This window comes from Poecilia reticulata, linkage group LG10 (assembly GCF_000633615.1).
Source record: "Poecilia reticulata strain Guanapo linkage group LG10, Guppy_female_1.0+MT, whole genome shotgun sequence".
Taxonomy (NCBI): Eukaryota; Metazoa; Chordata; class Actinopteri; order Cyprinodontiformes; family Poeciliidae; genus Poecilia; species Poecilia reticulata.
In genome coordinates this window covers 13,777,744-13,849,832 of record NC_024340.1, presented here as the reverse complement: position 1 = coordinate 13,849,832, position 72,089 = coordinate 13,777,744, and the positions used below count along the sequence as shown (strand labels likewise).

General features: G+C 38.5%; 2 protein-coding genes across 4 annotated transcripts in view; one reads left to right on the top strand and one right to left on the bottom strand.

Annotated features, from left to right (window-relative positions):
• slc36a1 (solute carrier family 36 member 1) overlaps positions 1-18,365 on the top strand; it is a 39,953-nt gene extending 21,588 nt beyond the window's left edge. Inside the window, exon 12 of the mRNA XM_008420844.2 lies at positions 15,512-18,365. Within this exon, the coding sequence (XP_008419066.1) occupies positions 15,512-15,786 (275 nt within the window). The 3' untranslated portion in view covers positions 15,787-18,365. The remainder of the gene's footprint in view (positions 1-15,511) is intronic.
• A 6,910-nt stretch (positions 18,366-25,275) lies between these two features.
• mtnr1al (melatonin receptor type 1A like) lies at positions 25,276-56,090 on the bottom strand. Of its 3 annotated transcripts, none has more exons than XR_534708.2 (3): positions 55,323-56,090; positions 34,444-35,401; positions 25,276-27,014 (listed from the first exon to the last, which is right to left on the bottom strand). XR_534708.2 is itself a non-coding variant. In XM_008420845.2 (2 exons), the coding sequence occupies exons 1-2, from the start codon at positions 55,618-55,620 to the stop codon at positions 34,632-34,634; spliced, it is 1,068 nt and encodes a 355-aa protein (XP_008419067.1). In that variant the 5' UTR covers positions 55,621-56,090; the 3' UTR covers positions 30,817-34,631. The 3 variants fall into 3 exon arrangements, 1 of the variants encoding a protein (XP_008419067.1); XR_534707.2 differs by lacking the exon at positions 25,276-27,014 and adding an exon at positions 27,323-29,766; XM_008420845.2 differs by lacking the exon at positions 25,276-27,014 and having other exon boundaries at positions 30,817-35,401.
• Between the last annotated feature and the right edge of the window lie 15,999 nt (positions 56,091-72,089).

Sequence of the window (72,089 nt, the reverse complement as noted above, 5' to 3'; positions counted from 1 at the left end):
GGGGAGGTCTTTTTTCTCTTTTTTTGTTTCAAATAAATAAATTCATTGGTTTTGTCAATATTTTAGGTGATTTAATCTGTTGAACACATATATTAAGAATATTTGTTGCACTCTTTAAAAAAAAAAAAAAAAGACAAATGGATGAGAAAATAAAGAACTCAGCCACCCACACATGTGGCTTCATTTTGCTGGACAATGTGTCAAGTTGATGGAGATGAAACTCCTGTATTCATTCAACAGTTTCAGGCACCAGTAAGCATTTCTTTGTATCAGACGTCGAACTGCAGTCAGTTATACTGGTAATACTATGCTTATTTCAAGTGGGAGGTAAAAAGCAGTAAAAAGAAGACGTTGTTCTCATGGAAACAAAATGATAAAAAAAAAAGGATTGTTGTTCAGCGTGATTTTCCAGCTGCATTCAGCCGATCCCCATCAGAGCAGAAGCTCTAATGTATTATGTCTGTGTGGAAGGTATTCATCTGTTTATCTTCATGTTTGTGTTTTTCTCAATGCCGGCCTTCGTTTCTCTTCTTCTGGACTAATATTTGATTGGCTGAGCATCTCAAGGAGCCCGCCGCTTGTCCTTCAGAGCTGGTTTGTTTGCAGCATTGCATGCAAGTGTGCGTTTGCTTCCGGGAATCGGTTCGGCAGGAGAGGTGGCGAGTCAATGGGAATTAAAGTCGGCAGCCTAACAGCCACATGTCTTTTCCACTTGCGCTCACGAGTGCATGCCGAGAACTACCTGTTCTCATTCCTGTCCCGCTTTCAGGCAGCAGAACACACTTCCCTGTAATGGGCCTCTAATAGATCAACGATTGCTATTGATTACCATCAAGTCAGGACTGCTGATTCCTTAACACTGCTGTCACTTTGCTTCTCTACTGTCTGATGTTTAAAAGCTCATTTTCTACGTGCGCTAAAGTCAACAGGGGTGTAAGTGTGTTTTCTCATTAAAGCTGCTACTGCTAAGAAATTAGGCATGGTCCGTTAATTAGAAAACTCCTAATTGTTTATGCACTTAATAGATTAGCAGATATTTAAAAGTAATCAGATAAAAGTTTGTCTGATGAAGATGAAATGTTTTCTTGTAATCTCTGAAAAGAAGAAAACGAGCAGAAATCCAAACCGTTTTGGACTTTACATAACGTGAACTTAGCCTGGTGGTTCTGGTGTGCGATTTGAAAATGGCTTTCCGTTGACGGTAAATGTCACAGGTTTGACTGATGTTCCAGGTCTTTTTCTCTCCTCCCAGATCTACTATGATTTTACTTAAGCTCTGCTTTAACTGGCAGAGCTGTAAAACAAACCTAGCTGTCACTCGTCGCTACAGCAACAAAGCCCTTTCTTTCCCTGCCATTTGTTTCAGTTTGAGCTCAAACAGGCAGATAAGAGGTAAAAGAGAGGACTGCCCTGAGCAAACACTGCCCCGTCTCTCTCTGCTGAGCTCTGATTTGACTTGCATTTTCCCTGAAAAGGTCAGTTTCGTTTCAATGCTCTGAGATTTCTTTTGAAGTGAGGACTCTTTTCTAATTTGCCACAGATAGGCTGAGAAACGGAGGAGCTTGCTGTTGCTGCTGATGCTGTTTTAATCAAAGAGCCTCTGAGTGGCAGCGGTGGGATTGAAACATGGCTTTACCTTATTCTGTGTCTCTCTACACAAGGTCTGACAAAATTACCCGAAGGCGCAGTTCTTGAATTGTCACATGAGGCTAGGTGTAACTCTCAAAGACAGAAACATTAGGTTGCATTAGGGTATTTTGGACATTTAGTGGCAGATAGAAGATTGCGAGAACAACTCCACAGGACCAAGCTTTGATGTTAACGTTTGAAGTTGGGGTTGATAACGTATACCTATACGTTTTTTTATTCTCTTGTGTGAATCCTTTAATCAGGCTTTGCCTCCTGTGGAGATGGGAGCGCCGTGTCACTATTAAATTATATATATAAAAAAAAAGCTATATGTTGACTTTGTGATATCTGCCAGTGAGTCTTTCACATCACTGTGGAAAACTTTTGATCCCCTCGTCTTTGCAGAAAGGTTTTCATTTTGTCTAATTTTGGAGTGTAGACCACTTTTTGGAGCTGATAATCTGTGAAAGTAATGTCTCTCTGACCTTGTATCTCATTTGTTCTTGAATTTCTTTAAAGGTGGTTATAAGAAAATACTAATGTGCTAAATATTAATGTGACAACATAAGGTGAAATTTGTAAAGCTAAATCAAAGATTAAATGAAACGTAGATTTGTTGCAAATATTACATCAAGCACAACTGCAGAAGGTAGCTGCAGTTTTTAGAAATGTCTCTTGACCCAAAGTTCGACTGATAAGGTCAAGAAACGCCCAAAGGAATGAATCTAAGTTGCAACAGCATCATAGATTCTGTAGCAGAGACTCATTTTTGGGTTTTACGTTTCACTCTGCTAGTGTCCATATAGACAGTATAGCTGAGAGCAATTTGCACCAGAAAACCTCTCGTCATCCATGGGGCCTCAAGCAACAGATTGCACCAATTTCACCATTACCTTTTTTTTTTTTTGACAAACAACCCATTTCTATGGGAGGAAGGTTCATATGCAGCAGCAACACAAAGTGTATCCCCATCATGACTCTTCTTCAAGGAGATCTAGCATAATCTAAAACAAATTGTTTCCCATAATACAACTAAGCGCAAAACAGCCATTCGTCTTCATGAGCTGAGAAACCAGCTCAGCGTTCTGTGCCGGTTCTGGTCGTTTTTTTCTGTTCCCTTCGTCTGAGTCACTTTGCCACGGGCTTGAGGTGAGCAGCTTGCGTGTGTTGCTAAGCTGTTGATGGGAACAGGAGAGGACACATGAGGATGTGGCGTGAGCCTCCTCTTCCTCTGTTCTTCTTCTTGTGCTTCATCTGGAGCAGTGTGGCACTAAGGTGACATTCCAACTGGAAAGGAAGCTGCTTGTTGGACTGTAGTGGTGTCTTTTATTTATTTATTTTACCCTTTCAAGAATGTGATGGGTGCATTCACCTTTGCAGGTTGTGGAGCATGTTCCCCTCTGCGTTTTGCCCTTTTGCTTTCTCCATCCTAACTTTCTGACTTGCCTTCTCTCTTCTGATAGAAGCTGGATTGCTTGAATCTAAAATGATGTTTAAATTTTACAAAATCTAAAGATCTTTTTGAAAAGATTTCTAATCTGTGAGTGGGCCTGAAAAGTAGTTGAATATCCATAGTTTTGTCCTGGGGAAGAGATTTATTTTTGATACGTTCTCTAATGAAGATTCCCTGAAAAGAAACATCATTTTCTTAGTACCTCCCATTTATATCCAATTTACAATACTTCCATGTTCAGTTGATATATAATGCTAGCAAGTTTAAAAACCATGAGCTTTGGGTTGTAAACATGTTCAATAAAAATCCAAAGAAAGAACACGAAGGTAATGGAAACAACTGCTTAGTTGATAGCTAATCCAGAAAAGTGCCACGACTAAACACAGGAGTACTTTCAGTGGAGAAAAGAGAAAAAAAAAAGCTTTCAAAAGGGGAGAACAAATTTAATGGCAATCATAAACGGTGTAGGTATTTATCCAGAATAGGGTAAAAGCTAAACACAGAAACACTAAAGGAAAGAGAACATTCAGTTAAAAGAATCGAAATTCCAGCAGTAGCCCATCAATGTCTCTGTCTGCAAAAGAAGCATGGCTAAATACAGAAGCACTGTGCAAAGAATACTTTCTATAAAAAAAAAAACATACCGACTAAAGCAAAACATAACTTCATCAGTGGTTCATTCTAGAAAAGAAATGAACACATCAACGCCTGATGCTAAAATGATGTGTTTAGCATCGTGATTAGCATCATGATTAGCATTGTGTTTGGCACGATGCTAAACACAGAAGCATCAGGCCAGGATTACCTTCTATGGAAAGAAAAACCAAGAAAACACAAACGTATGTTCAACAATAATTGCAGATGATGCATAAATGGAAAGTGATGAGTCAAATGAACATAGTGATTTATGATGCGTCTATTATAATTTCAACGTTCCACAGTTAGTAATCTGTTTATATCATATTCATGTTTCTGTATTGTGATGGCAGTCGCTCACACTTGTTCCAGGAAGGTGCCAGAAGGAAACTTTTGAGGTGACACCAACTCGTTCAGTTGTTGGCAGAATAATTGAGCGCAGCACGATTTTGCAAAGCACCTTATTGTCTTGCTGACACAAAAATCTGTCTGCATAGTTTTCAAAAGACAGCAGCAATAAGCGCTAAAGGTCACATCTGAAATATTTATCAAATCACATCGCATCTGAATGTTTCAAACTAGACCTGTCTCTAAATGACGGCCTCTGTCCCTAAACAACCCAACCTACTGGCTCAATTATCATGTCACATGACACAGTCAGCCAGAGGATCTCTGTCATTACCAAGGATTTCCTGCAAGGTAGGGAAGGTCAGACTCACCCTCCAACTCTAATTTTACCTCTCGTCCTGCTCCTCCTGTCCTTTCCTCTCCATCCACAGCTTTTTCTGCTCATATTTTGCCCTCGGGTTTCTTCCCTGTTTATAATAGTCAGCTTAAACTTTTCGTACACTTTGTAAAGTATAAAAACTGCTCAGTATACAGAAGTCTTAATGTATTGTAACCTGCTTTTCAGTTATTAATACGTTTAGCTGCAACAATGGGCTCATTTTCAACCTAGCGATGTTTAAATATTTATTATACCTAAGATTACCAGCATAAAGACTTCTTAAAAGCCTGATAGTTAACTTATTTATTTTGTATATCAATCCTGTTGGTGTTTTGTTTTGCACATCATTATACAGATCTGCATCATTTATGTCGTCTTCAAAATACGTACATCAAAAATCCTTTGTAGTCATATGCCACCTTCAAGCAAAAACTTTGGCTTTATGTCAGGAACACATTGTTTTGCTTTTAGCTTTTGTGTTTTAAATATACAAGGTCGGTGTGAATAGCAGATGTGCACAATAGGATGAAGTTTATGTTTGTAATGTCATAGGGGAAAAGTGTTTCAAGGACTTGCATCAAGAACTTTACCAGCATACACATCATGTTTCTATGCCACAATTCTTCTTAAAATCCTGCAAGAGTCCATTTTTCTCACATTGCAGGACACAGAGAGAATGGTAGTTTGGAAAAGTGCTGGCTCTGGTAATTAAAGCTTCTCGTACCCTTTCTGAGCCCCTCAGAAACCCATAGTGGCACCAAGGACTCTTAAAGCAGATGGGTCAGTGTGATGTGGAGCCAGGAAAAGGACAACAGTCCCTCTCTGATCCTTTTTGCTCGTTTGTTCTCTGCCTCGTTTGTTGAGGAGATAAAGTTGAGAGTCTGCTGGGAGAGTCTTTGCCTGCAGAGCTGAGCTCTTTTTGTCTTTATTGTCTTTGTAGTATTCTCTGAGGTCCTTACAGCCTAATATGTTTGTTGTTCAAAGAAGAATCAGTTCAGCTTTTTGTTGGACATTGTTAAAGAACAGCAAAGGCTTTCTGACGAAGTGTCCACTTTGTTTGCTTAGTCTTCCGTTAACTGAGCACACTGCAGGCGTAAAAGATTTTCCTGCTGACATAGAGGGGTGCTCGTGGTAAAAAAACAAAACAAAACTGCGTTTTGATGTACAAAGTAATTACATAATCAAAATACTGTAATCGGACAGAGGGATATTTTACTGTGGGGTTTAAAGTTAGTGAGCTGAAAAAGAGTTCTCTGGTAGAAAATTCAACAAAAAGAGTACATTTACATACAATTATTTAAATATATAATATCTACTTATTTGAAAATAAATTTGGCACAATATTCCAGAATACTTCAAAGTGGATACTGTCTGTCAGGGTTCAAAGATTTATTTTCTAATTCTTGGAACCTCCTAACTTTTTTTCTGGATTTTTTTTTCTCCTCCAAATGTCATTGAAAGTTTCAAGCAGCAGTAATCGTATAATCATAACCGTCATAGTGGTTATGTCCATATACGGTCCTTGCTCCAAAAAACATATTTTCCCTCAATATCTTGGAAATTCTCAGTCAACATTAGTTTTTTTTTCACTCACATTGCAAAATCAGAAATGTGTGTGGAAAACAAAGATGTTTTTAAATACATTTACTCAGATTATAAAGTCAAATACTTGTAGCAAAAAGTGGCAGTTGTCTACAATGATTAGGTATTGTACTTAGGAGATATGCATCTGCATATTTTCCAAAGTGTCAGTGGTAAATTTGAGGTGTTTTTCCTGTATCAGAGCATCTCCTGGGTCCAGACTCGGCATGAATGCCTCGAACGAGGCCAAGAATTGTCTGATTGCAAGATTTAGTCTAAAATTCCTGAAATATAGTCACAAGAAGTCAGAATCCAGTAATTAAATCGTTTTGAGTTGAAAACTTCTTTCGATGGTCCAAGTGGAGATTCTTTGTCTCCAAGCAACGCAAAGAGTATTTTTTGTGTTTTCTTCTCTTTTTCATTAGTTTTCTGTGTTATTTTTCTTTCTATTCTCAAAAATGCCTCCTCCAAGCCGACTCCCTGAGCTTCTTACTGCTGTTTGAAGGACTCCAGCACATCTTTTGTTTGGCTCTTTTATTTGCCATCTTGCATTGCAGGTGTCACACAATGAAATGTTCTGTTTCCAGCAGATGACATGGCAGCCTACAAAGGTCCTTTGATGACATTTTCATGTTGTACAATGAAGCTCACAAAAAAACGCAGGTCATGGCGCTGCGGTACCAGTGTGCGCTTTTTGTGTATCAAAACTGCCTTTTGTTAAAATACCGAGAATGATTTAACAAAAGCAGGTAGAATTTTTTAGTTTTTGTTTGTTTACATCTTGTGGTGACAACCAGTTGAAGTAGACCTTTGCATGGCATGTGACTCGTGTATAAATGAATTGTTTGACTGAAATCCAAACGTATTAATTCACTTACAGGAAGAAAACTTTTTAATTTCTTAAATGTCTTGTTCATTTGTCATCTCTGCGATCAGGAACCTTTTTGTTCTCATGATTCGATGTGACCTTTTTCAATCTTACTCGGGGAAACACAACCACTTCCGCTGTTGCCCGGCATTTTATTTTTCTCAAGCTGTACGTCATTCTTCTCAAAAACATGGTTTGCAGGGCAGATTGGATGAATTGACTTGTGAAATAACCCTCCAAACAAGCAGCAGACGTCTTTATTTATCATTCTGCTCCGTCCTGAAATACAATTTATTGCAATCATTTTCCACAGTTGTCATGTTGAAGCAGAAGGTAAGAATTTGTCCTGCATTTGTTTGTAATTCTTACCTGAGGGCAGTGCAGTGGCTTCTTCATGCGGAGGAAACGTGCATCATTTTCTCAGTTTTAGATTTAAATTCAAATGGGTCCTCAAGGCTGACGGGCTCTTTATTTAAAATCTTACTGTAGACGTTTGTCCTTGCTTTTCCTCCACATGATTGTGCATTTTAATATCATAAATTTTTTTCCAGACTGTAAACTATTAAAGAATAACTGAGCATCATTTCAGAAAATCTTCCCTCATCCTAACATTTTAAAAGTGCAAAACGCCCAGAGCTCATTACATACAGGAAATCCTGAACCATGACCGTGCATTTATTTCTTTATAGAAAGAAGTTTCCAGTAGTCAGATTTACATGCTGCTGAGCTTTGATTAGGTACAGCTGTTTTCCTGAGCAGTTTGTTGGTTCTCTTGTTGCAGAGAGTTACATGTATATCAGTTTTACTCCAACAAATGAATTCAGAAATGTCACAAACACAACACCTAAAATCCATGGTTTTTATTTTGCATCTAGTTGCCTTAAAGTTATTTTGTACCTCTACGAGGAATTACTGGTTAAATAAACTTTAAATAAAAATAAAATGTATCCCCATCACAGCAGGAACAGATTATAGCCCCTCCAGCAAACTGCCGCCTCCTGATTAAACGAATCTTCACTCGCGCTCAGAGGGAACCGCTCCTGTTACCTTGTATTCCTGTAATTTCAAACAACCACCAGCCACGATAAAATAAATTGGCAGCTTCAAATTGATAACTGGGACAGAGCATCCTGTTTCCACTAAATTATAGCTTACCTGTTAGAAACTTTTTTTTTTAATCCTACAATACAGCCAACTGTATTTTTGTCACCCTGATCAGAACTGAGATATTGTTTGTCAGTCCTTTATTAGAATCTCCCCATGATCAGAGAGATCCTCTTGCAGTGCATTGTGGGAATAGCAGCCCTTTCACATGCTTCCTGTAATCAGTCTTTCATGACTGGAAGTCCAAAACAGTTGGATGTATTTTTGGTCAATTCCAATAAAACAATTTAAATTACTTGTTTTTTTCTTTTTCTGTCAACACATTTGCCAGGTGTTGACAAATGTTTCAAGAAGACATTTTCTATAAAACTTGTCATGAGAATGGTTTTCTAAAAAAAATAAAAAATAAAAAATCAAATATCGGTGCAACTGAAGAAAGTTCCCCTAAAGCAAAACTGTGAAGTGTTTAATCCGGAGCGTCTCTGGAAAAGTTTTGCTACCTTTGTCAGCTGATCTTAGTGCAAAAGAAACATTGACTGCTGACTCAACACAGTGATGAAGGAGGTGGGATGAGGGAGGTGAGCCAGAGGTTACATTGTTAGTGAAACTGAGGAATGGAGATGGGGTGAAAGCAGACTATTCATTCAGAGGGGGTGAATTTGATGCCAAGTAAATGATCATTAAAGATCACACTCTTTTAGCTGAACCATGTACTCTGCTTGAGTTAAATGCTGCAGAGAAATAATGCATCAACATATTTATTTTAGTCTCACCAATGCTTCCTAGTTCACACATTATTTATTTTAAAAGTTAATTATAACTGTATTTAACTAAATTTTGAGTGGAATATCTCTGGATCCAGCTCAGAGTTCATTACTGTTAATGGCATGTGGGAACAAAACATGAACTCATGCTGTCTAATTACTATGGCATAATTCAGAACACCACAACACTAACAGTACAACAGTAACGCATTGTTTGGTAGCCAGCAGCAAGGACTTCAGCATGGCATTGAAGGATTAATATTAGATGGGGAGGAAAATGCAAAAGTTCACAATGTATGTTTGCTTCTGGCAAAGTCATTCTGATGTTGCCATAAAAAAGGAAGCATTTTCTACCAAACTGGTTCCAGTGATTACCGTATTTTCCGCACTATAAGGCGCACCTAAAAACCTTCAATTTCCTCAAAAGCCGACAGTCCGCCTTATAATCCGGTGCGCCTTAAATATGGACCAATACAATATTGAGCCACAACAGGTCTAGCAACTACGGTAAGCAGCCGCCGACTTCATTTTCCCCCGTAGAAGAAGAAGCGCGCAGTGCATTCTGGGATAGTTGTCAGAACGCTGGTTTGTTAATAAAGTTTGACTGACCTATCTACCTACCGACCATCTAGAATCAGGTCGTCTGCAGGTCATTTAGCACCACGTTCTCCACGAACATGCTGTACACGAACGGAGAAGGGTGACCATCGTCCGGCCACGCCCCGGCCCAGTCGCACAAGGCTCTCCTCGCCGAACTGAGTTGGACTGTTTTGTTGACATTCCCTTTAGTGCAGCTCCATCTAGTGGATCCATAACGTAACTCCAGCCTCTATTGTAGCGTCCATTCTATGCGCCTTATAATGCGGTGCGCCTTATATATGAAAAAAGTTTTAAAATAGGCCATTCATTGAGGGTGCACCTTATAGTGCAGAAAATATGGTAACTCTAAATCTTGCCTTCATTAAGGCTTTGCTTCCAATAATATGGTTTCAGTTGATTTATATAAATTTGTGTCACAGATATAACAAAAAGGCAATGTATTTAGAGTAAAAGTTAACAATCTGCATTTTCAGGGTTTTTTATTTATTTTCAGGGTTTTTATATGGTAGTGAGTATTTTGGACTCACTACCATGTTTATGGTTGCTTGGTTTGGACATACTTCACTGTGCAACAGTTTATTAATCCGAATATAGTCAACCTCTTCAGGTTTTTTTAGTATCTGTCATTTTTTATATGACCACGATCAACTCAGTTTCTAACAGAGTTAAATCCAGCTAAGCATCCTTTACATCAACCAGAAAGTCTTCTGTAAAAATGTTAATGCAATTACTCAGAAGGTTCTCAAGTCCCAAATTAGCTTTTGCCCCGTCATTAAGCACCATTACCTCTAAATTGCACCAAAGTTTGTCAATAAAGGCTGAGGAAATGTCCTAATTTGCATAACAAAAATGCTCTCTGTCAAACCACATACTTTCTGCTCAAGTCAGTTTTTCTCTGAGACTCGGAGGTTCAGCATTGTTTCAGTGAATCTCTATTCAGAAAGGGCTTCTTTCACTCAGAGTGTCATTCTTAACAATAATGTTTGTCATTATTATTATACTCTTACGGACTCTTCTCCAGAAACAGTAGCACTCAGTATGAATAGACTCATTTGGCTGCAATTGAACTTTAATTTTTACCATCTTTTTACTTTTCTTTAAGGAAGCGTCTCAAAAGTAAGGACTGAATGAGAATCCATCCTCCTAAATAAGGCCGTCTTAAATAAGACTGACTTTCTTCAGAAGTCACTTAGTATCATCCTTTTTTAATTAACATTAGTGAACAACAGCAGAAACACACCAGACAGATCAGGGACAAGAGTGTAGAGCAGGTGAAAGAGCGTTTTGGTCATGAAATAATATTTTTTGGATTTAGTTTAAATTTAGAGCATAACTTTTTGCGCAAAGTACTTTAAAGGACAATAGGCTTGGTTTCTGAGAACTTCTAATGCTGTCTACTGGTCATATTTTGAAAAGCTCAGTGAAGTTTTCAGTGACATTTATGCTGCCAACGGGTCTATGTGGAGCACACCCTCTCTGAGCTCATTAATATTAGTTTATGCAGGTACCAACTGCTCAGTTAAAGATGTGAGCCTTTCAGGCAAACTGAGCGAAGGTCCATGTTTTAATGACTGTCAGTCCACTATGCAGCAGATCAGCCAATGTTGGGTGAGCGAGATGAAAGTCTGCTCAGGCCTGAAAGAGCTAGAGGCAGCTCCGCTTGTTTCTGGGTGGTGGCTGCTGGTGGCGAGGTGAAGAAATTAGACTGCCTCCAGCATATTTTGGTTGTCTGTGGAGAAAAGAAAGCTAAGAGCCTCCCTACCAATCTCTAATCCAGCCTTAGAGCATCCCTACTGCCGGCCGTGGCTTCGTGGCTTTGGAAGTAATTGACTCTGTTTGCCTGTAGAGCTGTCTCTTTCTCTCTCTCTCAGTGGATTTAAAAACCTGTGGGCCTGGTTCAGAAACCGCCTGCTGACAGTTTAAAAGCTGCCAGCTCCTCTCCCTCCAAGTCTCTCCTTTATTTCCTTCTTCTGGCTGCTTAATTGAACTGGCCTGGCCAATCGGTCTGTTGATGCTGACGGGTGGGAAGAGGAGGAAAAAAAAAAAATCCTTGACTTCAGAATTTAATCTTCTTTAATAGCGCAGCATCCAAAATGTGGAGTTGTGAAAAATATCATTGAAACACTTTCTCAGTGCAAAGGTTGTGGATTTTAACGGTTTCAAGGGAATGCACAAGGAGATTTCTTGTGTTGCTGCCTGGAAACAAAACGAAAATCAACTAAAGGGAGGAAGGAAACAAAACTTGTCTGGAATTCTCCACAGAAGAATGGAAAGAGGAACCACTGAATGCTTTTTAAAATCTATTTATCTAAGATTTTGTCACAGGCTGCAAAATGCTGGATCTGTGTCTTAAGTTTGAGAAGAATTGATTGAAATACTTGGAATTGAGTGGCAAAGGGATTCTTGGGTGCAGTGATTGTCTTCATGAACTCAGATTACGTATTTCACGTGTAACCTTTTTCTAGGGAAAGGCCACTTCCACCGTCTGACACAAACCTCACATGGACGCATGGATTCAGGATCCCTGGCCATGAGAGACCTTGTTCCATGTGTGGCTGAGAATTTACCCACTGTCCTTAAGCCACCTACCTCTCCTGTTTCCCTCCTTTTTAAAAAGTTTTTGTCATTCATGCTCCCTCTTGTCATCCCGAATCTGCAGTGAGCAGATCGGAACATTAAGCGTTTTCTTCTTTGTTTCTCTAGTTCCTGAGCTCGTGCGGAAATATTAACGTGCTTGCGGTATTTCGACTTCAGCACTTTGAAGCAGTCTGATGATCTGTTTGCTGCCTCTCTCAGGGGACAGCAGCAAGCCTTTTAGAAGCAGCCTGTGGTTTATTTGCTGTGAAAGGCTCAGCATATTCTTTGAGTAAGCTGGTCCTCCCCTTCGTCCTCCTCCAGAGTCGGGTCTGCCTTCTTTGATGCCCTGGAAAGCTTTAAATCTAGGCTAAAGAACGGCGTTGGACTGCGTACCCTGAGCAGTGGCAGATTTGCTCTACATGAACATTTGACACTGGGGAGTTGTGCCGTGCTTGTTACATGAAAGCTCGACCTTGCTTTTTGCCTTTCAGTATAACTTGACAGACCTTAACATGCAGTGGTGAGCGATTGATTATAGTTCAAAGAGGCTTTTATGTGCCTGGTGTACGAACAGAACAAGAACACCTGCTCTGTTCCGTCCTCCCTGCTCACCACAGAGGAGATGCTGACGGACTCCGTGGAACAGTAAGACTTCTCTTTTCCACATGTGAATCGTTTACTCATGTGCAGAGAGGAGCAAACACACACACACACACACACACACACACACACTTCTGCTGTGACGAATGCATCTCCGCGTCAGAGGAGGTGTTTGTGCTTTTGTCTCTGTAGCAACCACACAAGGTGACTCTGATCCCTGATGGTTTTAGCAGCATGGTCTCCGCTCCGTCCGACACGTGAAAAACAATCCCAACAATCAGAGTTTCATGCTCACCCAGTGGGAGTCCCTCCTCCATTCTAAATTTGTCATTTTCTCCTCTTTCTGCCTTTCATCGTCATCTGTTTGACCTAATCCATCTACCTTTTTTCATCAGAGAGCATGCCACCTCATTTCTCTTCTGCCCCTTTATGTTGTATTCCTGACTCCCAAGCCCTTTTCTTTGTGGCGGAAACCTAAAAATTAGTCACTTGTACATTGAATTCAATCAATCATCTGGATCGTCAACTACACATGATCATTCTCAGTCAAATGGGGAAGTAATATTGCATTCTTTGAACACCAAATATCAAAAAAGCTGGAGAGAAATTGCAGGATCTGCTTTGCAAGGCTGAGTTTGTATATATGTGCATTACTGAAATACTTAAAATCAAAAAGCATTCCACCAATAATGATACTGTTTAGTCTAAGAGGCAGTTGTAAGTTCTGACGTCAAACCTGACGGACAAAGAAAAGAAGACAAATGTATCTTCTAGAAACTACCCTAACCTAACGAAAAGGTGCCCACAACTAACACGACATTCTGGGTTAGATGATTTATATAATAAGTTATAAATGTTGTAAATAGGCAAATACAACTATTTTAGCTTTCATTCAGTCAGCCACTCACTGAAGGCAGGAAATGTGGAAAACAAGTCCAGGAGGAAAGACGATTTTCTCCAAAGCAACACTTTCCAGGTCATTCTAAGGGAGGTTGTTTAGGCGTCCTGATCAGATGCCTGAACAACCTCAACTCACTCAGAACTGACTTCTTTTTCGTTTTGGTTTGATTCAGGACCAAAGTTGCAACATTTCAGCTGGTACAGTTTATTTTAAACTACTCTGTGTCAAACAAACCAAACCCTTTGAGTAACCTGTTTACCCCATCGCCTGTGATGGCACTGCACCAAGAACCACTGAAGGAAATGACACAAAACCCTCTGAAAAATACACTTTTTCAGAAAATATAAACAAAAATGGAGTGGCATCAGATTTCAGCGGTTGTAGGATTTTTCTTTTGTCGTTGGTAAAAGGCTACGACCCATTTCTCCTATAACTATAAACTTGAGCGTTTGTCTTGGTTGTATTTACCCAGAATGTCCTGAGCTGTAATTTGCTTCCTGCTTTTTAAGTGGTCTCTGGTCGTCTTGGCATTCACTGTGTATTCGGACGGCATCACTTCAATTGAATTGAGACCTAGGTTTTTACCCGGAGCAATGCTCGTTTCTTTGGACCACCTTAGAGTTCAATTTCACATTCACACCCTCTCTAACAAATCACTTTCTAGAAAAATGAACTAGAGTTTGTTTTATAATGGATTAAACGCAGTTTGCACTCTAAAAATTACAGAGCAATAGCTCTACAGGACTGGAGTTGCAGACTTTGATTGTTTCAGCATTTCAGGTCCTAACTGGGAGGTCAGACTAAAAGCAAATGATGGTAGACTTCAGTGATTAACGAACCTTAAGTTGTCCGTATTACGGGACAAGGAGCGTCCTCCTGAAACATGACCTAGGACCAAGATTCAGCACCAAGCTCCTGGAAGTCCAACCTTGGCTCCTGTGAGTTTACCATAAAAAAGTAACTAGCTTCATCAATCCCTCAATCTATGATGCCAAACATCTCCTGTCTGGCATTGCATCCAAACAGGAGATGTGTTTGGATGCAATGCCGTCCGAGTGGCAGACTGATAGCAAGACATGCTAATTCTGAAGCTTGAACTTCTGCCTTAATGCATCAAGCCATTAGCAGAACTGCTATGTGCAGGGAAAATGTAAATACAAATATTTTTAATAAAAAAATTTAATTGGTGTTGAAGAACTTGCTTAGAACTCAACAGTAGTAAATAAGTCTTAGTTGAATGTTAACGTTATTGTCGTCAAAATGACATCAGAGCAGTGATGTGCAGACGTCTGGTTCACGCCTCTCATTTCATTTCAGTTGCCTTTCAGCAAGACTTTCTTCTTTCTTTAAAGTTGTCTTGATCAAGAGTTGTTTTCATGCTTTCTGAAGCTCTTTTCAACTCTTCTCTTTGAACTTTGACAGCTTTTTCACTCATTTTCAGAGCTTTAACTCTGACCTATGACTCATTCAGACACTTAAAAACTCAAGGGGGCATGAATCAGTGCTGAGTCAGCATATAGATAATTAAGCAAAGAACCAGTTTTAAATGGATTCTTTAGGCTGTGTAAAAAGCAGCATAATTTATTTATATGTTTATTAACTGAACCATCCCCTCTTTCACAAACATGATCACAAAGATGAAACCCCTTTTTAAGGTAGATCTTTTTACTTTTAAATCACCAATTAAGCCTGATGTCAATGCAGATGTGAGCTTTCAGAAATGAAAACCGCAGGAGGTGTTGAATGAAACTCATCTGGGTCAATATTAGTATAAGGGCTGATAATGTCAGTCGGATTGACTGTGGAAGCCTGGCATTGCACTTATACAGGAAATACATGAGGGGGGAAAATTACATCTTGAACATACAGAATTTAGGCTTAGGAAGCTACAAGGTTTAACATGCAACTTTTGTTTTTTAACAGCATTTGATCCATTTAAATTCTGATAAATACTAGTATTTATCAGTACTAGTACTGATAAAGTATTTGTCTTAACTGAGTATTTAAGACAAATACTCAGTTTTGTCTTAAATCCTAAACTGAACACATTTTTACCCTCTCTGCTCTCCAGGTGCTCTCGCCATCCTGATCCCGGAGTTGGACCTCGTCATCTCGCTGGTCGGCTCGGTCAGCAGCAGCTTCCTGGCTCTCATCTTCCCGCCCATCCTGGAGATCTTAGCCTTTCACACGGAGGGTCTGTCGCCACTGGCGACCATCAAGAACCTGATCATCAGCGTGGTGGGGCTGGTCGGCTTCCTCTTAGGAACTTATATCGCCGTCATAGAAATCATAGCACGAAATAATGTCAAACACGAAGAGACATTCCACACCTACATGGTTCAGTAGGACAGACTGTTGGGCCTTTCAGGCCAGTTTAAACCGTTTTATTTTATGGTTTTATTTGCTGCTGTTGTACATCTATTTTAATGTAATTATGTCACAAATGTACGAGTGTCACGTTAAATTAATTACAGCCATTAGTTCAGTCCAAAAGTCATTATAAATACCTGAAAGTAGAAGATTTTTAAGAGATTAAGAGCATTAGAGGTAATTTATCGTATCCACAGCCTAAGAATATTCATGTAAATTCTCCAGTCAACGCATCAAACTACCTCAATAGTTGTTTTTGGTTTTAACTCCCAGACTCAGAGCTGATTCTGATTTTTTTTTCACCTCAACCCAAACGTCTTCAAGTTTGCAGCTTTGAGTGGCTTTTAATCTCCATCTGACATCTTGACAGGAAGAAAGCCTTGATAAAAGAAAAATGCACTTTGATTTATGCCTTATTGAAAAAACTGCACTACTTTGGCAGTTTTTGGTGACACATTGAGCAGTTTAAATTAAAAAATTATGTTTTCAGAACAGATTAAGGGTTATAAACCAAACCTCACATTATTTGTGCAGTAATTGTGCTTTTTTATCTTCGCTTATCAAATCCATTGATGTATCTCTGGTCAGATGTTTTTAAGCCAAATTGTGACTGGGGGGATATTTGGAGAATATTTTGCACTCTGTATATATCGATGCAAAATATCCATAAAATGAAGTGACCTGATGCTTACTGACTTAAAAAGATGTAATATTTCCTCCAATGCAATATTACCGTGTTGAAATGTTGGTGAAAGTAAAGAGAATTTCTTACCGCTGCTATAGTTTAAATTTTATTTAGACTGAACAGGTGTTTTGGTTCCTTTTACAGTTCTTTTTTTTTCTATTTGGGATTTGGACCATTGAATGTTCAGCAAAACCATCACATCTTGAGCTTATTCTAGGTTTAAACTCTGAACTATTCAGAAGCTTTTTGGTCCAAGCCACTTTCACAGCTGTAATAAGATTTTCAGATGTGCAGTTTATGCATCTCAAAGAGAGTTATTGTTCAACCAATAACTCTCTCCTGTTATTTATCTGGGTTCACATTGATTATTAGACATTTTCAGCCAAAATCTAAAAATAATAAAATCTCTAGTTATCATTAAATGGAAATCATAAAGTAAGCAGTGATACTTTCTGGGATAACCATGCAGCGTGACTCCTGCTGCGACAGACTTCTGATTCTTGTCACCCTGATATGAACTTGTGCTGCCTCCTTTTTCTCCTCCTCGTTTTCTTACTTTCACCATCTGACTCCATCAATATGCACATGAACAGCTGAATCTTTCTTTTTGTTTATTGATGGTCTCTTGCAATCATTTTGCAGTAACTATGTTGCCTCCATATCACTTCAAAGTTTTTTCAGAAATGTTCCAGTTCTTTACTTTTATGGTGAAAGTAAGCTTTTCGGCCTATTTTTGTGCAAGCATCAGTTGCGATGATTTTCTGCACTGTAAATCTAATACATGCTTGAACCTTGAGCCGGCTGTGCTGTGCACCGTTTGCCCCACTCACATCAGCCTCACTAACTCTCTTTAACTTTGAAATGTTACAGGAGATTCATGAGGGGAAAAAAACTTGTCTTGATGAAAATGTATGAGAAGGCAGTAAAATTATTTTGAAAATCAACCTACAGGTGCAGGTTGTAAAAGAGTTCTCTAAAATCTTGACAAACAAGGATTTGATCAGAAGACAGATGAAAAAGCTCAATGCCCTATAACTGTAGAATAAATCTAGATATTAATCCAAATTGTTTCAGATTTTGGGAAACATGATACTAAATTATGAAGTAGCTCTTCTGTGTCTTGAAAATTTTTTTTGTTCTTTATTTTTCATTATTTTTGTTTTAATGTTTTTACTAAGTCTTATTTTTTTAAATAAATTTTTTATTATTACTTGTACCTAACTTTCACAGGTTGGTTTAACTACAGACAGACTGCATATCAAATAATAAAAGATAATTTATCTGCAATGTCTGGCAGATAAAATGCAACATGTACTGTAAGTCCACTGAACAGCTTCTGTACTGTTGTGCGTCTTCAGTGTTTATGTATCTGTATCAACCAGCAAAAACCTTTCAGCTTTTCATAGAAAATTTTGGGAAATCAATTTAAAAAGTCATATCCACATGCCTTATGTGTGTAAAGCACTATAACTTATGTGTATGTGTGTGAATATATCACTTATCTGTTGCATATGTAAATATTTGCTCATTTGCAAAGGAAATGTTTAAAATAAAATACCCATTTATCTTCTTCCTGGAAGGACTTGTGTGCTAAACGGGGAGCAGCATTGAAAACGGTAATAACTTCCCAAGGACTTTTTTTTTTCTATCTGTAATGTGGAGTATTGTGATAATAATCATTTTAAAATCTCTTCAGCAGAAAATACAAATGTCAGTGAAATAAAAATCTGCATCTTAGCGATGAGCTTGAAAAGGACTGATTTTCACGTCTATCTGCTGTACGGTTTTTAAAGAGATTAATTTTTTTTTCTTTTAGCACTCTGTAAGTTCTTCATCCCTTTCGAGGAATAAACAGCCTTGAACAACATAATATGGCCTCCCTGGTCTGAGTTATGCATTTGAGCAATGCAGCACATTACTTATATTTTTCAGTCATAATTTAAAGACTTCGATGTAGATCATAAGTGGTTGAAATTAGAGAATTTGCTTCTTAAATTATATATTTATATGAACAATTAATACTCATTTTAATGTTCTGCCTGCAACATAATCTAATAAGGCAGGTAAATCTACCTTTAGCTGCATGGTGTTACAACATACAGCTGAACAAAATTAAACTGGATGGGGATCTAATGGGGATTTATTATATTCACACGTTCATTTTTAAGGTCTTTTATCCATGTCTAAAGTTTAAGAAATAAATTTAAAACTGAGTTGAAGGAAAAACAACGAGCAAAACATATTTAATTATGTTTCATACTTTCAAGATTTCGTTTTTTCTCTCTAAAATTACGTATTGGTCTTAAAATCAGCTAATAAACCACTCTGACAGTTAAATGCTTTTAGCTTAATTTAACATATTTATAAATTTAATGTGGCTACAATGGTATGACGAGCTGTTAATTCTCTTATCACAGATCTTTCTCTCTAAACTCAGACCTTTATAACTGTAACTACTTCACATCATCTTTCCTTTTTTCCCAAAGAAGACATCCAGTGTCCAAATCCTTTAACTATAATCTCCAACCTGGAAGATGGAGGAGATACAGGATCTTGTTCTTTCTTCCATGATGTGCATAAACACTACATGCATGTGTGGGTTTGAACACATCTGAGCTAAAGAGCTTCCTTTTCAGCTCAGCTCTTTCTTCTCCAGAACAGAACAAAATAATGCCCTCACCACCACAGACACACACCTTTTCACAACTCTGCATTGAGATCTTTTCCACAAACTTCAAAAACGGTGTCAGTGAGCAGGTGCAGCTCTGACAGAGTTCAACACACCATAGGAACAGCTTAGACTTTGGCAACAAAGGGACCAGATGAAACGTGACTAGATTCTCCAGTACCTCTCACAGAATACCTCTAAGGACACATCAGGGCCACATCCAGTAACAACAAGGGAAAAAACTCCATGATCTCCTCTAACACGGTAGCAGAGTAAACCTTCCTGGACAGGCTGACAAGTGGGAAGCTTTGATAGCTGGAAGTCCCTCATGGTTTGAACTCCACAAATTCTGCGTATGTTTTTCATCAACATCAAACATTCTGAGAAATACTTTCATTCTATGCTTTTATCTAAAAGCATCTAATCATTTCTGCTTCAATCTAAACATTTGACATGTAAACATTAAAACCAAAGGAAATGTTTAAGACTGTGAGTTCCTCATGACCTCACAGTCTTAAACGCAATTATTCTGTTTGTTGTGATGTAAAGCACTTTGAAATGCCTTCCGGCTGAAATGTGCTATACAAATATAATTTGATTGATTGATTGATTGATTGATTTTTATCACAGAATGCTCCATGTACGATACATGCAGGCAGTGGAGTCGAATGCTCTGTAACATTCATCTGCTCAATTCAACATTAAAACCTGTCAAGTTTCGCTCATGATGTAGAAAATCAGAGTTATTATACACTCATTTTCTCATCTCCAGGTCAAAACAGAAACAGACTAGAGAAGTTATTTCAGAGTTGTCGTAAAACAGATGTATGTGTGAGACAGAGTCTTGGTGGAAGAAAATGACACCTCTTAATCAGAGCGGTCATATTGTAACGAGATCTAATGCTGCTGAATAAATGCATGAAGACTCTCGTATTGCTCTGGCAGTTCTGTTACATCTGAGAGGTTAATAGACTAGTGGAAATCTGCAGAGACTCTAATTCCTTCCTTAATTTGTCAGATTGTTCAATTTCTCTTTTTCCATTTATTTTCAGCAGGTCTCCAGTCTGTCTTCCTCAAGTACTCAAAATGTATAGATTATTAAATAAAGTGTCTGGTTTGGATCTTATTTGGTCAATAAAGACTTTAATAAAGATGAAAGATTTAAAAAATAAATTACATCCGCTTTAAGTGGCATTTAAGATTCAGATATAATTCACAAAGTTTGTGAAGTTGCATTATAAACAGTTGCAGGGTAGCTGTTGAAAAGAATGACATTAACATAAGTTCTACATTTTTTCACTTTGGAACATTTTTATTTGGACTAGTGGCTTTTATTGAAGTGTAATTTGACATAAATAATGGTGGAGATGGAAGGGGGAGACATGCAGCAAATGTCCCAAAAGACAACATACCAAACACCACAGCCACTGCAAACGGTTGCTCTGCCAGCTGAACCGCGCAGCGACACAACACACAAACATTTCTTTAAAGATTTAATAAAGCAGTTAGTGCAAGCTGTTTTATTAGCTGCAGTATCAAAAAGGCTCCAAGGCAGTGGCATTTCACAACAGTTTAAAAACCTTTATATTATATGGCATAAGCGATGAGAACTGTAAAATTGTTCCATTAATTATTAAGAATATCTTTGGGATTATCTTTTTGCTCAGTGTTTAGTTAAATTATTTGTTTGGTTTTTGTTTCTCCTCACTGTGACTTTATAACTAATATTATTTTCTCTAATTTAACTTGAGATTTCTTATCCTCATGACAATGGTGAAGCCAACAAAGAAAGTTCATTTAGAATATAATGCAACCTGGGCAGTAAACACTTTCTGGCTAATCTATTAGGTGGATCTGTTAATTTTGTGCTTGTTGAAACAAATAGTGAATCAGCCACAACTCACCACATAAAGTGATGTAAGCGTCTCTTTATCTGTGAGCACTTGGTTCAAACTGAACTACTTTACAGAATCCTTCTGTAGAGAGAGGAAGAAAAAAGATTTACACTATGTGACTATTAACGAGGCAAAGCTAACAGAGGTTAAAGAAGAACGCTAATGCCAATCACCATTTATTTTCCAAGGAATGTTCAACACCGTCTTCAACATTGTAGCACAAAATGCTGGTTAATACATAGTTGAGGTCAAGATTATTCACATTGCTGGGAGGTCTAATTTAGATTTATTTTTTACTTCAGAAGGTTGTTTCTGACAGGAAATTATTTAGGACTGACTCAAAGCACAATAAAATAATGTAATCTTGTAAAAACTCTGTTGGCATTACAGCAATCAAACCCCTCTTATACCAGTGTTTTGCATGTTTCCGCTGGTATTTTGCTAACACTTGGTTATAATTCTGTAACAGATCCCAGTCAGGACTCAAATGATTGTATGCAGAGAAAACATATTGGATAAAATTAAATGATTTCCAAAACTTGCATTCATCAAATAATCTATTTCCAACTGCTGTAATCTATGTTGTTTTTATTATGATCATATCTGGATATTTTAGAGTTAGATTGTTTTTATGACAGATAATGACATTACAGTGGAGAGGTTGTTGTGGAGGCATTTGTGAAAGGAATGATGAGTTCGTCTCTGTAACTCACATCAGCTAGAACTTCATAAAGCATTTCTCACATCGAGAGTCATCCTTGACAATAGAAAATCTGTTACGATATGTTAAACTGACGGTGTATTTTTTAAAAACTTGAACTAGATTGTATATTCAAGCCAAATAAACAACAGGTAGGATCTGATTCTGATATTTCCGGCTTGCTTGGTTTTCTTTTTGTTTCCATGTTCTTGTTAATTGTCTTTAAAAAATTCCCACAAGCAACCCAAGTGTTCCTCATGACCTAATAATGCAATGAGAGGAAATAAAAAGACGTCATATTGTGCTTATGGATAGCCGAACGCAGCATATCATTAACCTGGGGGTAAGCAGTCACTAATGTGGACCGATGTATTCTGCTAACAGCACAAAACCTGGCAAATGAACTGGTTGACATGGACTGTGTGAATGCTTACATTTATCTTTAAGTTGCTGCATAAATTTGTACATGTGGCTTTTGGTCTTATAATTCTTTTAAGATCATTTATCTGAAAGTCCCTCAACTGCTGCACCAATATGTCTCCACTCACCTTCTCTTTTTCCTGAAATGCCCCAGTTTCTGCTCGTTATCATCCCAGACAAACAAATAATGGGACAAATCGATGGCTCAAATTCAAAAAGCAACAATTTGTTGTGCAGACACCCTCTTTTTTATGACGGCAATGAGGTGAAACAGCTTTTTTATACACGTAATGCAGGCTTTTCATATCCAGTATGTTCAATAATTGCACCTCTGCATTGAACCTGAATTACTCGCCCACCACAGATTAGAAACAATTGAATAGGAAAATCACAACAGGATGAATCCGCTCCGATAGCAATCATCTTTGATGTCAATTCCTCCTGCAGAACACAGTTTTATATTATATACATGTAGTTTGAGTCTGCTGTGTAATTTTACTCAAAATAAATATGTAGATTAAAACCTGCCCATGCAAAATGTCTTCTGAAGCTCTGATGAGTGATGTAAAAATAACATCCAATGACAAAAGCAAGTTCATAAAAGAATATGTGGACAGACTGCAAAGTGTTGTATGCTAAAAAAAGAATATTAACAGCATAGTTAGTCTTTTATAATGAAGCCAAGCTAAAAAACAAAAGATGTTGTGGGTCCTGCTTCGTTTGCTGATTGGAAGACTGCTAAACTCTACATAGAAAAACCAAGAGAGAGTCCACAAGAACAAATTATTTAATAGTATTATTTGTTCATTGCAATGTAGAAATAAGATTATAGAATCTTGTCAAAACAATCTAACTCTAAAATATCAAGATATAAAAGACAAATCTGAGCATTTGCTTCGTTTTATTGCTGAAGATGACATTTGGATTTCAGGATTGCGATTTTTTATTTTTTTTTGCAGAACTTAGATTTAATTGCAGAATAGTTTTATAAATCTGACCCAGAAATCTTTTTTTTTTTTTTTCCTGCACCAACAAATTGAACATTGCATCTAATTACCTTTAATTTCTTATTTGGGCAGAAACACATGGCTCATTATTTGCTCCATCTCTAGCACAACAATTTAAACTTTAAACTTGTAAATAATTTTCTATACTGTGAATTTTTAAATGGCGCACATATCTTCTTACACATACCCTGCGTTTAATACATTTTACATTATAGGCCCCAAAACATCTATTCAACAGTGAGTGTTGTCCTGTATTCCACAGGATTTTAGTTAAAAGTCCAGGCATGAATCTGCTTCCCGCTGTTACTCTGGACTCCTCTGAGAATGTTGTTTTGGACGGAGCTGAAATATTTTGAAGTTGGGCGAGCAGGCAGCTCTGTCGGCGCTGTCTGGAGCATGCAGCCTTTATTGAGAACAGGGAGATAAGGAGAGCTTCCCTGCGGACGTTCGGCTTAAAAGATCCTCAGCTCTTTTTTTCCCCTCATCTTTAGAAAGCTGTTTTCCATTTCAAAACTCCAAGAGCCAGGATGAGCAGAGCATAATGTGTGTTTTCTGTTTAAGAGGATGATAATTTCCTGCAGAGATGGTGGGTGACTCACCATGAGCAGAAGGGGGGGACAGTACTTCTCTTTAATTGAAAAGCGTCACCCACACTGAGGAAATTTCTGGAATTTTGCAATGTGCAATGAAAAATGGTATTTGTCAATTTGTTTCTGTTACATAAGCTGTTAAGAAGAGACGCATGCCATTGTTGAAGAAGCAGCAAGCTGACATATTTCCCTCTGTGGGTCTTAATGAGAGAGAAAATTCAGATTTTCTCACAACCCACCCATTAGCTGCTGTTGTAATTGCCTCAGTTTCAGACCATAAGTACAAACAACCAGTGATTAGAAACTCATTTGTGTGTGTAGTACCTGGTTTTGAAGGAGAATCTGCTGTTCTTGCCTCACTTCCACAAGTGCCAGATTTCTCTTCTGGGTCAAAGACCCAAAATGTTTGACTGGAGATAAAGTGGGATTAAAGAGGCTCAGAAGGCATTGTTGCATAAAGATCCACTCTTATTCTCACAACATTAATAATTAGTGATGATGATGTAAATGAGGAAAACCTTCACTGGTGATTTAGGAGGCACTAACTAATGTCGAGTCACTATTTTAGATGCAGCTGTGAAAGACAAACCCAGTAGCAACATTGACTTGCATAATCAGTATTTTTAAACAAATAAGTAATTTCCCAACTGTCGAGAAGCCAACCTTTGTATACGTGTTTCTAAATGTCACTTAACTTCAGGAGCAGATATTATCTTCTTTGTTTTGTTTTTTTAAAATATCTAAAGTTTAAGGACTTTGTTTTTGTACATTTACTAAAGGTTTTAAAATTGTAACTCAAAGCAGTTGCTCCAACTCAGCTGCTTTGAGTTGGAGTAACCACTTTTTAAAATGTTCTTTATTTGGGCCATATTGTTTTTTTCTGTAGCACCTGCTCCACATTGCTTTTTAGTTTAATTTTTAACTATGTTTGGTTTAATTATTATTTATCCAATGCTTGTGTGCTGTTTGTGTGTTGCTATTTATCCACTCAGCTCCCTCAGTTTATGCTACCCCACAGCTGTTTCACCTTTAGATAATCAGTCTAATCTGTCACCCACTCCAGCAATCATCATTTGAGCATCTTGGCTCTCTGTTTTCTCTGTGTAGGTTTCTGTTGTCTTTCTTCAGGCAATGATTTTTCTTACCTTTTGCTCATATTTTGGTTCATCACAAGTATTCATTACAAAAATACTTCAGACAAAATTAGTAAAAGTTCAATCTATGGTGCATTTTTTAAAAATTCAGCAGACTGTCTTGGAATATTTGGAAGTTACAATAAATTTTACCTGTTTAGAACCAAAACATGAAAAAAGGCCGGACAAAAAATCAATTTTATTAGGAATCATCTTGTTGGTTGGAATGATTTTTCTTTCTTTCTTTTCTGTCAGCATGTGGTAAGTAAATAATTTCCATTTATCTGAGATTCAAATGATCTAAAATAACATTTTAAGATTAAAAGATGTGCGGTACTTAATATTGCTAGTTTGTAAACAAATATACCGTGATCGTCTAAAATTTAGACTAAACTTTATCAGCTACCTAGATGATATGCAGAAAACAAATAAGACTGGTTTGATTCAAGTTGTGGAAAGAGTTAGCTTGATTTTTCAAAGTTCTTCCCTTTCCGACATTTAAAATCCTTCCGTTTGCTGTCTTGTTATCACCACTCTTTCTGTATTTCCTGATCTCTTATTTTGTCACATTTCATCCTTGCTACAGCGTTATCGCCCATAACAGCCGTAGTTTCCTTTAACCAAACTTTTCTTCACTTTCCTCCCCCTTCTCTTTATTTTAATGACTGCTGTGTGTTTCATCTCACTCCTCTGGCTGCAGCACTGATCCACGCAGCGTTGCATCAAATGTTTCTGGGAAGCCTGCAGGGAATTGTTCTGTCCTGCAGCCTGATGCTTTAGGCTTCTGCAGATATAAGTGTAGGAACTTTATCTGCAGATGTTTTTTTTTCTTTCTTTTCTAAGCCAAGGATGTGGGATAGTTGGAGGGGCCATTATAAAAATAAATCAAACTTCCTAAGAAGCAAAAATAAAATCTGAATACAAAATCCAAAGAAGGGGAAACATAAAGTTAAAAGTAAACAGGGAGGACACCATGCTAGCACAACTAACTACAAACCTGAGTTTAACTATTTAATAAATCTGATGAACAAGTGTAATGAATCAAACCAAGATTACCTTATCTCAAAATACAAAATGTTTGAAAGAGCAAAATTATAACCAAAATTACTTGATGGTGCTGAAAGAGAACACAGTAACTTTGGTCTCCAATCGAATGGAGAATACTTGGAGTACCTGCTCTATTTAATGAGTCCGTAACACTCTTTTGGCGGCACCACTGAACATTTTGCTTGAGTTGAGAATTTTCATTCAGATCTGTAGTCGCCTCTCAAAACGCAGGTACTAAGCTACAAACTGATCAAGTGAAGAGCATCGGCACCTTCAGAGAGCACCTGGTTTAGAAGCTGATATCATGCACTGAATTATCTTTGTCCAGCTTTTCTGCCATTAATTACACATTTTCTCTAAGTTCAGCTTTCAGCTGAGAACATTTCCCAGTTCTCACCCAATCAGGTTTTTGCTCTTCAGTTATTAGGACGGGAGCATGATGTATCAAAAAAGCAAAGCAGGGAAGAACTTAAACTATTCCTCTCACCAAAGTTTACATTTTAGAAGTTGCAGTTCATTGCATTACATAATTAGCTGTAGTTCAATCGGCAGCCATATGATGTTCTGCACAGCGTGACACTGAACTGGATTAGACTCTTGATTCTAGTTTCAGTCAGGCTGTGAAGTGTAGACTTAAGTGTTTAGTCTCTGAAATGAGTCTGTAGATGTTTTGTTTTTAATAATTAAGAATGAACTCAAACACTTGACATAAGATTCACCTGCATGGGTCGACAGAGATTATCATTTAAATTTGCTTTTAAAATATAATCTACGTTTCATTGTCTAGATGTCAAGTCATTCCTCAGTGCTATCACTGCCCTGTTTTCTCTCCATTCCTCTATTTATCTTTCTCCTCATGTGCCGTCTGAATTCATTTCCTCGCCTCACCCCCTGGTGGAGACGGTGCTTGACTTGCAGTGTTGCTTCTGGCGACAGCTTGGCTGTCAGATCCTGCTGTTGGCGCAACCATCACCTTCAGACTACAGAGGATGGTGTTGGGACGGAGTTTGTACAGGTATGTGTGTGTAACCACGGCGAAAACAGACAGCTGTCAGGTTTCTGTCGACAAAAATCACAGAGTAACACAACATTAGTGATTTCTCTGTCCTCTTCAGTTAGTATTCTGACTCACAGGAAAAACCCACTGGCTAACAACATGGCCCTGACTCCATTTTTCTCCTTCTCTTCATGGAGTTGTGCTATGAAAACAAGCACCATTGCAGACAAAACTTCTTTTTTTTTTTTTTTGCACAATTTCACCTCTGCAAATATTTGTCAAATTAAGTAGAATAAATATTCTTCCAAGTATAAAGTGCTAAGACGTACAGTGCTGCAAGGCTGGGGAAAAAAAGGCAACAAGGGAGGCATTTCACAGTGAACGTTCATTTATTAAGACATGTTTTCCAGGATTCAGTGGGTTTCTTTTGTCTCGTCAACATTACAGACATTCAGAGGAAACATTCTTCATGGCGATGTGCAAAAACAGCGTATGAAAGGAAAACGATTACATTCTTTGACTGAATACTGATAGCTCCTATTGCAGCTGGCTGGCCTTGGACCACACATACAGACACAGCATTAAATTTTCTTTTATTTTTTTGCTGCTGCTGTTCCAAATACATAAAACGTCAACAAAGCTTGGCTCATTGCATTGTTCTTCAGCACTAACAAGAAAAATACCTTATTAGTTAATGCACATAACTACAGGTAAAAGGCTGATTCTGTATATTTGCATCCTCAGTGGGCCAATTAAATTTGCAACTACCCTCATTGGGCTCCTCTGAAACGCCAATACAGATGCCTCATTTACTTTCTGCAGAATGTGAGGATGTTAATTTACCGTACATGTATCTGCTCCAGGATACATCAACCCGAGGAAAGGTCATTATCAAAGTACTTTACACTTTGATGAGCACTTACTTTATAGCTATAAGGATTCACATTATTGTCATGGTTGAGTTTATTCCATTATGTTTATGTTATACAGTCCAGTTAGAGCAAATGATACCCACTTATCTTAAGCAGAAAACAGAACAATTGGTACAAGCCTTTTAATTTCTTGACAGGATACAATTTTTTGAGGTAAATTCGAAACTGAAGTTTTGTGGTCAGTTACTGCAGATCATCCTATCATACGCCAAAGAGGACAAAATGGTCTATAATGGACTGTAAGTAAAAAATTATTAGACCAGTGGATTCCTGCCTTGCATGTTTTAAACGTTTTTCTGATTGTGTAGGGAGGATTCAATCAGCAGACTGTCAAGTGCTGCATAGCAAAAAGTCCTCAAATAAACAAATGAAACATGTGGGACGGTGCCCTTTGATAACTGACACTAGGCACCTGTGCTTAGACTACAGTGTCTTACAAATATAATCTTAAACCTAAATCCTTCTCACTTAAATCCCTTCACTTCTAGTGACAGAACCACAAACTCAACTGTATTTTATTGTAATTTATAAGATACGCCAACATAAAGTAGCACATTATTGTAAAGTAGAACAACATAAAAACAACTTTTAGTTGGTTTACCATATGAAATTCTAATAAAATCCATTTAAGATTGTGGTTATAATGTGAAAATAATAATAAATACAGTTTTAAAAAAACATTATCCTCTTCTACATGTGGTGCAATGTTGGATTTTCTATATTTGGGGGGAATTTCTTGACCGATGAGATTTTGGTCTTTATTTTAATTGAAAACTTTTACCCACAGATATCAATACAATACAAGCTCGAAATGTAACACAATTAGACAAACACGGAGCAAGTGAAGGCAACAGGCCAAAGAAAGACAATTGTTAGAACTGATAGTTATTGGAAACGGTGATTATGGTGAGCAAAAACATGGCAGAATAAAGATTTATGTTAGGAATGAAGCATGGTAACTTGGACAGATTATTTTAGAGTGAGGGTCCACAGCAGGGTGTTGGCAATCCTCCCAAGCAAGGTTATCCAGTTTCTTTGGAAAGGTAGAAGAAATCAACCAAAAAAACAAAGATTTATGGGTAAGCTAATGGACCACCTTGGAATAAGAGCATTCCCATCATTTTAGGTGAAACGCCTACGGTGTTTTCCAAGATTTGCAGCCTTTGGAAAGGGTGAATTTGATGTTGTGATGCCTGATTTTAAATGCCTAATGAGGACATTTTGGAGTTTTAAAGAGCCTATTTTTTTCACCTCACTGATTTCACTGAGATTGTTTTATAGTCTTTTTTTAGTAGTGTTTAGGGAAATGACTTGTTTAGTTTCCACTACTTTAGTCTTGGGACTTTCCATTTAGTCTTGGGAAACATAAAGACCACATTTGTTGGTTTCAAATGAATTAAAAAGACAGAAACACCCAGAAACGGATAATGAAAGCACTCCTTTAAGCACCTCCAGTGCAGCGCTCAGTTAGCACTTTGAATGTTATAGTTCATTATAAATCAATTAGAAAAAATACTGAGCAAATATGGCTTGTTTAGACAAGTTAAAAGATTGTTTTTTTTCTAGCCAAACAATGTAGCAGCACAACTTATATGTGGAAAGTTGCATCTTAATGAACCACGAAAGGTCTGAAAGAATATCCTTTGGACAGATGAAATGCAAAAAGAGATTTTAGCCACAATTTATCACAATGTGTTGGAGAAATCCAAGCACAACCTGGACTCCTTGTGATCATTGTTTCGACCAGAAACTTCTCTGTAAAACAAAGTATTCTAGTCTCAGATGTGAGGCCATCTGTTCGACAGCTGAAGCTCGGCCAAAACTGGGTCATCAACATGGCGGTGGTCTCACACAGCAGAAAATCTACAGAATGGCTGAAAATCTACAACAGAACGGATAAAAAAAAAGACAAAGTCTTGTCATTTCAAAAGTGATTCAGTAAGTTGTTCATTCCAATTTTGTTCCTTCCTGCTGCAAAACTTCAATCTGTAAATCCAGACATGCCGACGTGGGGAGCAGAGTTTAAACTATACTGCTTCAAAAATTTCAGGTGTAAGTTTATTGTGCATAACATTTGAAATAAACACCAAGACCCTCATAAAAGACAGTGTGAAATGCTACCAGTGTTGGTAGGTTGTTGCTCAATCAAACTTCTACAAGAAATAAAGTAAAATGCACAGAAACAAAGTCCTAAGCCAAATTAGAGACATTGAGAGTTTAACATCTGTTGATAAAAGCTTAAAACATCTAAGCTTGTGCCTTAAATAGATCTCAAAACACAAGACGGTCATTTTAAAGTTACGCTTTGGGCAAAATAAATTGCAAATCAACTGACCTAATTTCCTTTCATGCCAGTAACTTGGTGAAATCAAATATTAATTTGGTATTTTGTTTGAAATAATACATACACCTAATTTAAAACACAGTAAATCAGTCACCACTTGTGCAATTGGTATTTAAGATGTGTGCTATGTTTGCTCATCTGGATTGAACTTTTAAATTGTAGAGTAAGTGCTTTCACTTTGAGGTTTCACATAAAAACTTAAACTAGGATGGGAGCAAGGAACATTTTGGCACAGACAAAACAAAGTCCCCTTCCAACTGATTGCCCTGTTGCCAATTTAGGTGTCCTTAATGGACCTTTAAGTTGGGGAGGAACTGGTCCCAGAGCAGCCGGATGCACACACAGAAATGCACACAGAAGGGGAACTTCTTAAAATGGGAATGAAGCAGTCAGCCTATCAGCAGCAACACCCCTTATAGTCATACATGCAGAACTTACACTTTCTAGGGGTGTTAGAAACACAGTAATGTGGTCAGAATACCATTCAGAACAATCACGGCTTTATTCCTCATTTTTATCTGTTTTTTTTTTATTTAGCATGTTTCACAACAGACTGGCGACCTGTCCAGGGTGACCCCGCCTCTCGCCCGAAACGTTCGCTGGAGAGGCACCAGCACCTCCCGACCCCATTAGGGTGTAAGATGATGGATGGATGGATGTTTCAGAACCATATTAAGTATTCTTGCTGCTGGGAGGATCTGATGTCAAACCTGATTACACAAGTGTCTACATAAATTGTTTATTTAATGAGTGTGGAATTGTTGAATTTTCTCTCTATTGCTTCAGATTGGCAGAAACAAAGTTTTCTGGTCTGTTATTTATATATCAGATTATGTAAGTGGTGGTCATTGACACATCTTTCCACTGTAGTTGATCTTGTTCTGAGTAGAAAGAGACAAATATGCAATCCCTTCAGTTTATCAGTCTAAGTTCTAATCAAAAATCTAGTCAAAGTCCGGCATACTTGAAGTGAATGAGCATAGACAATCTTTTTCTATTTATGAAATTAATAAAGAAGCTAACGTACTGTGACTGTCATTAATCCACCTGTCAGACTTAAGTAAAGTCACTGAGCCACAATAAAACAATAGCAGTAGAATATAAGTCAAAACAATATTGCAAGGCCAAACTAACAACAGGAGTTGATTTTAGAGGGAAATCTATGGCTGCTCTTTCCTTGTTTGCATTGCCATATTAGTTTTCATGCAAATCTGCACAAAAGGACATGCCATGCTGTGCAACAAATCTTTTATCAGTGTAATACTTAACATTTAGTTACTACCAAGAGCTCAATTAGTGCAGTACACTAGGCTTTGCTGTGATGGAATCATTTTAGACCCATATTCATTCATCAACGTTGTGCTGGAAAAGTGTTTAAACTGTTTTGTTCCAACACACAAGCATTATGTTTTTCGGAGGCAAAAAATCAGGGTCTGTGAAGTTAAGAGCAATAATTCTCTTTTATGTAGTTGACATTTCCTACTGCAGTGAGATTGTAAAAACATGGCTACATCTTCAGAGCTATAAGAGATCAACTCCTAGTCTACATCCTTGATTTTGACAATTTAAAACTGAAGCTAAATATTTTGATATCTGTGGGATATCAATACATGTTAGCAAATGCCAATAACACTCAGCACTTTCACAAGAGACAGTAGCTAAGCTTATTCCAGTCAAACAATGTCCATGTTGCAATGTTAAAATCATAGTGGCTGAAAGTACCTGGTGCATTAATCATCTTCATCAGCAGTAACCTGCCCGTCTGCTCTAAGACCATTAAACAGAGGTAAGCTTTTTAATTTTGCAACAGGCTGTTATAGGTTTAATTACATTAAGGTTGGTAAATTGCTGTGCTTTTCATTATCTTATATCTCTTTGGAAATTTCACCGACAGACTCGCAGTCAGCTCATCAACCGGACTGACACAGCTGGGTACCTGTTATGCTGAGAAAACAGCATAACAGGTGTTGTAAAGTTTGCTCTTGTAAACAGACTTTACAAAGGCATAGATGGCTAATATGTTATTATAGTATGTATATTAAAATTAGCAGTTTTATCTTCTTAAACCAGCTATAATGCAGGGATTTCTGATGTCCTCTTTGTCATTAAACACTGTGAGAATGTATTCGGTTTTCTGAAAATGTACTGCAAACTGGCATTTGCCAACAGGAGTAAGGGGAACCTTTACCAATAATTTCATATTTCTATGCTATCTGGCACAACACCCTTTTGGATGGAGGCATTGGGGAACACACACAAAGGAGTGTTTACAGGGTTACTGAACCCTGACTGATGTGTTGCTTTGAGCGCATTGGTCCTAGCTGAGTTATGAGGGTGACTGGCTGTAAGCTGTCCAGGTACCTCAGCAAAACAATCTCAGAATCCTCCAATAACGGAGATGGAAGGCAAAAAGCAGAAAGAGGGACATCCCTTCATCAAAAATGTTCAGGAAGTAAGAGTTTCGGCACAAGAACAAAGCTGCAGTTCCAGGCCAGGTTTACAGGATGTCAAGTTTGATGGTCTTCTCTACTCTCAAACTCTGGAGGGATGAACAAGGACTGAATTAAACCATCCAAAAGGTTAGCAGAAACAATTAGACTGTTAAAAGATCTTACAGTGATACAGTCAACAATTGCATGTTCATTAACTTATCAAACATATTTTTTGTCACTGCTAACTTTCACACAGTTGGGGTAAAGTAATACACAGATGACAAAAAATATCCAGATAAAGCTGTAACCCTCTTTAGCATTGCATATGTGCAAGTTAAATCAATCAGAACCTCAAATTTATTCAGCTAAATTATAAAGCCAACACTTCAGGTCAGACTCTATTCTAAGATTTGGCTTATATTTAAGAAAACTAGTAAGATTATATTTGCAACATTTCAAGTCAATCAAAAGGCAAATTAATTGGTCAGCTTATTTTTCTTGCTATGTCCCCAAATATAAAAATACTAAAATCACAGTCAAAATTGTACAAATTTCTGTGGAATAGCACCTAAACTACCTCTGAGAAAAGGGACAAGCGTTGCAACCAATGCAGTCCATACTTTATCCAGTAATCCTGGATTGGAAAATTGGACATTTGCATAAAGTTCAGCTACTGAAGTGAGCTGAGTTATGTAAGATAACTCTGCTAAATTGCTTAGCTTTTTGGTGCATAGTCCAAAAGTCATTTGTTCATTAGCTTTTTATGTGTTGCAGTGTAACACGTCACTTACAAACGACCTATCTGCCCAATAATTAGTTGGTTAAGATCTGGTCATTTCATGTGTTGTTTGAGATTTGCTGCTCTGCACTTAAATAAGCCAGCTGGAATGGTTTGGGTGTTTCATACAGAATGACTGTATGTCACCTAAACCACCTCAATTTGAGGTTCTTTTGGACATTTTCCACTGAGAAAAGGCCTTTGGTGAAACCCAGAACTCCCAACATGCACCTAAACAACAGGCAGAGTTTGTTTTTTACGTTGAAGTTGATTTTCTTTAGCATGATCACATGAAGACTATATTTCTGTGTTTAAAAGCCAATATTAAAACAGGCACCTGTGTGTTTACTTCACTGTAAAGTAGTGGAAATAAATATCTGAAACAATCCATATCTTGAGTTAAATTAATGAGACACAGCTCTGTTGTTCTGCTTTAAAAAAATATAAAACTGTTTAAAAAGTGCAATTCTTTTTTGAATGTTTTTTCTGCAAAAGAAAGTTAGTAAATCATTTCAAGTCAGTCATTTCAAGTCTTGTTCTTCTCTTTCTCTCTTTCTGCACCCAAAATAATTTATTTGGAAATCTACATAAATTATTATGAGAAAATTTAATCTTGAATATTTTATGCTTTTTTTTTTTTCCTCCCAGAAGCACCTATTTTGCAGATATTTTTTTTTTTACCATTCAGAAAATCATTCACACAAGCTCACAGTTTCTGAGAAGTTCAGCAGCATGTTCTGTGTTAAAATTAATCACACGGAGGAGGATGGACATAATATTTGGATGGTCCAACATTTAAATGAATTGTGATGCTGGTTAAAATTTGAGCAGCCATTAACTTTCAAAATTCAACGAGTAATGACCCCCTTACCACAGGCAGTCATGAGGAGACAAATTACTAAGAGTTACTTTCAATCTCTGGTCTGTTTGACTCGCTACATTTTAAAATCTCTGTTTCCCTGAAGGCAGCACTGATAACTCTCAGTATGGCATCATTTATTTTACCTCTTCTTTGTCCTCCTCTTCACCTAGAGCTGTTTTTCTCTTATACTGCATGTTCCTGCTTCTTCCTTTCACAGTGTTGTTTGTATTAGTCCCCTTTTCTTGTAGTCTTTTATTTCTTTTGCTCATGGCTTTTTAATAATCGTTTCTTGGGTGTTAAAAAAAACACTTCTAGCTCTGGGCATTTTATCTCAACAGTGAAACTTGAAGATAATCAGGACGATCCTCTTGTACTCCTTCCTGAAGTTGTGGTTCAGGACGCCGTAGATGACGGCGTTGAGGCAGCTGTTGAAGTACGCCATGAAGTAGCTGGCTGTGAACAGCCACTCTGGGATGGCTCGACTCAGCCTGGAGTCCAGCGCCACCACCAGGCCAATCAGGTTCAGCGGCGCCCAGCACACAGCGAATAGCACGAACACCACGAACATGGTGAGAAAGTTGCGAAGGTCGTGCGGTTTGATTTTGGGCCGCGAGTCTGGCTTTACCCTGCGTCTGACCTGGATCACCAGAATCCAGATGCGCAGGTAGCAATAGGTGACGATGCTCATGGGCAGAATGAAGTGCACCACCACCACTGTGATGGTGTACAGCGAGCTAACCGACTGCGCGAAGGTGCAGGAGTACACCCGCGGGTCGTACTGCAGCGACTCCACAAACCAATTGGGCACGATGGCTAGGATTGTGAGCGTCCAGACAAGCATAACGTAGCACATAGTGTTGCTGCTGGAGAAAACTTTGTCGTACTTGAGGTTGTGGCAGATGTAGCAGTATCGATTGATTGCGATGCCGGTTATGTTGAAGATGGAGCCGATGACACTGAGGCCCATGAGGAAGCCGCTGATCTGACAGTGGATGTAACCTGCAATCCAGCCATTATGGAAGATGGCTGTCAGGACCAGTGGGTACGGATAGATGGCCACCACCAAGTCAGCAAAGGCCAGGCTAACCACAAAGGCATTTCCTACAAGAAACAGAAAGTGAGGAAAAGACAGAAGTTTAATAGAACAAATGATTTATACAGCTGTGTTTAAATTCATCTCCTGTTTCATCTTAGTCTTCAAAAAGCCAGATTTCTACAATTTTCTATGTTCAAGGAGCTTTCAAAGTTTTTGGTTTGCTTTATAACTCATTTTGATTAATTATCTAACAGTTCTCAAGTACATCGGTTTTGGTTAAGTCATCAACTATGACCTCAGTTTTTATTTATTTTTAACCAGTTCCTTAATTACATAAATTATTTGTAATAGATGGAGTTTAATTTTGTAATTTAAAAAGCGCACTCATGTTCTGTTTAATTAAATCAACTCGCTTTCTTTGGGTTTTGAAATTTCAAAAGTTATGTTTTTGATGAACCTGAAGAAATGAGAGTAATGAACAGACTCAGCAGTTGCAGTGCGTTTGTGCTTGTTTCTTTATTTAAATTCGTGCCAAGAAACACAAAGCTCCCATTGAAGTTTATTGAGCAGATTGATTTCCAGATATGGCAACTACACAAAAGAAAAATAATACCTTTCAAGCCTCTGCAGGCAGATTTTTGGAGGTGAAAGGATTAAAAGACTTCTTTCATTTTATTATTCTCTAAGACAGCTGGCAGCCTTTTCATCCGTATTGATTTTGCAGAAACACATGTTTACATGTTCCCAGATTCATGTGGGGAACTGAATGTTGTGGTAAATTAAACAACAATAAAAAAACAAGTTTTAAGATACTTGTTCAACAAAGAAGAAATACGTGATTACATTTTATTGGAACCTAGAGGAAACTGGTGTCAAAATAATGTGAGGTCATCACATTTGTCCCATGCTAAAGATTCTAGCTTAGCGGTAAAAGAGGAGAACGGCCTGCAGAATTGTCCAACAATGGAACCAGTGATATGGGACAGAACTGAAACACATCATGTCATTTCCATCATGTAAAGAGGATGCTCCACAGACTAGTCAGCTGCATGACACATTCCTTCCACCTGCCAACCTTTTAGTGATAAGATATGAATCATGACTGAAAAATTAAAAAAAACAGTGAAAGTGAGCAGATCCATTGAGCAGAACGGACTCGAGTGAGGTTAATTGATTAGGATGTCTTATTTATCTTTCCTGTCCTGCAAAGGTCTTAGAATTCTTCTTGAGAATCTGAGGAGTTTCTAAGCAGAAGCATGTTTGGGGTTTCCCTCATGGACTCATGACCTCATGGCATTTAACACACTTACAGGCCAAGTTTCATGCAGCATTTATGAAACAGCATTCATTGGCCAGTCACAGTGTGCAATTGGGAATTGTTCACAATAGTTATTTACATGACACTCCTACATTTATTCATTACTTCAGGGGCTTCAGCTGCAGAATATGCGGCACGAATAGACAGAATGTGGCATAACAGAAGAACGTTCTCCCACATAAAACTTTACAGTCTTTCAGCGCAGACTTTAAAGGAGCACTAAAAGACAAATCCAAACTTGGAATGTAGTTCATCACATAAAGTCCATGGTAATGTTGTATTTTATAAGTTTATTATACTGGGATAGTTCCCATCATTTAATAGTCACATTTGGGATGTTTGATCCAGAAAAACCCTCTCTTGTTTGGGGGGACAAAGAAATGATTTACCAAACCCATTGCAGAAATGTATTAATTAAACCGGTCAATGCTTTACATTGATTAGGTGGGTAGATGAATGGATCTGTGTAAAATATAACTTGAATGAAAATACATTTACAGAATAAACTGGTTGTGAGTAAGCACTGTATGTTTGAGGTGTCCACATGTACCCGACTTTAATAAACTGAGCTTTTCAGCTGCAATAATACAAAGGAAGGAACGATTTAAATGCAGGGCACTTCACTTGGGGCAGCAGGTAAATGTTAAACCCATAATTCAGACATTCAAAGACTTTCTCTCCCATGTGTGAGAGCCAGACCTCCACAGCACATCAGGTGAGCTGTTTTTTTATTGTTGAAACATACTGTATTTGCCTAAGCAAGCAGCTGAAAATTGGAATAAAATTGAAACCACCTGCGACTGGCTGGTAGAGCTGTGTTTACATCTCCCCCAGGGAGCAACAGCACATTGCATTCATTTTTGGTGAAGTCAGCTTGAGCTGCCTGAAGTGGTTAGAGCGCTCACTGCTACACTGAAGATGGTTGCTACAGTTTTATTCATTATTTCTGACTCTTGATAGCACAAGTAAAGTGCACTGATGAACTTTGAAGAGATTAATGATGGAGAGAAGCTGGAAATCTTTTATTAAGTTATTTTCTTGCTTACTTCTTTTTTTTTCTTTCACTGGTATGCATCTTGTTTTAAAAATACAAGATTTTGCTTATTTGAATTTAAAATATACTGGAACAAATGTGCAACCCAATCTTACTAAAGAACAAAGCTTCACATTGTGAAAAAGTTGCATAGAATGTGTGGAGATTATGGCTCTACAACAAGTTTGTCTTCCATTATCTTGGCTTCCAGTGTGCTGCATCCTTCGCTACCTCTGTGGAAGGGTTAGAGACTTTAGATGCAGCTCATTCAGAGGCCTGTCGCTTTGTCTGGCGACTGCAGACTGTTTCAAATCGCACTCCCTTGGATCAACAGAGAGGGCATCCAAAATCTGGTTTTGTTGCCATGTTTCAGACTCAGTGGAAAATGTTTCTTTTTCTTTTCTAGACAGCATAAAGACACAGAAATCCCTGCGTACATTCCAGAAGCAACTGAATCAAGTAACACACAGAAAAACAAACTTTCAAGAATAAAAGGAGAACCTTATCATAGAAGCAAACACCACACAATTAAATACCTCAGAGTCGCTACAGAAGACGTGAAGTTATTGAAAGCCCCCAAAGAAGTGGAAAGGAAATACATATGTACAAATTTAAGGCTAATATGAACATATATATTTACTAGGACATCAAAAAAAAAAAATTATATATCTAAAGAGTGCAATATTTTGTGCCAGACATCTCAGAAAGTGAAATGGCCATTTTGCAGAGGTGATCACCCTGTGGCACTGCATAGGAAGCATAGGAAGCACCGACTACTTTGATAAATGCCTTCAAGTCATCTGCCATGTCTGGTGTCTTTTATCTTCCTCTGGACAACAGCCTATAGATTTTCTCTGGGGTTCAGGTCAGGGGAGTTTTCTGGCCAATCACAAACAGGAACACCATGCATAGTCATTGAACCAGCTTTTGGTATCTTTGGCAGTGTGGGCAGGTGCCAAGTCCTGCTGGAAAATAAAATCAGCATAGCCATACAGCTAGTCAACAGAGGGAAGCAGGAAGCGATGCAGAGTTTGCTGGTAGACGGCTGCATTGACTGAATTTCAGAAAACACAGTGGACCAACATCAGCAGGTGACAAGGCACCCCAATTCATCACTGACCATCGAAACTTAACTGGTCTTGGATTATGTGCCTCTTTATTCTCCTTCCATACATTAGGACCATGATTTTTAAATGAAATGCAGAATTTATTCTGAAAACAGTACTCTGGATCATTGTGTAGCAGTGTAGTTCCCATTATCCGTAGCCCAGGTAAAAGCCCTTTGACATTGTCTCCGGTTCGGGAGTACACTGACATGGAGAATACAACATTTGTAGCCTGTGTCAACTATTCATGGAATGGATTTTAATTGACGATTCACTGAAGGCTGCTGTTCTCCCTGTTGCTGGGGCACTTTCCATTCAATTTTCTGTTAATGTGTTTGGATAAAGAACTCTGTGAGCAATCAGCTTCTTCAGCTATGACCTTTCGTGATTGACTCTCCTTGGGAAGGGTCACCTGTCTTACCCTTGATAGTGTGACCTACTGACCCAGAGTGAGAGACTGTTTAAGAGCTCAGGAAACCTTTGCAGGGGTTTTGAGTCAATTAGCTGATTAGGAGGTAACGCCACAAGTTTCCAATAATGACCTTTTTTATCACAGTATTCTAATTTTCCGACACACAAAATTACAACAAACAAAAACTTGAAATATATCAATCCATGTGAATATAATATGAGTTTCAGTTTCTGAGATGACTGGCAAAAAATATTGTACTTTTACACAATATCCGATTTTTTAGATGTACTTGTATACATCTAGTTGTAAAGTTGTGGCCAGTCTATAATGAATAACTAGGGAACTTTGTCTTCTCAGTCCTTGTGGAAATCTACAGCTTTTTAGCACCAATTTCCAAGTGCAGCTACCTGATTTCTAAGATATTCTTACATGCTCTCTACATACTCTCATGTTTTTACAGTTTTTGAGATGTTTCTTAATAAAATGGCATAATTCAAAAATGTTCTTCCTCTAAGTTGCATTTTCTGGTCCTAACTGTTCCTGTAAAACTTTGGATTTTAGATCCCAAGTAAACCTCTAAACGTGACCGAACTGACTACGTCTAATTACGCGCTGTGACTAAATAGTGAAGATAAGCTGTTGCTGAGCTGAAACGCCTCGGTGTGTATAAGGAGCGTCTCACCTCTCAGCTTTTTCTGTAATAAATATGTTGAGGTGGAAGCTTTTATCAGAGCACACGGAGGGAGTGTGGCCATTAACCTTGGCGGCCTTAATAAGACCTTGTTAAACCTAAATTCAGTGTTTATCACCCCATGACTCCATCTTCATTATGAGGAGTCCTCGCTGTTAATATTCCGGATGATACTCTTTGTCTGCTGCAAATCACAAGTTTCGAGCAAAGAGCTGTGGCAAACAGAACAGAGACAGGGGACTTGTTAACCGCCAGTCAATTTGTATTAGTTGGCGGTTCTGTCTTTATTACCACGGTTGCCCTTGGCAGAAAAGATCCCATCCTCTGGTGTTTACGAAACGCAAATGTTAATAGGACAGAAATAAAATGGTGACATCGTTAACGGTTCAAATCCCTGAGTAGTTGGGATTCATTAGAGATGTTCTTGCTGTAAATACTTGAGACAAGATGCATTTAATGGAAATGCCATCACTTTGCTGTTAGCCTTTAGGAACATTAAGACAATTAATGGATTAGGTTTTTTCTACGACAGTATCATCTCTGTCTGTCTGTCTTTTCAAAAATCTAATATTTCATCAAGTATGCATCTATCAAACTGCAACTATGCAGAATAAAAGGGCCTTTGAAACAAAAGTTATCTTTTCTCCGAAGCAGCCAAAGTCGTAAGAAACCACACCAGCCTTGAGAACTATTGATCAAAGCCACTTTAAGAGATTACGGAAGAGTCTGTCTTTTAAAAGCCAAACGTGAAAGTGAAATGGGTTAAGACGTCTGCACTGTACTACACTTTCCTGAACCTAAACGCAGAGATTAATCTCCTCAATTACACAATCTGCAGTTAGAAACACCTCAACTATGTAATGATAAATGAAACGGAGCCTGTTGTTAATCATGCTGCTCATTAAGACAAATGGAGACTTCATTGAGAAAGATCTCTATCTGAGCAGGGTGATCTTTGTCTTTCGAAGGCACTGAGAAGTTACAGTAGTTTCAAAGTTATTGTTTTTTACACATTGAAATTCAAATTTATGCATAGAGTTAGACAAATATCTAATCTGATCATCTGCTCTGTGGAGGGAGAAGTGCTGCGAACGTTTTTCCTTTAGTGTTCCCAAGTCCATATGTTTGTCTCACTGAAACGGGGAGATGCCAGCATGCGGGGCGCTTCTAGTTACCGGAGAGAGGCTGCTTTGAAATGTGAGTCTCTCTACACAGCGAGTGTTTCAGTTCATTCTCCCGGTAGTGAGAATGTGGCACCGCCGGGGTCTTTGATCGTGTCGGCAGCTCTGACGGCTGCTTCTGGTGCTGCTGGATCCCTGTTGAAGTGGAGCAGCAAACATGGCTGTCACCTTCAGACACACTTCAGGTAGCAGTTTGGAGGTAAAAATAGCCGCTTGTTTGTCAGCTTGTGTCTTTGGATGTGGATTACCGCATGGAGCCCACAGTTTGGGGTTAGAAAACTGAAGTCAGTAGCGTCTGAAAAGTCATCCGAGGCAAACTTAAGAAAAAGCTCTGCCAGGATTGCGCTTTTTTAAACTTATTTTCTATTTTTCTCTCTGAAACTGTAGCTTATGTGGTATATTGAAGGGACACTGTGCTGTTATCCCATCCTTATTTTAAAGAACTGCAAACTTGAATGTGTTTTATTAAACTGCTACATTATGTGAAAGATCAGAACAGAAACCAGTGCATCACTTGAAGGTAGAAAGAAAAGCAATACTTTTACAATACAGTGAGAACCCACTGAACATTTCACATTTCGCTACAAAACAGTGAAGGCCCTTTGTTGAACACAGTGTGATAACACCAACTATCAATGGAAAATATGTGTTTCAGGAGGGTTTTGGCCCTGTGATATTTATTCAGTCACATGACAATGATGCAGCACAGCCTGTTTAACTGAAGCAGAGAAGCAGTGTGGGGTGTGATCGCTTTTATACGGTGACGAAAGTGGAGGAAAACGTATTCAAGACATATGCCATGGGTAAATATGGTAAATACTGCCATAACAGCAGTATAAATATCTAATACCAACAATGACTCAAATTTTTTTGCCTGTGCATCCCTAATAATTACTTTTCTATAGCTTAGAAAGTTAACCTGTAAAAATAATGGCTCTATAAATTGATGAGTCAAAAATTATGCAAATATTTTGAATAAAATAAACAGGTAGCAATCTCACAGACACTTGAAAAAATGTTTCTAGCCTCCTCTAGTCTTAAGATTTGGTCCTCATCATTCTGAGTCAGTTTAATAGATGAACTGTAACTTTGCAGAAGCTTTTTTAATATTTGTGTCCTGTGGGATCCTACATCATCTTTGTCAGACACAGAAACACACACCAGTTATGTGCTTTATGAACTCCGCCAACATTGTGACTGGTGATGGTATGAATGAAGTTTATTTTCCGGTTCGTCATGCTGCATGCAGCTGCGCTCCACTCCGCTGCGCACTTTGCCACTTTGTAAAGAACTGCTGCAAGATTCGCTGTCTGTTGTCTGTTCCATCTAGCGGATAAGAACTAACCACGAGGCAGCAGCTTAGGGAGGACGTCATGTGAAAGAAAAGCTGTCGCATTTTGTGCAGCGCTCCAATCAATTTAAGTATGCCCATTGGTCCCCTGAAAAACGATGCAAACCTGGACATTTTCATAAATCAATGAAATCCCCCCGGATGCTCCCGACAGGACATGAAAAGTGGACGTGTCCAGGGAAAAGAGGACGTTTGGTCACCCTAGTTTTGATGCAACTTTTTGTCCTCTTCTTGAGCGAAACGTGAATTTAAAGCAACCCCAATGAGGTTTTCACACTCTGATCTCTGCCTAGCTTTAACACTTAGCTGCTGCTGTTACTGTTACAACTTCATCTTAAAGTAGCTAAAGCTATCCAGACCATGAGGCTACAGAAGACACAGTGCCCACATGTTTGTTTTATTTTCAGTTTCTCATTTCAGTTTTGTAAGTTTATATTATCTTAGAATACAATATGATCAGGCTAGAATGTGCCTGGAAGATTTCCAAGGAAAGTATTGGCTCCCTTAACAGGGCTGGGTGTCCTTCTGTCTCAGGTTCTCACCGTTTCACTCACTTTAAGTTTCTCTAAACTCAAAGCAAAATGAGCAAACAGCTCCTCCCATGACACGACAGAGCCAAGACCCAGCAGCTACTGAGATGTGGACTCAGCAGGTCATCTAAATTAAAACGGGGTGAATAAAATATGGGCATGAAATGCTCAATCACTTTAAAATAAAGCCACCTAAGTCAGTGGAGAATAGATCAGCTCAGCATTATCATCATCCTGACACTAAAACACTGCAATTTATGTTTCAATTTCCTCATGGCTGACATTTATGGGAAAACTAGTTTTATGACGGAGACAGAATTAAAGTTACAATGCATAAACCAGGTCCAGTAATGCTCTGTCAGCTACAGTTATAAAAACATGCACAACTCTTCATGTTTTATAATAATAAGTAATTATGCAAAAAGAAATCAAAACGTTATTTATGCTGATTACATTTACTTTAGTTTTTTTTAATGTAAACTAATTTTACACTGATGCTCCTAAATGTTTTATTTAGGGGCACCGGAGCTGCCAGTAAAATGCAAAGACAAAACAAAACAAGCTTGAACTTTAGTATAAAAATATGAGGACATTTTCAAAAGGTCTTTCCTTCATTGTCCACGCAGATGCACTCACACTCATCTGCTGCCCATGATAAACAAGCTCTGCAATGGTGGCGAAGTTACTATGTAGCGCCCCCCACTGGAGGAAATGCACAGCAGCTGCTTTGTGTGGAACCAGAGCTCCATTATGAGCCTTATCGCTGCTTTTTGCAACATAGTGTCCGTCACTATTTTCTCCCTCTTATTTTCCCCCCTCCCTGTTTCATTGAGATGAATGCATCAGCACAGATAATAAAGCAATTATCTACTTGTTAAATTCAAGACTTTTCTCTGCAGTGAATGGACAGAGTGTAGTTCAAGCAATGAGATTTTTGATAAAATCCCAGAGTTTAGCAGAAACTCCAGTGGCATGCTAAACAAGCTTTTGGTCTGAAAGATTATAGAGTTAATGGGAAGATGGATGGAGATAAACACAGGTCAGCATAACCATTTCAGATGCTCTGAAAAATGCTCTTATAAAATGATTTATATCAAAGCATGTTCAACTGCATGATTGGCCCAGATATAAATCTAATGGGGATTTTTTTGGTAAGTCACACATATTTATTTTTTAATGAATAAATCTATAATTTTTCTTTCACATCACCAGTTTGTATTACTCTGGGTCAGGATAAAATCATATAATCAAACCTGTAGTTGTTGCATAACAAAATGTGAAAAGGGTCGAAGAGCATTAACATTCTTACAAGTCACTCTCATCTCAATTCTGTTTCTAAATCAGTAAACGTATGGTAATAAACATAGAAAATCTTAAAATGAAGGCTAAAAATAGGGACTCGTTTCATAAAAAAAACAATGCAGAATACAAATTTAAACATCTTCTTTTGGTGAAAATTAGAGTTGAGACATTTTCACTCCTGCTTTGAATTCATGTTGCCGCCTGTCACAGGAGGACTTCAGATCACAGAAACTGATGCTAACCAAACGGACGCGTTGCATCAGCAGACCAGCTGTGCTGCAGCAAGCAAGTAGCTAGAGAAACCTCGCAGCCTTTGATCCGCGCATGGCTTGAGTCATTAGATCATTTTAGTAGAACATAACTGAGTCTTAGGAACACTGATGAAAGTCCAGAAAAGCTAATGAAACATGTTTTTCCTTCTTATTTTTCACACTTAAACAGCTCAAAGTGAACACTACATAGACATTTTAAAACGGATATAATTTTGTTTGCAAAATCAAACATTAAACAAGAATAAGCAATCAAAGGCCTCGTTTACATAATTAATGCCCAGCTTTTTGCATATTTTAACTGATATTTTTTTCAACTATTTCTCTTTGGTTTTCTTACGTCACACATCCATTAATTAAATGATCCCCGTCACCTATTTTTAAGACTTTAATCATATTTTCATGGCTTTGCTCACAAAGAAGAATTTCAAGGTTTTAATCAAATCCTTATCTAGTCCTAAAAATGTAATTTTACGTGTTTACATGAAGTCTAACTTTTTGCCCTCAGTACTTGGTGTCATCAGTTGTTATGATAAAGTGGCTTATGCTACAATTTCTGTTTGAATGAAGGGTGGTTTATAAAAGCAGAATCCATTTTCCATTGAGTTAAAAACAGCAAAAATGTGTTTAGTTTGTCATGATAATATTTAACATCTCTTTGTTGCTGCTTCCTGTCAAGTCAGGCTTGTAGATGCATGTCAGTTTAACCCCGTAATTATGTCTGAAAAGCTACATCTTCTCTAAAAACTGAAAAAATATATCACAATTGGCATTGTAATATATTTGCCAATGTTTTGTGGTTATTAAGCTTGATTATAGTGTGTAGTGTGCAATTAAACTCGACTGTAATGGATATAGTGCCATGTTGTTGATGATCTTTGTTTTTTTAACTATCAAGCTTTTATTATAGATTTCAAAACTGGACGGCTGCGTCTTGACGCAGTGGTAAATGGGCTCTGGCTGAGCTTCAGAAGCCAAAACTCAACCATCCAACGCCCTCAACGCACTGCTGCATACCAGGCAATATACTGTGTTACATCTTCTCGGTTATAATTTAGATTATCTGTCTTATGTCTTACTGTTACTGCATAGTGACAGATTTAACAAATATGTAAAAAAAAAAAACATTTTTACTGAAGTTACCCACTGCAGATTTAATGTGATGTTTTCTTTCTGAGCAGTGGTTTTGGTCATCTGATTGCCATGCATCCTGTTTACATACATTTATAGAAGCAACATGATCTTCCTGAATAACAAACCCAGAACATCCCGGTTGTTAATGGAGAGAACAATATGTAGGTTGACCTTTTGACCCCCCTGGTCTCTACATCTCAACCTCAAGTAAGCAGAAGACAATGAGTGGTGTGAAATGTATTTATTTTTGATATATTTGAATGAAAATAATGCCAAAGTAATTTGAGAAATTGTTCATGTATCAATTTAGGAAAAAATAAGATGCCATGAGCTCGTAGAATAATGTTCCATATCTGTCATAATATTCAAACTGGGACGACAGCATGTGGTTTATGGTGATGCGATGAGGAAGGTGAAGATTCTTTGTTTCTTTTCCACTTATGTATTTCATGTTTTAATCACTCTGATAGATTCAGATGTAATGAATCATAGAATAGAATAATCAATTTCCTTCTCATGGGTGTTGGATGCTAAAAGACGAGAGAAGGAAACCACAAAGGGTCCTGCAAATAAGCAAAATATGTTGAACCCCAAAATTAATCTCAATATAAAAGGCGCAAAAACCACAATCTAATAAGGGTGGAAGATTAAAATACAAGTTTAATGCATTGGGATATGATTTATAAATGCTAATACTTGGTTATCTAAATGTTTTTGTACTGATATCTTAATTTCAAGGAAGGCACAAGTCAGAACTCAGAAATGCAAATGCACAATTCACACAGGATATAGTGTAGTAAGTTCATATCAAAGTTATGAGGGAGTGGCTGAAGCTTCATTCTGACAAAATGAAATAATGACTTGGACTAGACCTGTGCCCTCTGGCAGCTGTGTAAAACTAAAATTAATTATTCTGAAAGATAGTAAACCTGGTGAACCTTATTACATAGTTTCAACTAGAGGCAATTAAATGGGGTTGATCATCACGGTCAACCCGAAGATCATCAAAAAACCAATGTCAAGTTGCAAAATTGATTCTGTCAAGTTTAGAATTCTGAACTCTAATATTTAGTAGGTTTTCAAAAGACATGCATATATCCTCTGCATATAGTAATAAATGTAGCCATAATACGTTGGGCTAGATGGATTCCCAATACCAGCGATGAAGTTCAAGTTGCTGGTTTGGTGTTTGATAACTGCAAAATTAATAGTGATCAAGATGCTAAGACTCAGAGAGGAGGAGACATGATGGTGATGGAAAAGAATGAGAAAACTGAGGAAAACGTGGCTTCTTCACAACCTATATCATCATGGTAATATTCCACAAGAATATCAGTATTGACCAACTTCCAACTATTGTGCAGCCTTGTTTCTTAAGGGTGCCTTCACACCGGCACTGTTTATTCTGTAGTTTGTTTGTCTAGTAAGTCGTTCATTTGGGGAGGTGTGAATGTGTGTGAATCAAACTCTGATGCTGACCAAACAAGCAAACTCTGCTCCATCTAAAAACCTAGGTCTTGGTGCGGTTTAAGTGAACTCTGGTGCAGTTTGAATGCACGCGTTAATGCAAAGTGAACCAAAGACCGCTCCAACAGCAGGGTTAAATACTGCAAAAAGAAAAAAAGAGGGAGAAAAAGGTTATGGTCTTTTACCAACAACAAAAAAATTCTACCACCACTAAAATCTGATGCCTCTTCATTGTTAAACATTTTTTTCATCAAGATGGAAGTTCATGTCTCCTTCAGTGTCTTTTCCTTAAGTGGTTCTTGGTGCAGCACCACAACAGATGAGGGGGTGAAGAACTTTGGTTCATTTGACAGTGCAGTGTGAATACAAACTGCAGAAGCTGAAAATGTGACAAATATTGCAACTTTGTTCCCCAATCGAACCAAGTCTACCAAACTCTCAAATGTGAAAACACTTTAAATAAAAAAAAATACAAACAGCTCTATTTATTTATAGTTTTTAAAAACAGTCTCTATTCAAACATTCTGAAAACACAAAAACTCTTTGACTAGACCCAAAGTTATTGGGACTTCATCCTTGTTTTCCAATGATTGAGAATCTAATACTTTTCCATTCCAGACTCATACAGTCTGTTCAGCCTACAATCGAACAAATCTGGACTGGGTGGCTTCAGGGCACAGACTAATTTTTACCCCATGACAAACAAACTGCAGATATGCATTGGTGGCTCTGAGAGTTAAAGATGAGCAGCACAGCTCTGTCTCAAAGGCCTCCAGCAGGTGATGCATCCTCACCTACACTGAGAGCATAAACAGGGTTACAGCGAATGATGAAGCGTTGTGCGCTTAAAGGAAATTAGACAAAATAAATCACGGAGGCTCGGCAGCAAACAGGAGGGTCTGACTCCTGGAGCTACAGCGACGGCGGCAGGATGAGGGCTGAGCTCAGGTCAGCACCATTAGACGTGATGTCAGGGAGGAGAGAGAGGCTGCACGGGACGAGCCTTCGCACCAGAGAGCACGACTGCCGGCTTGTTAGGCTCTCTGCCAGCTGTTGCTGCTGTTATCACAGCATCTCTCTTCTGCTCTCCATGGGTCACAGAGTCTTACTGTCATCACTCCAAATAACTGCAGCTAAGAGAAGCTGAAGCTATAATGAGAAAAAAGAAATATGCCAGCACTTAAAGTATCTACAGGTATTATTTATGTATCAAAATGCTTGAAAATATACTTTCTTTCCCCAAAAAGAAATTCATCAAACAGCTTAAAATGATGATACTTTGCTACACAGACTCAAACACAATGAAAGCCTGATTTTTAGAGAAAACCCAAAAGTTATGCTGGAAAATTCCTATTCATGTTCGCAGAGGTGGAAGAATCAATACATATATGGCAAGATTGTTTTATATCTCTTATTCTCAGTTTGTAAGTTGGGTTCAAGGTCTAGGATAGCTTCAGAAAACTGTCCAAAGAGAAAGAATCAAATCCAAGAGACTCTGGAGAGCCGGCGCTCTCTTCTAGTGTGCAGTCATGCCTGCATTTCAATGACCTTTATGTAAAAGTCATCCAAAAGAAACCTTTCCTACATCTTCACCGCTAGGTATCGAGTGTTTGCAAAGAACAGAAGAAAAGATATTCATCTCAAATCCATAGATTTTACTGTAGCTGCACCTCAAAAGGGTTAAATCTGATTGAGAAAAAGAGCAAAACAAACACTGAAACTTTTATGTGTGAGATTCTGAGGCAGGAAGATAATATAATAACCTATAATAATTCAGAACTATGGATATTAGTCTGAATTATTGCCTGTTATGTTTATAAGCAATGCCAAGATAATTACTGGTTGTCCCTCTTAAAAGCTGATCTGACAGAAAATCTGTGGTTTAACAAAGAGGCCTGCAGCTATGTCTGCAAGTTTGAAAAGGACATAACGATGAATCCTTCATTCTCTCATGAATGAAACAGTGCATGTGTCCGGATGATTTTAGACAAAAATATAGTTTTACCGCTGTGAAAAACTATGCGCCCTTTACAGATTGCTTCTGTCTTTGTTTCGCTCAGAAAAAGCTATCCAAACCAACTGTGTGACAAATTGCCTCCTTTTCTTTATTGTCAAAGTTGTACCAGAAATGGTCTTTACATTAAACTGAAATATTTATCAAAAGTTGTGCAGCTGTTAAAGGGAGATAAAACCGCTAATTTAAAGGCTAATAAGAAGCAGGTATCACATATCCAGTGGATACCCAGAGGAACTTTCCAGGGATGTTGCTTTCACTTGTGAACAATATTGTCAATGTTGCTCATTTTAATAATAATAAAAAAACTTTTTCTTTCATTGTTCTGCTTCATATTAATTGTACATTTGAAATAGAAAATCAGTTGGGTTTTTTTATGTAAAGATCGACAACATGTTTCTGTTGACAGAGGCCCTTAATATCTGTCTTGAACTTTTCCACATTTATGTTACAGCCACAAACTTATGGGGGGAAATTAATCTGAGAATAAAATAAAATGTGCACCTAATTAGGAGTTAGCATCCTACCTGTTTTAGATCCCTCCCTGGTTCGATATATATCCCCTTAGGGTGAATTACCCTAAGGGGAGTTTGATTAAATGCGGAGGAGGTCATTAACTTCTGAATAAAATGTGAGAAGAAACTATAATATGGACTCCAGCCTCTGAAGAGGTTATCTGGGTGCCTCACGCGTGTGTTAAACAGCACCATGAAGACAGGTCAGTTGTGGTAAAATTAAAGCAGGATATAATGATATTCTGAGCTCTAACATGACAATAGAGCAGCAGAAATGGAAGTAAATAAAGATCATATAGGACAAGTTTGACGAAAAGTCAAAAGAGTAAAACAAGTCACAGTCGCCCAAGTATACTTTGCTTGCAAAGTATGTTTTTACATCTCACAATGTCATTTTCCATAGGGAAAATAGGAAGTGTTTTCATCATCATTTCAGACACACCTCCAAACATGTTAGATATGAATTCATTTTTTTATTCCTGTTGACTGATATTTATGTTATAGAGGACAAAAATCCTGAGAAAAATGTTAAATGTCACCGCATTGTGTCCGCTAAAGTTCATCATTTAAAAAATACATTTAATTCAGAGTTGTTGCAAATAGTTACACTACTGATGTTTCTAATCTGGAGGTGACTGTTTTATATGAAGAAATAATATTAATTATAAGAAGGGATCATTATGGATAAAGCATAGCAATTCCTACTCAAGCTTTATTTTCAACACTTTAATAGAAGAGATGCAGGCTTCATTCAGCTGTGGCAAAGCAAATCCTATTTAGGTTTTAATTTTTATTACTCATTCATTAAGAGTTCTGCCGTTTTAGGGAGTGTTTTTGCTGTACCAGTCCTGGTTTTTTCTTCTTTTGTCATAAAACTTTCTCATCCATCTGCTGTTGTTCACTTAAAAATAAATAAATATTTAAAAGGATGCTGTGATGGATGGATTCACTTCTTTAAAGCCTCTAAATCTAATCACATCGCCGGTCGGTGTGTTTGCTCGTATATGCTTAAATCTGGTCATCGCAGATGCCTCCAAACAACTCGGGGCCACCTTCTGCAGAGAGCTGACTGATTTACATAATAATCTTCCCAGGCAGAGAGCTACAGGGCATTGTGGAGATGTTCAGAGGGAGCTCCAAGGATGTAAAGAAGAAAATGAAGGTCAAGGAAGAATCGTGAGCTTATTTTTCAAACAAATCCACTCAGTTGGTGGTATTTCTATGTCAAACCCACTGCCCCTCTGTTTTCCAGTTTCTGATTCAGCTCTGCACCAAGAAAACAACCATCTGCTGAGTTTTACTCTACGTAACACTGGGAGCCACATCAGTTTTACTGGCTAGTCTTAAATCAAGATAAATCTCCATTATTGAACAACCATAGAAATGACATAAATAAGATGAAGAATGAGCCTGATGTCAGGAAGTAGGTTAAAAATACAATCCTGAAGCGTTGTTCTGTGACTGTTGATAACGGCAAGAAAATGTGCATCAGGAAATGGTTTAGAAAGAAGTTGGAAATTGTTCAGCAAATTGGTTTCAGTAATGATCTGAGTAGGAGCAAATTCATTTACATTGACACTCTACAGACAGATGGTTTCATTCAGTCTCAATGTGAGGAAAGCTGAAACTGAGATGGGATGCAGACCACCGGCGCCTACAGCAGACTACTGGATGTCCTTTTCCCATTCTTCATTCATAGCAGGTTTCTTGGTTAGGATTGAGAGGAAGCCCACTCTCTTGGATGAAAAGCAACCCCACACACAGTCAGGATGCCCCTCCGTTGGCATGACAAAGGACTCATTGAAGCGCCCACCTGTGCTTTTCCACAAAAAAGAATGTTTTTTTACACAAATCTGAAAGATTTGTAAGAAAAAATGAAAATCCAGCAGAATTTGTCTACCCTTTATGTTGTTTTCACCTGTCAAATGTTTGTTTTCCAAAGGTAGCAGTGCTCATGCAAATATACTTACATCGAGCAAATTCTGTACTTGTGATCTAATGATGATGTGAATCGTCAAGAAAAACCAAAGGTGGAGTGTTTGAAAACCTTTTGGAAAAGATTGTGAAACTTTGACACTATTCATTAGAAAGCCCTATTCATCCAACTCCCCTTATAAGTTAGAAGTTAAAAACAATAAATATGTTTAAGCCAATAGTACCAAGCAGATGGTGTTATTGGCACTTTATTGCTTTCCACCAGAAAAAGGTAGTAAATTAAGCCAAGACATAAAGATTGGTTGCCAGTAAAGATTTTCCATTTAAATTAGTTTCTTTTTCCCCCCCAAGATGATTCCTTGTGAATTTTTCTAAAGAAAATGAAAAGGCTAATAGATGCAAAGAGGATCTGATGGATATTTGGTCTTTTGTGTTATAAAATCGGTTTTAGGAGAATAAAACAGTTTATTCAAAATATTTGACGTTTGAAATAGAACTGTATAGATGCAGTCTGCCCAATATTACAAATAGTGAGTCTTGTTTTTTTAATGTCAAATTGGAAGCAGCCACAGGAGGAGTCACAGACTTTTATTTTTTCCCTCAAGGTTCAGTCTAGTAATACATTTCAATTGATAAAAATCCCTTTACTTGTCTTCCTGTGAGGCCAGCAGCAGCAGCAGCAACAGAAGAGGCGTATTAGAAATGCTCATAGATACTATTGGGTGATATTTTGAGTTCATCAACTGGCCCAGTCTTTTATGGATTACTCTATCCATGCAGGACTGTCCTCTGCCTCTGAAAAGGTTGAGCGCCGCTGATCTACTGGCCAGAGGATCAATAAAACAGTCGGACTCATTCAGATTGATTTCCAGCTGGAACGCAGCGGCTCGTGGTTTCAAGCACAGCAAACGAGTTTAATTTGGCGGGATCTGGCAGCGAGCCAAAGCCCATCCATGCCAAACACAAAGCTCTCCTCCCTCCTTCTTCTCTGATTTAACAGCGAGTTGAGCTGAGAGTTCTGACCCGTTGAATGTAAACCATTACAGGTCAAGTTCTCCTGCAGAAGATGTCAGTAGAAGGAGAGATTGCACATCATGACTAAAGGTACTCTGACAGTTTTTCACAGATCAGGTGGCAGTTACACGATGTGAACAATAGCAATAGTTTGGCGATGATCTGATAATATGTGTCAGATGAATGGTAAGGAAGATGATGAGAGCAATTCAACCGCTGCATCTGGGAGAGAAGAAACGAGGCAATGAAGAGTCATTGAAAAAGGAAAATGGGACACCTGAGAGGACGGCTGAACAGGAGAGTCTTAAAGGGATAAATTAAATTGGAAGCGCAAGAAAAGACAGAACGGAAAAGAATGAGCTTAATTGAAGGATGAGCTGAGGAGATGAATGAGGGGAAAATGTGGAGGACAAATGAGAGGAGAGGACAGAAAGCAAAGACACAGGATGAATATAAAAAAGAGGGAAGCAGTCCATGAGGTTTTCTAGTTTTGGTTGCTACATTCCTGCCCTGGGAATCAAGGTGTACAGAGACAGAATCCATATAACCAGAGCAGCACAACCATTAGAACAGTGACACATCTGGGCTTTTATCTTTATCTACTGCCTTAGAGACAGTTTAGAAAAATAGAAAAAACTCCAAGATTTCACCCCTACCCTTTGCTGTCATGGACGGTTATCTCTACATTAGCTGATTTATTTATTTTAGCACTAAAATAAAACACATTTATTGAAAATAGTTTGCATTTGTTGGCTGATAAAACACTGTGGAAGTGCAAATGGAAACACCTGTTGATGTGGCTGAAAACATTCATTGAATAGTCGAACTATTAAATCTGTCTTGTCGTTTTTAATAATAACTCAGTGCTGTTTGTGTAATGATCAAAAATACACGTTCACACGATGAATTTGGATCAAGACGGAGCAAAATGTATCTATTTTTTTCTGCATCTGCAGAGAAATTTCAGACGAACCCACCAGCTTCTCATAGGTGTGAAATTTCCTGTCAGACTCTTTTCTTCATGGAGCGTTTAAGCTGGTTCATGGAGGAGAGCTGACCTTTCCAGTTCTCGGGTGGATATTTCGCATCTGCCATCTTCTCTGCTTTTGCTCTCTAAAGAGTGTGATCGCACAACTGCTGAGCAACGCAAACCTTTTGAACGGAGACTCACTGATCAATCGGCCAGAGATCATAACTTTTTCCTCATCAGCTCGGTTCAGTTACAGGCTGCTCGTGTACTGATGTTTTTTAACTGCTGAATAAATGCACAGAAAACAATAAAGCTCCACTTTTAAAGTAAAGATGCTTCAAAAATTAAAATCTGATTAAGTTTGTGGACATAATTTTGATGCATAAATGTGAAATATTTTCTAATATCTTAATTTTCTGTTTCATTCATGAGTATGATCTCTACGATAGAAAAGAAAATTGTATTGATCCCAAAAACTGGGCTCAGCTACTTTAAAGCTGCTCTAAAACAACAAAACCGTACCAAGCCTGATCTGGGTCAAAACTCAGGTAATAAGTAATTAATGTTTATATGCAACCAGCAACCCTCCCGACCCCATTAAGGGACAAGGGTGCAAGAAAATGGGTGGGTGGGGTGGGGTGTTTATATGCAACCACATCATATTTTTAAAAATCTCTCTCTTAAAGTTGAGCTTCCGCTAAAATATTGCTTCGTTCAGACTTTCATGGTCACTTTTCTGTTTGTGCAGCAGAGGTGTGAAGTGAACTGCGGCTCTCGCTGGCACACGACCCTCGCTGCATGTTCAACCTCCTGTTGATCTCCATTAACACTGATTGAGTTAAGTGTCTCACTAAGTGCCTCTTGATTTGAGCTTCCAGGAGGAGATGTAGCCCTTCTCCTCCTCCGTTTCTCCTCTGTTGCCTTTGGAATTAGCATGACCATTATTGCGCTTTATTTCTTATTGATTACAAAAAGGCATGAATTGGATTTACGATCCTGTTTATGGAAGTCAAGCCTCCCTCACTATTTGCATGCTGCCAAACTCATAAATGTTGCTTATCATTATTCTGATACTGTCAAATGAACATTAATAGGGTGAGCATCCTTGGTAAGTGCTTTAAATGTGATATTTTCTGCTTCAGATCATTCTCGGGTTTGGTGATTAATGAGAGTTAGTAGAGGAATCCTTCTGAATTCTTGTTTAATTAGTTGTAATTATTTTTCGCTTTACTGTGCACAGCGGTGGGACTTTTAATCAGAATGGGGTAACTATCATGTTTACAAACTCATTTGCAGGAGAAATAAGGTCTGCTTCACAAGTTTAGATCTTCAGAAATCAACGAGGCGAGTCAGATCAGCTGCAGACAACAAAAAGGGCAAAGAGAGGAAAGATCATCTCCAGGCTCATCAGTCATGTTTCCTGGTTAGAGAATGAGCAGCAACTTCCTTTTGATCCCAAACTCCTGGCACTTTAACTAAATAATGTCATTAATTAGGTATACCATTTCTTTGTCATTTTATCGCAAAAAGTTTTTTTTCTTAGGAAAATAAAACTTTTTGAAATGAGTCCTGCAGGAAAAAAAAGATTCTTGTTTAATTATTGAATTTCAAATGTTTTTACAGGGATTTCTAATGTTATACGAATCACAAGTGCATCAAATTGGCTGAAAAAGTGATCAAACTGAGGATTTTTCACACCTCTCATCATTCTGATCACACTGTCAAACTGTGTCCGTGTCTGTACCTGCTTTCCTGAGTTTTCTGTTCCTGAACACCGACACGATCACCAGCAGGTTCCCGATAACATCCACCACGATGGTCGTGATGAGGACGCCGGCCAGCACGGTGGCCACCCACGGGAAGGAGTGCTGCTGCTGACCCGGGGCACCCTCCTCGCCCGCCGCTGCCGTGGAATTGCGCGGCTCCAGGGTCCCTCCCGCCATGGTGGGCTCATGGTCCTCCAGGGACATCAGTTGCGGGAGGTGCCTTGGATCGACCAGTCGCATCGGGTCGTAGCGGCGGAAAGTGGGTCCATTCAGCATAACGCACGAAGGTCAGACTAGGCACAGCCGGAAAGGGTGCGCATGGCTGCGCGCTCGGCTGTGGTTCAGTTTTTTACGCGCCCGAGCCTCCAAAGGTAGGACAGGATATTTCAGAAGACATTACTTTTGTCTTTGGTTTATCCCACTGGACACCCACGGAAGATCAACTGGAGTCTCGATTTCTAAGGCTTAGGAAAACACATTCTGTGGCGGCAAACATTTCCCCAGTCAGTCTGGCAAACACCTTCCATCTAAACTGGAAAACAGCGGCTCAGCTGACCCGTCTCATTCTCCTGCTTTCGGTCACCGATCTGCTCTCCTGTTCATGATCTCCACTTCATTCAGCCTCACATGTGCTCTCCATCAGTCTGGAGACTTCAACATCATTTAGGTTCCTCCAGCCTCCTCTCTGAGCGCCTCAGTCTGAGCCCAGCACGTTTACGCGCCTTTAAACATCGAGCGAGATCCGCGCGCTCTCTCACCTTCCCTCTTCTCACGCGTGTGCTCGTTCTCGTGAGAGTGCACGTGCTTCTCTGAGGTTCACCAGGTAAACCGCTGTCCACCTTTGAGCATATAGACTACACACACGATACATTTTATAAGAAATATGGACACGGTAAAATCATAATAATAATAATGTAATTATATTATCAATTTAAGGAGATTACGTTTAAATGGTAACATTTGTTTTAAACATGTGGGCATTATTATTATTATTATTATCATTATTATTATTATTATTATTATTATTATTATTATTATTATTATTATTATTATTATTATTATTATTATTATTATTATTATTATTATATTTATTGATTGTTGTATGTGATATGGACTATTGGTCTGTTATAAAATCTATCAAATAGCATCTTCAGACCTTTTAGCATAAAGTAGCAGAACATAAAGCAATGATGACAACCCGTTTCCCTGATGTGACCCACGGCTAATCAAGAAAGAACAAGTTTAAGCACCACTTCTTTTTAAAGCAACCATTCAGCTCTCCTGTTTCAATGACGCCAGCTTTCCTCTGCTCTAAGAGTTTCTCTGAATTAACAATGAATTCAATGAAAAAGCCCTCATTTCTTGGTAAGGATAAAAAGCGGTGCAAATGAGGTTTCTCTGGCAGCAATTTTGATTGATCTTTTAATAATTTGTATTTCTTTTGATACAAGATTTCACCTTTGATCTCAGTTTGTTTTGATACCTGTGTAGGCCATCAGAGAGGGATTTCATTTTCCATGTTTGTCAATTTTATATTCTTAAGTTCACAGGATCTTGTTTCTCCCAACTGTAGTTGTAAACACACTTTTACGCTTTTATTTCTCTTAACATATTTGTGAGGAGAAAATCAAAATCCAGACTTAAGCAGCAGAGTCTTTGAGTGCCTTTTGAGATTAAAAATATCATACATTACAAATACTGTTAACTCACAGCCAATTGCTTCACGCACACTGGGATGAGATATTCGTCTCTTGACAGTCAGGTACTTGATGTTGTTTTTTTATTTAAAGCAACTCTTCACTTTAATTGTGTTTGAAGAAACCCCAAACTGTCTCTGTTTAGTTCAATTATCCCATCTTCACATCACTTTTCCTGTTCAGTTATTGTGCTGAACATTTGGGCAACACTTTGACATCTTTGGTTTTGTTTACATTTGTTGCTGCTTAGTTTCTGAAGGTGACGCTGTTTCCTCATAATAACAGAATAAAATCTCCTTCCTGTGTTGGATAAAGAAAAAAAAAATGAGCAGACTGAACATTTGTAAAGAGAAATTTTTATGTGCTGAATAGTTTGGGTCCCAAGCTGGGATTGTGGATTTAAATAAGAAAAGTGTAAAGAAAATGCAATAATATGCTTTGGCTCCCTGAAGTAGAGCCAGTGACAACAAACTCTATTACTGCTGTAAACATTGGGAGTTTGGGATTTGTAGAAGTCCAAACGTTTATCTTTGTGTGCCAAAATAACATGCATGGATGATGGATGGTTTCTTGTCAGATCTGTCACAAACTAACTTCAGTCTTTTGCGTTTCAGGCTTCGAAACATTTAGGGAGTTTTGGCACATATGTTATTTGAAAGAATCCACTGATGAATTAATAACCAAAGTTTAAAAAGAGGGGTTCATGGAGCCCTACAGTCTGTCTTCTTATAGTGAAAATTATTCAGTTAGTCAAGAAAATAATTAGTAAGTAAGTAAGTAAGTAAGTATTGCTACTTGCTTTCAGAAAAAGCTGATTATGTTTTGACACACCTGGAAGAGTTTGTGCAGAGGATGTGTGAAAACAAAGTGCAACTGTTACCCAACATCTCATAGAAGCAATTCTCACAATTTTCTTTTCTGAGTGACTTTCTCAGGCTTGAGTTCACATTTGACTCAAGAATACTTTGATATGCAGAGGAGTTCATGGTTGACTTAATGACATCAAGGGAGCCAGGTCTGCAGCTGCAAAACAAGCCTGGGTGGGAGATGTGTTTGGCTTTCTCCAAACATAATGCTGTCCATTATGTGGCTTACTTTTACCTCAGATCTCCAAAGATTGTTGTTCTGAAAATCATAAGGTTCTACTTTGTAAACCCATCCATCCATTTTCTTAACACCCTTGTCCCTCAGTGGGGTGGGGAGGGTTGCTGGTGCCTCTCCAGCTATCGTTCCGGGCGAGAGGCGGAGTCACCCTGGACAGGTCGCCAGTCTGTCGCAGGGCAACACAGAGACACACAACCATGCAAACACACACTCACCTAGGGGCAATTTAGACAGACCAATTAACCTGACAGTCATGTTTTTGGACTGTGGGAGGAAACCGGAGTACCCGGAGAAAACCCACGCATGCACAGGGAGAACATGCAAACTCCATGCAGAAAGACCGGGGCCGGAATCAAACCCAGAACCTTCTTGCTGCAAGGCAACAGTTTTACCAACTGCGCCACTGTGCAGCCACTTTGTAAACCTATGTGTTATATACAGTTATATAGCTTAGACAGACAAGAGGCTCCATCCTTCAACTACTGAAAACTCTTCAGTCCTTTTCTAATTAACTTATCATCCACTTTAACATTTAACTTGTTGACTGAAGCCTGCAGCATCTGAGAGCTTTTGAGATTTTTAAAAATGCTCCAAGTTTTGCATGTTTTGACATTGGCTTCAATTTGCTGGTCCATCCACTCCTGGAAAGATTAGCAGCTGTTCTGGAAATGTAAGTTTTTATGTCCTAATGGCAGTGTACTAGATGGTCCAACTATTGAGTTTGTGGCTCTTCCCTGAAGTCTCCTGTTAGCAAGACACATCTGGTGCACATTGCCAGAAATCATTATGTTCAGACTGTCGTCTTCATCTTGCCAATTAGGTTACATTGTACCTAGTACCTCTGGAGGTGGGATCCCATAGTTTTTGTAGGAGTCGAGGTCTTAATTATTAAGTCCTCATATGATTTTCCTGTTCTGAATTAGTTGTCCTTTTTCCTGTAGTCTTGCTGGAAGAGCTTTAAATCCCTCTTAGTCTGACCCGTCTCCTCAGACAGGATTATCTTGAGGCGCCTCACCAGGAGCTACAGCCCAAGAGATTTAATCATTATGCTTTTATTTTTGATCTGTTATAAGACACTGAAAGTAAAGGCGTTGTAGATTATTGTGTGCTTCAATTAGTTGTCCAATTCACCATTTGATCTAAATTCTAAAGTGCATCATTAAAACATTTATCTAAGTCTGATAGATGTGCGTGGAGTTATGCGTTTTAAGTTTTTGTGTCTGTTTTCCATCATCTGAGCCGGCAGTTTGTGTAACCACTTCTTTTGTCTTTGTCTTGTTTTCCCATCAGGCTCGGAGCCATCTGCTTGGCAGCTCCATTGTGCACCTTACTTTACTTTCAAACTCATTCTATCCTTGTCACAGGAAACACGCCTCATCAGCCTGTAGACTCAGAAAAGTTACATGGTCACTGTAATATGTTGACTTAATTTAGCACCTTTAGGCTTAGCAGCTCTCTCCTGTGACTTCACGTTGACTTGCAAAGTGAGCCGCACAGGGTAAGTAATCTATAAAGATACATACAGTTTGATAGATTTTAACTTGAGCTGTCAGTCGCAACAACTTCTCAAGTCAGATAGTACAATGAGGTTGGTCAACTGATTAATCTGTTGATGTTTGTTGATCATTTCTTGAAACCTGTGATATATTATCATCAGATCTTAAAGGACATTTTCAGTACATCTACTGTGTTTGTTGCACACAGTAGAGCTTACCAATAGAAATAAAGTTTTCTGAGTCTCAAATAACAGTTTCCGTCTTGCTGTTGTGCAGGATTACACCGGTATTCTTTTTTTTTTTTTACCACATTAAGCTGCATCAAAGGGTATGTGTGAAGGTCGTCTTTGTACAGAGGGCTGTGCACCACTTAGTGTGACATCCTGTGAAAAATGTTCATCTTCAGGATAATTCTGCATATTTAAGCAAGTAATCATTGATCCAATATAAAAACTCTATATGTAAATCACATTGTGTTCCTTTCCAAAACACCTTATCATGAAATAAAATACTAGACTCACTTTGTCTTTCAGTCTCCTAGCAACCATCAGCAGTGTGGGTGTAATTTGGAGGTGTGTGCACCTACCCAGCAGTGAACAGCATCCAGTGCATACAGGTTTCTATGAGCAAAAAACCTGAAATTGTGGGCAAGAATAGCATGAATTGTTCTTTGCACCTATGTAACAAGATTGCCTCAGTTGAGGGCAATCGATTGCTCTATGTGATGCGAACAGTAGTTGTTGAACAAGTAGTGTTATAATGTCTTACTTAAAGGCTAATGTGGACATCATAATGTTATAGCTTAATTACTCAGCTGGCATGGTAAGTTTTGATTAAAATTATTTGATGACCAAGCGTGAACCAGACCCTAGAATTAATACATCGTCTCTGCTGCAATTTCAGTGGCCCATAATTCATCCAGGGTCACAGACTGCTGAGCCAGGATGAAAATAAGCACCACAATGTCCACAGTGAAGTTTTTTATTTTCGGATGCTAAAACTACTCTGGAAACTTTCACACTCTAATTTTGTCAGAGTGATGAACACCACAGGCAGCTTAGTCAAGGCCTTAATTCTATTGAGTTTCTTTTGGACTTGAGATGAAATGACAGAGCTTTTGGATGATAGATGGAAAATAATTTTTTTGGCCTCATGCACCTGATTCTGATGAAGAAGCATTGCTGTTATGTTTAAGACGGAGCCTCGCACTCCCAAATGATACGTGTTTCTTTTGTCCCATCACACAAGACTGAAACTTATTCCCACATATAATTATCTTGTGGACACAAAGTATAAATTATTCATCTTCTTGTACACAAAGGAGCTTCCACAGTTGGCTCCGAATTTTGTTTGCGGTACAAACTGTGGCTCATGGTTGGAAACATTCATTTGTGCCGTGGGGTGTTATGTTTGCTACAAGGTGAAATTACATTTTGAAGTCGCTCCTTCCCTTCTGTCATATCATTTTATACTCCCTATAAATACAGGAATATAACTCAAAATGCTAATGAGGACTATCTAATATCTGGACAAATCCATGTAAGATGCACAGCATGTGTAAAATGTTTGCCAAGATTTTTGGTGTTGTTTTTATTGTGTTGTAAAATAATCAATATATGAGAAAGTGGTGGCGCTCCATACTCCACAGCAGGTTTTCAGTAGCAAGAAACAGCCAGTCCCGTTAGAAAACATTATACCGCTCTTTAACCTTGGTGGAGCGACTGCGGAAGGCACAGGTTATTTTTAAGACAGTAAAAACACTGAAGTTAGTTCTGTTGAATTGCTGCAGAGGTGACACAAAGGCTGAAATCATGTTGCCACGCTGCTTCTGTTATCAAGACAGTGGAAAATTGAAGAACTAGAGCTTTTCCATTAACAATATTTACTTTTGGTACTGTTTAACATTTCCTCTCAGAGAGTGACAAAATAAAGATTGAAAGATTAAGAAAAAATGATTTTGACATAAGCTCATTCAGAAGCTGTGGAAAAGATCCATCCATCTGTCCGTACATCTTGTACAGTTTCTCTTAGAAACATTGAGCGGAACGTTTGGCATAAAAGCAAACTCCACCAGAATAAATTATTTATCAAGTATGAAGTTGATAACAGGTTATAAGTTAAAGAGGGATCAGATTTGTCTAAAGAGAGTTAATGAACTTAACATATTTTCAATCGATTCAGAGCTGGAGCATCATCATCCTCTCCTGTCCCCAGTCAAACCGATGTCCCACCTTACATCTGACACGCAGCTTTCCTGTCACACCATAAATGTTTTATTATCCACCAGCTGAAGGATCCCTCTACTCCTCCAGTGGACAGACAGACAGACATTTAACTGAGAACCAAAAAGCATCCTTATAGTTTCTGGGATACACCAAAGCATTTGCAAGCAAGTGAAGCTTTGTTTTTCATCCTTCCTGTAAAATCTACTGAAAGCTCCTCCCTATAGGAGGCCCAACCTCCTCAGCTGGTGTCTTTTCATCCAGGAAAGCAGTGACTAGTCTGCTCCTTAGTCCTCCATAATATTCCCCAATCTATCCCTAAGGCAGAGGTTCCCAAACTGTGAGGCGCGCTCCCTAGAGGGGGCGCCGTGCCATTGCAGGGGGGGCGCGGGAAGCCGTCTGGATGAAAAAAAAACAACAAAACAAAACATGAAAGCAGTATGCGCTGGGTTTTTACCTTAGAATGGCCAACTCTCTGTTATTCCTATGTCAATTTGATACAATAGGGGCTTCCACACTTCCTATATCTCGGTCCTCTGTCACTTTTATCAGCAGTTAAAACTGTTTAATCCGTTGTTAACATGTCGTAACCTGTTTTTCCGAGCCTCTTTTAAACGCAACATGAGCGCTACGACGCTCGCGCTGGGTTTACGCCTGACCTGCTGCTGCTGTGCAGAGCTACACAGGTGTGTTAGAATCATGGCAGCAAACCAGCAAAACGCAAAGAACTTTTCACAGTTTTTTCCCCAAACTAACAGACTGAGTTGAGTAAAGCTGTGGGATGCAGGTAATGTTAGCTAAAGGATGACTAGCTAGCTAATATCAATACTACACCTTAAGATTGTTAACAAGTAGCTTGTAGGCTGCTGGTGTTGTTGTCTATGTTCAGCTATGATTCATTTTGCCCCCCAAAAAGTTGATTCCCCCCACCCCTTGTTCGTTTGGAGCCGTGGCTGAGTTTAACAGGGAGTCTCTAAGAATCCACCCAACCCCTTCGCTCACACACATCATTCAACCAGACAGCTATTTGTAAGCCATAGGGAGGAGGGGGGCAGAAATAGTTTGAAAACTACTGGGGGGGGCGCAGGAGAAAAAGTTTGGGAACCACTGCACTAAGGCGAGTCTGGTCACTGTGCAGCAGAAATTCAGTCTTTTGTATTTGTGACCTAATTTTTCTTGCTATTGCCATCAGTTTATGACTTTAAGTGAAGTTTGGTGATGACCTGATACAATCGCCTTCTTCATCACAGATCTGCACAGCAGACAGCTCCAGTGCTCCTATCTTCTCCTGATCTAAAGACCCAGAGGTACTTAAACCCCTTCAGTCGAGGCAGCCACTCGTTCCCAACCTGAAGGAGGCAATCCTCCATTTTTCTTTTCAAATAATCTTTAGAAAGCATTTTTAAAGGTGCTTACATATGGATGAGAAACTAACTGGATGTTTTTTTTTTCTTTTTACCTTAATGAACAAAGTACTGCCATAATCTTTTCTTAGATATGACCTTTCTATTTTTGCCTTTTGCCCAAAATCATAAAATATCATCTTGCCTCATATCATCTGATGTTTCAAGTCAAAGGCCTTCTTGTTAATCTGCTGTATATTTTCTTCCAAGCTGTAGTTTTGGATAAAAGATGAAAACCATCATAAAAGTGACATAATCTCTTTTCCTCAACTGAAGCACAAATAGAACAGAAGTTTGGGAGCCCTATAAATATCACCACTGCATCTGGGATAAACGTGAAGGACTAAACAAGGAGATGGATCTGGATCACTGGCAAAGGTCCAATTCAAAAAGAAGGAGGAAGGTAGAAACTGGGCGTGGAAAGACGAGTCAGAGCCCAGAGAATCTGAATGATTTATTTCCACATCAAACACAACATTCACCAAGTCGCTGGATTTTTATCTAAGCAGACCAAGAGCTCTCGTCTTTCTCATCTGACATGCACTTTGTTGATGCTTGAATCGCTCAACTCTCATCTTTTAATAATGAGTTTCAGTGTGCATAAGCATCAACACACAATCACACTTTTAAACATTCAAAAAAATTGAAATGTACCAGTGTTTTATGGAGAATCTGTACCAAACTGTGACCTTTCATCCTGAAAGAAGAAGCACATTCCTACACGAGATCAGGACGCAAACACGCATACGAAAAGAGAAAGAAAGAGAAGCAGCCACAAACCAGTTATTTGGCATTAACATATTCCATCTCTCCATGCATCGTGCATAAATAACTTCATTGCATATTTCACCACACGTTCACTGTCAGCGTGTGCCTGGAGGTTTATTTAGACCCTGAGGCACTGAGGCAAAAAAACAGCACAGAGATGAATCTGTGGATGTGAAACTGATGCATGATGACCAGCAGCACTGTTTGACATGTTTAGAAAAACAGACAACAGAAAAGGTCAGGCCATTCAAATCAATTTTTATTTTTGAGGTTTGTTTTAATTAGTGTTGGGAATTTATTATCAGTAAAATCAGAAATTAATTTCATTGCAATATGTGTATATCTTGAGGGTGAGAACAATCATGTTTCATTTATTTTTCTAAAGAATCTTCAAGATAGATCAGGTAGCCTTGAGCCCTCTCACAAGCTCAGAAATCACTTTCATATCATCAATGGCAATCTTTCGAATTTTTAGAACACGCTTGCACTTCATGCAAAATTCTCCATCAACTTGCACCACTTACATCATGTAATTTCTTCAAATCTAAAGATAAAGGAGCCAGCTAGAGGTGACTGTGAGATTCGCTTCACACGCAGCATTTTTGGATGAACTTTCATGCCAGTAAGGGACAAAAATCACTTTATTGTTTCCATATAGGGAGCGTTACCAGCATATCACCTTCTATATAATACACGTACTTAACACCAGACACTTTTTATCATAATGCTACCCCATCACCTGACTCCTGACCTGAATATGGAGAAGGACTTTGCAAACTTTGCAGGGCTCAGTTGGCTCCTCATTATAAGTGATAATGCAGAATAGCTGCACAGTTGTTTTGAGCAGGCACCAAACATCCATTGAGAGGTTGTGGATTACTATCACGGGGTAAGCATATCTTGGTTCTGGATCCATTGTTTTCCATGCATTTGCATGACTTAGTTGGCCAGAATTTGAAGCAGGACCCACCATCCTGGTCAGGGAGCACTGGAGGCTCTATTGTAATAGTTCTGGTGGCACAGTTGCTTGTGGATGGCATCTTGAAACACTTTTAAACTATGCTTCATTTACTTTCTCATGCGATTCAAGAACCCCTTGTTTTCATCATGGTAAGCAGTAGGAATAGTGGATGTAAAAATAGGAATGAGAAATGCACTTTGTGTGTAATAAAAGCTCAGACTGCAGCGGTCCACACTTTGAAATAGCTCTGCTAAGTCTGAGTTCTTGATAATCATCAATGGAGAAGGTGGACTGCTGCCTCCACAGCAGGGTCCCTTCTTTGCCTCAAGCTTGGTGGATCTTGGTGTCTTGTTCTCGGGTGATGGAAGGCATGTGAAATGAAGAGAATGATTATTTCAGACATGTCTGCCTCAAAGCCCTCAAAGAAATGAAGGTATGCAAGATAATTTTATGTTTTTTTTATAAAAGATACTGACAGCTCTGAGGTGGACACGCTGCACTCGTTGAAGAGTTATTATGGCACTTTTCCCATTGCCAAACACTGACAAACAGCCCCACTGGGTTCCCAAGTGCAACTAGTGTGCAATGACTTTCCATGGCACTTAGCTGAATTTAATGCAGTAAAAATAATTTGGAACTGTTTTTTAATCCATATGGATAGATCACTTATAAAAACTGAGGCGGAGCATATGCTGTAGAAAAGCAGGATAATCAAGACAATGTGGATCCTGCAGTTTTCCTCATTTTTCTGTGAAATCATGATACCTTATCTCTGCTTCCAAGCTGCTCAAATGCACAGAATGTTGTTCTCATGATAACGATAAACACCAGCAAGCAGAAGAAGATGTGCTATAGCACACCTCATCAAACATTGTATAACATGTTACTAATTAACAAAAAAAACTATTCTAAGCATCATCACCCCACAAATGAAAAAAAAAGCAGAGAAAAACAAAATATGTATTGTTATTGGGGAGGATTTAAGCAGAGCAACAAATGTTGGTTGAACATTGAATGAACTCTGTATTGAAAAACTTTGAGTTGGTTTTGGGCATATGATGAGGAGGCCTGACTTTGGAGAAGAAGAAGAACCTCAAGGCAGACCCAGAACACACACTGTACTCCAGAATGAGCAGCAGAGCGTCACCGGGGAAACTGATGTCTCCCTTCTCCATTCACCCCACCTACTTTATCCCGGTTAAACATCAAGAGGATGTTAAAATGCAACATGTTATCTTCTGGTTTAAAAACAAAAGTTTAAATGCAAAAAATGTTTTCTCATATCATATCTGGGGGAAAAAAGAAGCTGACATGAATTTAATAAATCTAGCCACTGACATGCTCATTTATCCAGACAAGATTTGGATTCAGGTGTTCTGGTATTGAAGGGACAGGCTTGCATTGGTTTCCTCCAAGGGCACCGAAGCATATGGAGAACTAATTGCAACACTGTTATGCAGAAGCACATGGTGTAAAGCTTGGGAAATTCTTGTGATTTTCTCATTTGAATGAATGAGGCGCCACTTTTTAATCCAGTTCTCCTCACATCCAGATGGCAGTTTGGGGACAAGGAGTCAGTGTGTAATCAAGGGCCAATGAGTCATTCATTTTTCAAACCTGCTTCATCTTGTTCAGGGTCACTGCAGCCCATCAGGGAGTTGCTGGGCCCCTGGATGGGCTCCAGTCTCCTCTGACTGTCCAAGATGCTGCCAGGTGAGTGCAGAGGTGCACAGGCATGGACAACCATGCACACAAATGCTTTTGAAGAAATGCAGCTGAAATGGAAACCTTCCTGCTAACTTTGCACCCCCAAAAGCCGACAAAGAAAGTTAGAGATTAGAGGCTGGCTGCAAAGTTATGAGTTTCTTGCATTAAGCTTCTGTAAATTGGCTCACTGCATAGTCTTATTGATAGTATATTTTATTTAAGTCAGGCCAGATTGCTGCAGTAAAATCCCCTGCTGTCTCCATTGTCTTTAGTCCCATAGTGGCAGAACAATAAGTTGCATTTTTAGACCAAAATATTCTCAAATCCCAGCACAGAACGTTGACAGGTACAGAGCAGTGAAACTCTCCTTTTTCCCTGCCCTGATACTTCCCTCTTTCCTCTTGGGTCATTACTGCCCACAATCATGATTGCACTGCACTAGAATAGCTGGGTTGTTTCTAAAATCCCCAATAAAGCACCGGATTGTAGCTGTTGTTTCAAATACACTCTGGCAAACAGGTATGTGTATGCAGATCGGAGCGTATTCCCACACGGCCTCTGTGTAGCTGTGTGAATTAGATCAGTGCTCTTTGGTTCACAGCAGGGAATTCCCTGATATTCAGGAATCCGTGCAGTACAAGTATGTCTGTGTATGATTGTTTTAGAACATCTAGCAGAGAGAACACATTTGTTCTGAGACAAGCAGAGTTCAAATCTGCATATTTATGAATAGTCATGTCATAAATTATGTATCATGTGCCTAGAGAAGTGTATTATTGTCCTTTTTTTACCTTACACTGTACACATCAGACACATATTTGTATGTACTCTTCTCTAATTGAATATAAAGAAAAACCTGAATAAATGAGTATAAATTTCACAGAGTAATAAATAGTTTAAAGCATATAATTAGACGTCACATTTACCTGCTACTGCAGCTCTGTGGGCACAACAGTCATCTTGTGATTGGAGGGTTGTACTTTCAATTTCAGCTTCTCTTGTCACATGTGCCTGAGCAAAGCACTTAGCAACAAGTTGCCTACCAATCTGCACATTGGTGTGTGAATGTGACTGTAGTGTAAAGTGTTTTGAGTGGTCAAAAATGATTGGAAAAGCGATGTATGAGTTCAGTCCACTTACCTTTCTGCTGTCCAAAAAAGGACAATGTGAAACATTCTATGTCTAAAACCTCTGATTTTAAACCAAAATAACCAAAAATCTCTCAAACTACAAAACACAAATAAATCATGATTGTCCATATCCAGATTTTTTTGGCCAGAAATGTAATTTCAAGACTTTCTTTTTATATATATACTTTATTTTTGTCATTTTAGCAATTTTAGAAACATACATACATTGAAACAGTTAGACTCCCTCTAACACAAACTACAGAGCATCTACCATCAAGAGCTGTTGAGTAATGATCAACAAAAAAAGAGGTAATTACATTAATTATACAGTTGGTGTGAAGCTCCGATGTCATCCAGTATTTATAAGTGGCAAGTCTTAATGAAAAAGTCAGTCTCTCCATTGTGTGAATTTCCTCAATTATGTCCCTCCAGTCCAAACATGATGGTGGTTCCATGTCAAGCCATCTGTGAGTTATAGCTTTCTTTGCATCCGTTAATAATATTTTAATAGGAGATATCTATCTTACTTCTTCAGTTCCTGGGGTTAAATTACCCAAGAAAACCACAGTAAAATCACAGCGTAAAGTTAAGTCCATTTCAGTATTGATTTCTTTTATCACTTCAAGACACCTTTCTAACACAAAAAGATGTGCTTTAGCCACATGCTGAATGCATTTTGTTCATAGATGATTATGCAATGTTTGTAATGTCTGGATGTGTGCCTGCTTATCTGCAACATAGAAAAAATTATGAGTGTTGTAAAAGTAAACTGATAAAAGATGGTGAATTTCTCCGCTGTTCAAAACATTTTTTTTTTTTTTTTACCAAGGATTGTGAAACAACCCAAAGCTCTTCTCATCCCATGACTGTGACAGATGGTTTTAGCAGTAAGTAAACAAACTTAAACATAAAGTTGATTGGATGAGAAAATGTGTCCATTGCTAAAGGTCTCCTGTCTGCCTTACTAAATTAAACCAGTCCAGCAAGCATAAGCATACCTGTCCAGTCTCACGTTTTGACCAGAAAACTACCTTTTTTTTCTCACCCTTTCCAGCCTTGCTCCCATATTAGTGTTTTCCCATATTATTTTAGTTTCTCTCCCCCGATCTGAGAATACGGAGACACTTCCCGTATTCTCAAATCCAAAACTTGAATGGTATGCCAGCAAGATTAGGATCAACAGTTATAGCAGCAACTTACATGCCTTCTTATTGCATGTAAGTATTTTCACGTTCCTTCCAACCAGGACATGTGTAGCGTTAGCCCGAAGTGATTTTTTTTAGGCCAAGCATCAATTAGTGTCAAAACTGTTTGCATACGGCCTCACAGAGTTTAATTTGTGCCTTTCGTTGAAAACAATTCCCTGTTATTCAGAAGACAAAGTCCGATCAACAACATTTCAATAGCTACACTACTCACTTAATCACCGCATTGTTGCTATACGATAGATGAAGAAGGCTGTTTTGGTGACCCAATTGTTCTGTGATTTTCAAGTGGTCATTTAAAATCATAGCGACTGATAGGCAGGCCGGGGTCACCATAGAGTGCTTTAAACCCATGGAATGAGTGCTGGTTTGCTTTTTGCTGAATTGCTCCTCCTCACTTGTCAAATCCCAAAACAAGTCTTTATTTTATCAGCTCAAATTGTAGCCTTGCACTTTGCTTGGTTTTAGTTTATTATTGTCTTATTTAATTATGCCTAGGTTTGGTGTTTCTTATGTAAAGCCTCACTCTTTAGAGGCCTCACTCTTTAGCAATATTTAAGCAAAAATCGATTATGTATACTTGCACAGCATCATCCTCATAAAACCCACCATGCTTCATAATATTTTACAGAGCCTGGTGGGTCCCAGCCTCATCCTCAGCCTTATGCAAGGCTGGGGATTGTGGCAGCAGTCGCTCTCCACACCTACCTCCTCCAGCTCATCTGAGCAGAAGCCAAGGAAGACCCAAGCCACCAATGAAACGTGCTCTCCCTAACAAACCCAGGACTGATTTCTCTTCCTGGTGGAGGCACCCCTACATCTAAAACATTTCCTCTGGAAGGCATCCAGGCATTAGGCCTCCCCACCACATGGTGAAAGCCAGCTATAGCCACTGCCTTTTAAAGTGACGAAGAAGCATTAAACTCTTCAAGGGCCCATTTGGCCCTTAAGCTCTTTAACATTGCAGTCACATTCTTCCAGTCTTTGTTCACTGTTTATTATGACAGGTAAGGGTGCAGATTTCCCTCTCTGGATCGTTCCCCATTCTGCCTCCTGATCGTCATTCAGACTGAGAGTTTCTAAAGCTCCTCCATCTGTGGAAGGATCTAATTCCCAACCCCTTTTCAAGTTATACGGACCATATGGTGGTTTGTCTTTAATCGCAAATTAGATTGTAAACCTCACTTATTATGATATTCATTTCAGATTTTTGTTTCCCTGAAAAAAGCACGCCCATATTTTTGGAGGGCAACCTTTTTCCAGCAGTCATAACAGATCACCATTGTCCATCTAAGAAATGTTGAGTCTATGATATTTATTCACTTTTAAGCTTTATTTTGTTCCCCACAGAAAACACCTGGCTTGTCAGCTGAAAAACACACCTGTTCCTTTCCAACTTCGCCTGCCTGCTGTTTGGTTCTGAGGAACTGGTGTACAGAGGGCTTTCTTCAGGAGGTTTTCTTTGAAGACAACTCCCTGCTGTTGCTGGAAATGATGGGATGCGCCCTGAGAATGAATCTAAGGTGAGGCGGCGAGTGTGGTGCTGATAATCGAGCTGAAATGTGCTTTAATGCTCCTTGAGATTGCAGAGAGCAGCGAACATTACAAGCTATTTATGCTTAAAACTCCCTTCTCCAAGGGGAATTTCTGACTTGCTGAAAACGCAAATAAATAAATATTTTAGCCAAGCACTCTATTTTATGGGCTTAAATACAATAGATGTAATTAACATAACCATAGATAAAATTTACATTTTTAATTTTGTATTAAGAGTCCTTTGAAGTCTGGATTGCGTTGACATCAAAGGCTTGGTTTTGTCCTTTGTGATGCTCAGCCAAGCCTGTTTGATCAGTTTGGGGTTAGGTGATTCACACGGTCACTTCAGGATATCCTAACTGCTTTCAATTAAAATGATATCAATAAATTACTGTTGTGGATGTTTAGCCGTCTCAAATTAGTTTACACTCAAGCCTGCATTTCTTCTGGTTTCTGCAGCTTCATTAATAAAAACATGCATGTCTGGTAAATATTGTCTGCTGGCGTCATTTAACCCCATTTCTATACGGTAGTAGACTAGAACTGGACTAAAGTGATTTGCATACTATCAAAATCCTAATTTGTAACCAATTCTGATTACAAATATGTGAAAACATTACCTGTGTCTGTGCTGCAGTCCGATTGTTTAAAGCGATTTTAGAATTATGTGGCAGCCAAAAACATAAGAAAAGAAATAAACAGTCAGTGGTTGAATATTAATAAAAAGTGGTTCCTGTATTTAAGGATTAGTGTCTCAATTTTATGCTGTCTTATTTTCTACACAAATAAGTGGACGCTGAAGTGATTTCCATTGACAGATGAGAGATCTCAACCAGCTCTGGTCCACAATGGGCTGCCATATTTACCTTGCACACCGGGGAGCATGAAGCCTTCCAGGTCTGGGGTCTCAGTGGAGGAAACCATTATTTTCTTGTTTAGTGGAAAGGCCTGATATAATTCCTCTGTGCTGTGGGCTTCCATTGTTGTCTAGAAACTGTTTCACTTGGCAACATCTTCTTTCACAAACATAAATCCTGCTGCAGCAAACATGCAGACCAGCAGCACAGGTGGATATACCACTGAACCGATTCCCAGTTCAATTAACTTCTGCACAAAATTAAAGCTAACGCTGACTACCAGTTAAAATATTCTATAACTCTCTGTGGAAGGTCCTCTGTGAAATGGGATAAAGTGCGGTGCAAAAGTATTTATATTCCTGGAACTTTTCAAATTACTTGGCAAACTTTAATGTATTTCATTAAGATTTCATGTGATATAATAAGGTAAAGAAGCACATAATTGTTTAGGGAAGAAAAAAAAAGATATTTTAAAGTTTATGCATATGGAAATCTAAAAAAGTGTGGTGTGCATAGGTAAGTCAGGACTCTTCATTTTAATACTCCAAAATGAAATGCAATGCAAGCGACTATCGTCAGAAGTCAACAAATAAATAAAAATGTAAGCAGAGTTAGGTTATAAAACAATATGTCACAAGTCTCACAAAAGAGACACATAA

What these genes read in the sequence shown, in the direction of transcription:
- mtnr1al (XM_008420845.2), bottom strand. Translation starts at nt 55,620, where the DNA reads ATGCTGAATGGACCCACTTTCCGCCGCTACGACCCGATGCGACTGGTC. An exon ending in CAGAAAACTCAGGAAAGCAG is followed by an intron (nt 35,402 to 55,322) that starts GTACAGACACGG and finishes TGTTTCTTGTAG; the next exon opens with GAAATGCCTTTGTGGTTAGC.